Genomic DNA, 52,894 nt, shown 5'->3' with positions numbered 1-52,894 from the left:
AAAAATGCTCAAACAAAATTGTCAGGGGTGTCCTTACCTCCAAACTCTTCCCTTTACCATTAGAAAGAACAAGAAAATCTATTAAAAGAGGATCCTCAAGAGCTTATAGTCAGAATTAGAAGCAGATACCCCACTCTCCCTATTTCAGCAAAAGCCGAAGAAGCTCAGTTTAAAATGATTAATGATATTTATCCTTGTAACGAGTTTCTGAGACAAAGATTTAACGTTGATAAAAACAACTGGACGGTTTGTGATTCTGTCATCGAAACTTTAGAACGTTTGCTCTTTAATTATACTGGAGCCCTTTGGGAATTATGTCAAAATTGGATATCTTAAAAGGACTTTCATTTGTCCAAGTTAGAATGTCAGGATATCAAATTTGGAGTTATGATGGAGGGTAAAAACATGGAAATGTTGTACGACAGCCTGATTATTATGGCTAAACGATTCATCCATAGACCTGGATTTATGAAGGCCGGGCCACTCTTCTTAGTCTCCATGAATGAGTTAATACATTTTAAGAAAGCACTGAAATGTGTACAAACCCCAACAAGCTTTGAATATTTACAAAAACATACACATATTGATTTCTGATTAGACCTCTGTCTTTTTTATTTTATTATTATTATTATTATTATTTCTCTCATTTATTTTTATGGTTTTGTGAAATACTCAAAGAAAAGTAATAGCAGATTCAGTTGTATTATTGCTAATCGTACAGAATATTTCAATTTAAGAGCGCATGCGCAGTTCCACTTGGGACGCATCGTTCGAACAGCAGGTGGCGCTGCTGTCTTAGGAGACGATACTGTGCTTAAAACGATTGGCGATTCATGTTCCGGTATTTCAGGGGTGTTTGTGTGTTACTACAGTTGTACTTGTTCACAGGGTTTTAATTATAATACACTATTGTGTTTTCACCTTGTGTCACCCCCCCTTCTCTACTTTCATTAATGAGCTGCTGATTTGCTTTTAATCAATAATGGGATCTGTTTTAATTTATTTAATTACATCTTTTCTTCACTCAATTTTATTTCTCATTTACATTTTTCCCCCAGATGTAAAGCGTATTGTTACATTTTTACGAAAGAAACGTAATGAGATTCTTTTTACTCCACTACATTTGTAATACTGACTCGAGTGTTGTTTAGTCCCAGAGACTTGACTTGATCACAAGACTTGATTTTAAAAATTTGAGAACCAGCTTCTGTTTCACTTGCACCAGTGGCGGCTGGTGCTAAAAAATGTTTGGGGGGGGGGCAATTTACCCTGGTGTAGCACCCCTGACAGCTGCATTAATGTCCACACAGTCAGAAGGACAATGTGGCCTATAGATTTTATCAGGGTTCGTAGACGGTGGATGATTGACAGTCGAGACGAGGCGTCGTGGTGGGTGTGAACATGATTGACAGCCACGAGACGAGAATTGTCCGATCACATTAGATCAAACAACATTAAAACAATACCAATTCGCTGCCAATAAAAGTGGGAGTGTCTGGGGCGGCACAGAACTGCGCCCCCTGGAAAATCTGAAGAAACCAATCAGACTGCAGCCTCAGGTCACCTGCTCGCCACCAGTTTGAGGGCTTACATAAGGTATGGTTTGGCCGGCGCCCCTCACCCAGGAAGTATATGTATTCAGACAGGAAGTATATGTATTCAGACAGGAAGTAGATGTATTCAGACAGGAAGTATATGTATTCAGACAGGAAGTAGATGTATTCAGACAGAAACCAACCAAATACCATTTGAACCAGTATTTAATGGCTGCTGACAGGCGCTCACACACTGAAAAACACTTCTATTTCAGACTTATTTGCATTATACAATGAAATTGTATTTAACGTGTTTACGTAGTTTTTCATCGCTTTATATTTGAAGGGGGCGGCGCCCCGGTGCCCTGTACTGGCCAGCCGCCTCTGACTTGCGCCAAAGGTTATAAGGTTTTGGAAAGGAGAAAAGTCTTTAAAAATATTTAACATGGGATAGAAGGTTATTTCAAAGAAGGGTTAACATTCTCAAAAGCATCATTTTGAAAATCATGACTTCAGCGGAGGAAAAATAGCAAAGGCTTGAGCTTCCGTCTCATCTTTATTTTGCATTTTGTGATTTAATTTCCATCACAAACCTGAATCGGCGTTGTCATCAGTTGAATCTATTTTGTTAGGAATTGTCTAGTTTTCCTTTGGGCATTTGAGTACATCTGAGAGTTCATACTTTAAGACTCTATGTTGTCTTTTAGATGAGACTTTTAATTCCTATTTAAGTTGTGTCGTCACAAAGTATCTCTACTTTAACCGCATTTTGAGTACTTTCTCCACCTCCGGTTCAGTGGTGCATCTCGGAGAGAGGCATGGTGGATCCCCCCCGGGAGTGAAATTGCAGTTGGCTGGTTTCAGCCATCATCCACACTCACATCCATCCACATTATTACAAACGCACCACGCAGACCCCAGATCACCCCCAGGATGGCCTCGTGCTCTGCTTGTAACTTGCTCTTCGTGTTCCAGGAGTGACGGATTATTGTAGAACTTCACGCCTGCGATTTCAACGGGCAGCTTGTACTGAAAGAGCAGACCAGTGTTTTCTGTAGCACGCGTTCGGGAACCATAGTAACAAGTGCCATTGGCAAAACAAACACACAAAGGGCCCAACACTTAACACACAAGCAGACCTTGGCCCAACATCTCAATGTCAGAGTGGCGCTGTAAAGTGTTCACACGTGTGACGCCATGAAACGAACCATAGGACCGACTGCGCCACCTGTTCCACATCACTGTGCGTAATTTACTGCACACTTGGCACTGAGACAGATGCCCTATGGGGGAATGGGGGCCAGTCACAGATAGACAGATAAGATAGATAGATAGGCAGACAGACAGACAGATAGATAGAGACAGATAGAGACAGATAGCTATATAGACAGAGAGACAGCTAGAGATAGATAGATAGCTAGAACTAGCTAGCAAGCTAGCTAGATAGATAGAGTGAGCGACAGCGACACATAGATAGATAGATAGATAGATAGATAGATAGATAGATAGATAGATAGATAGATAGATAGATAGATAGAGCGAGAGAGAGAGGAGATATAGATAGAGAGAGCTAGCTAGCTACATAGATAGAGCGAGAGAGAGCTAGCTAGCTACATAGATAGAGCGAGAGAGAGAGAGAGATTGCTAGAGAGAGAGAGAGAGAGAGAGAGAGAGAGAGAGAGAGAGAGCTAGCTAGATAGAGCTAGCTAGATAGATAGATAGAAGTGCAGATGAAAGAGGTCGCAAGAAGGAAAATACATTTTTCATTCCATTGGACCTTTAACATTAGCAACCAAACTGTAAATCTACTGAGCAAGGCAAGCTAACAAACAGTAATGACACATTAAGTAGCTAATTCAATGTCACAGCCATAACTCATTAATTTTCATACAAATTAACTAGACAGGCAGAAAGAAAGTCATAACAACAGATAGCAAAAGAGGGCAAAGCAAGAGTTACATGGAATAACAAAATCTCCCAAACTCCGGGAAAAAGATAAAAAGGATCGGTTTTCAGGAACCAGTGATATATAGCTATAGACATAGATATAGATAGTCAGAAAGAGAGACACTGTCACAGAGACTGACACTTGTGGACAGCGGGTCATATTAGCCTGCAGAGAGGAATGGTCATGTCAGGTCATATCAGATTGGCGCCTTGCATGGCTGACACTGCCACTGGTGTATGAGAGTGTGTGTGTGTGTGTGTGCGTGTGTGTGTGAGGCATTCATTGGTTGTAAAGCACTTTAAGTGGCTGTTGCAGCTAGAAAAGCGCTAAATAAATGATATCCATTTACCGTGTATGCGGGCCAGTTGTTGGATGGCGGCGGGTCTACTGGGGCCTGTGGAGTCAGAATGAATGGTGGGCTGGTATGAGTGACAGGCTGGTGTCAGGACCGAGGGGATTAATAACACAGGATGCACTGGTGAAAGAGTCGAGGGGAAATAACACATTACAACTCCATTAAGCCAGCGTACAAGAGTATCACAACATCCTGTATTCTGGACACGCTTTAACTGGAACAGGCACACACAACTGGTAAAATAAAATTGTGTGTGTGTGTGTGTGTGTGTGTGTGTGTGTGTAAAAGTGTTAATGTGAGTAGAACTTTTCAAAACAAGAATCACCAAATGTTGTGCTACATGGGCTAACACCAAAAACAGAGGTATGAATACATTAGAAAAGATTTAATTAACAGGAAAAAGGCACAGTTTTTTTTTCAGGCGTGATTTAAAATATTAGCAATTTATTCAAACAACATGGCAGCCTGGATAATAAAAAGTACAGTCACCAAGCATTTATTATTATTATTATTATTATTATTATTATTATCCATTATCCGAACCACTTATCCTGCTCTCAGGGTCGCAGGGATGCTGCAGCCTATCCCAGCAGCCACTGGACGGCAGGCAGGGAGACACCCTGGACAGACCACCAGTCCATCATCATCATCATTATTATTATTATTATTATTATTATTATTATTATTATTAATATTTTTTATTATATCTTTATATTATATAATATATATAAATTATATGTATATTTATAGTAGCATTATATTGTTGTTATTATTATTAATATTATTATTATTATTATTATTATTATCAGTACTCATGGTAGCAGTAGTAAAAGTAGTGATAGCAGTGAAGAAGCAATAACAGTCACAGAAGGCTACATTATTAATCTATAGTGATTATTATTATTTTACTTATACCATCATTTCTGCTCATAATAATGTCAACAATTATATTTAATAAAGGATTCTTATCTCATGATAATGTAGTCATTATATCCATCAAGACTTACATATACTGGTGGTCAAAATGAGTATAGGGAAGTTTGGCGGGGGCTTTATGTTATGTTGCCCGTCCACTTTGTGACATTGAGGTAAAGGATGAAACGTTACAGTCCAATTGAAGCCTTGCCAAATGGAGGACTGTGTGCTGCACGTGGTCGGAATGGACCAAGCAGTTATATTTACTATCCATACATGACGGCGTGGGGGGGGGGGACTATAACAAACTCCCTCATGTCCCATCTGCACTAAATACCCCTCCCACACTCCCTGCCAATTATATTCACAGGCTAAAGGACATTAGGTCATAAGAAATGTTAGCTATAGCTTGTACTGCTTTACACATGACATGGGCCTAGAGTTACCACTAGCGCAAATGCCTTGCATAAGCTAACACATACAGACACATATAGGGCGCCGGGGCCCCGGGGGTGATTATTCTAGGATCATGGTTTCCAATTTTGTTTCCCTTGGCCCAAGATTGATGTTTATACCTGTCACACGGGTTTTACTCTAAAGCTCCCTTGCAACGGAATATAGATTCTCACTTGGGCGCTCGTCACAAGAACAACGGCATAGATCATTCCTATCCGTGGGGCTACTGACATGGACTAATACCTGTATGTGACGTTTTTACAGGGGTCAGATGTACATAATTTGCAATATGTAGGCCATTCAACACAGCCTGCAGCGCTGCTTTGCATGCGTTATGTGAAAGGAAACAGCTGTTGTTACATGTGAACATTAATTTGTTTAAGCAGCAGTGATAGTAGGCTAACTGACCGAAGAGAGCTTCAGCTAACAGCATATTCAAGTGTTGTGCCCTTCACCTATTGTGCTGTTTAATTTTTGGCTCAAAGGAAAAACGTTGGTGGGAGTTTAATTTGTTTATGTGTACTGTAATGCTTCCGCTTCTGGTGTGGGAAGATGGCGGCGCAAAGTCACATTTGCAGCGGCCTCACCCAGTACCGTCCATGCAGTGTCTTTGTCCACGTCTGCGTCTAAGCTTGACTTCGTTTGATGGCCGGGAGAGCTGGCACTGGATCGGCTGGGGGAGCTTGGTCTGCTGCATCCTGTGGGCCCAAGGACCACGGCCCTGACCGGAGCTGCGCCCGAAGAGGAAACACCAAGGGCGGTCTGACAGGACGTGGGAGCAGGGCAGGCTAAGCTAACTGCTGGCCCACGTAGACCGGCAGTTCCCACAGTCATCCTGGCTGGTGTTCGCTCTGCTGGACAGTGATTTTTTTTTTTGTTTAGTTTAGTTATATGTGTTAGTTTGGATATATGTGTTCTTGTAGTTTCTGGATGTGTTTTTGTCTTTGTGTTGCACTGCTGTGGGCTGGGGGAAACGATGTTTCATTTCATTTCATGTGTGCAAGCGCATGAAATGAAATGACAAAGTGTTTCTGATTCTGTAACCTTTGCTAAAGGTCTAACAAACGATTTAGGAGAAAAAATACAAATAAAAGTATCTGAGGTGACCTTTACACTTCTCTTTCGGTGTCCAGTGTTAATATCACAGCAGAAGAGCAAACTTAAGGTGACTTTGACTGTGTAGCAACAAAACACAATCTTTAGGAAAGAGTGTTGGGTCTGCTATCGAACAACGATTTAGTGGGGTCGTGGGTTCAAACCCCGCCCTTCTGTATGGCATCGCATTCTCTCCATATCTGTGTTTTATCCACAATCTCCAGTCTCTTCCCTCCACCCAAAGACATGTAGTTTAAGTTAACCATGGTTATAAAATGGGAGTGTGAGGGATTGTGTGTCAGGCTGTGAAGGACCAGGGTGGCTTCTTCGCCTTCTGCTTGAACAGTGATTGTTGTTTTGTTTTTTTTTGTTGTTTTTTTGTACTACTTGGGTCTCATTTTCATAGTATTTACCATTGTGGATATCGGTTATGATATGATTTTACTCACCAGCTTCATTTTGTTGATTCTGGACACAGGACCACTGCTGGACTCCGCTTTACAACGCTTTCTTATGGGGCAAAGGAATATGAGCATCAGACATGTTTCAATTTAACCCAGTTATCCAAACAATGTATTTGGAAATGGAAATGAAAGCGCAAGTTAAAAGTTGTAAGTATACAGGTTGCTCATTCCTGCAGGTTGAACCAGGAAGGAGCAGCATGTACATAACGTAGGTAGTAGTAATCTTCCACAAACTACTTGGCCAGCACAGTGGAGAAGTCATGGATAAACATGGACACACTCTAACTGAGCCACTGGAGAGGGGGGGGGTTAAAGCGGCTGTAGACAACTTCCCCCCCCTCCCCCCAGCGTTTTCAAGCGTTTTTATTGTTTGCACCACTGTCGCAAAAACAACCGGACCACTTTCCATTTACGTTACCTGGCTACTTTCCAAAGCAAGAAACAACCATAAGAATCTCAATTTGAACTAGAACCCCCGATCTCAGTGCTATGATAAAGGCAGAGTAATCCGGTGGTACTGATAAGTAGGCAGGTTGAGTTATCTACTGATCCGTTAGAAGCGTTTTGGTGGCTAGACAAGCGCTTTAAAAGCACTTCCCTAACCCTAGAAAGCTCAAAAGTCCCGGGTGTTGTAGCGAACTCCGTGTCCCCGCCAAAATCTGTTTCCCTCTAGCCAGAGTTCCATACAACGCCGGGACGCTTGATTAACCTTAACTTAACCTAACCCCAACCTTAACCTTAACCTAACCTCAACCTTAACATAACCCTAACCTTAACATAACTTCAACCAAACCGTAAGGTTAACCTAACACTTACCTTAACCTAAGCGATAGCTAGCCTGTTGCCATGCGAACGCTTTCGTCTGGCTAGGGGGAAACAGATCTCGACAGGGAAGCAGTGTTAGACACAACAGCGGAACTCACCCCATCGAGGGAATGCCGTCCGGAGGGTCACTCTTTTTTCCCTTTTCTTTTTTAACCTGTTTCTATCACTCTTTGCCTTCTTTGCCTCCTCCGTAGAAGGGGGGGGGGGCTCTTTTGTCTCTTACTGTGTAGTTTCACTGTCATTTCGGTTGTTCCATCGTCCGTAATTTCCGCTACTGGGGAAGCGCAATCCTCTTCCTATTTTGGTCGCACAATGGTGACGCACTTCCTTTGTGCTATATATTTTTTTCTAATTGAGAAATATTTTATTAACGTTTCAATTTATATTAAAAAAAAAGCAGAACAGAATGAAGATCAGGGTAACTAGCTCCATGCCGGAAATGCACAAACAGAATAAAACAGATTTAAAAAAAAAACAAAACAACAACAACATATTGTAACGTGCATGGATAAGTAGACACGCTGGCCGCTGGCTGACGGGCCCGACCTTTCAGTCGAGCGGTTAGCGATGCCTCCTGCGGTGCGGGCGATACGGGTTCGCTTCCCGGCCGCGGCAGTTTCTGTGGTTGCCCCCCGAATTCGCCACAATATGAACCCACACAAGAGGTTTATTTAAATAACAATACGCTTTGGCTTACGCCGGAGCGACCAGATGTAATCAGATGACAATACGGTTTTCCAGGATAAATAATATAAAATAAATGTTTCCCCCCTCGCTCGCGGCTGACCCGAGAGCAGGGGCGGATCTACAGGGTGGCAAGGGGAGGCAGCTGCCACCTCTGGGCCACAGTCTTGCCGCCCCATTTATAAATCAGATAATATATTTTTAAAGTATATTTTATGTACATGCATGGTGAAGGTCAATGAGACCCGCACCAAACTCATCTCAAACAGAAGTCGCCGATTTAGAATCCCCCCTCCCCCCTCACAGGCGCGGATCTACAGGGTGGCAAAGGGTGGCAGCTGCCACCTCTGGGACACAGTCTTGCCACCCCTTTGCCACCCCAGGAAAAAATCTCTAGATCCGCCACTGCCCGAGAGGGGCGCGTAGTGGGGACGTGCACCGTAACCCCCCCCCCCCCCGTGGAGGAGACGTAAATGAGACGTGAGCGGCGCGTAGACCGTCTGTCATCCAACCCGTACTGACTCTGCGGTCTGTGTTGGCACGTCTCTGCCCACATCAGCCGTCCATCAGCAGCAGCTCCTGGGGAGCTGAGTGGGCAGCAGCGTCTGGCTCTTTGTGACGTTGTGGTTTTGGACAGTTCAGTGGGTGGACGCCTGACGCGCTGATTAAAAAAACCAAAACCAAAATAAAACACAGCGGATACAAGTAACCAGATTAGATTACTTTCATGTTGATATTTCTTTAATACTATTGTAGCGAATTCGGGGGGCAACGCAACCACAGGAACTGCCGCGGCCGGGTCGCGAACCCGTATCGCCCGCACCGCAGGAGGCATCGCTAACCGCTAGACTAAAGGGTGAGACTCGCCAGCCAGCGGCCAGCGTGTCTTCTTATCCGTGCACGTTACAGTAACTATTGTAGCGAATTCGCCACAATATTTCATTCAAGACTCATTCTGCCGAAGTGCAGTGCGGAGCACCACAGGAGGTCGTTCCTGCCCGCGGCCATCAGACTGTGCACCTCCTCCCTCGGACTGTCAGGCACTCGGAGTCGGTGGCCACTGGACTGCCCTTCCACTTGCTTCACCTTGCGGGGTTTTGTTTGTGCTCTTGTGTTGTGCTGCGGTAGTGCAGCAGATAGGGTGTTGTGTGCACCATGCTCGTTGATACATTTTTGTTCTTATTTTATCTTTTATTTCTACTTTTTTTGTTTTTTCTTGTTTCTATTTTCTTGTTATTTTGTATCTTGTTAGTTTTTTTCTTACTTAAGAGTGTGTGTGTGTAATAGAACCCAATTTCCCCTCGGGGATGAACAAAGTATTCTGATTCTGGTTCCATTATATCTAATACTGATTTAATGTGATACTTGGAGTAAGTTACCGAATACATTTTTCAGTGGGTAATTTGTAATTGTAACACATTTATAGCCTGTGTGCAAGTACACTGAGAACCACTCAACCAGAGCCACATTCCGTGGATGTGCAAACATACTTGGCCAATAAAGACGATTCTGATTCAATCCCATTTGTTTATTTTTTAATAAATGTTCATCTTGATTTTGTCTTATTTGTCTTGCCCTCAACAGTTTTTTTTCTATTTTGTATTCTCACCCCATCGCACAATAATAATAATAATGAAAAAAAAACAAAAAACAGAATTGCACTTCAACCTCATTTTTGGGTCCAGCTTAAACAAAAAGAAAACCAGATCCTTCAGTACTCTGAATGATCTCGCCATATGTAGATACGCAGGTCAGTAAAGAAAGTGCAGTAACCACCAGTGTCTTGTCTCTGAAGTTTGCCAGATGAGGTTGTGTGATGGTTCTGGACGAGGTTGTGTGATGGTTCTAGACGAGGTTGCGTGATGGTTCTGGACGAGGTTGCGTGATGGTTCTGGATGAGGTTGTGTGATGGTTCTGGACGAGGTTGTGTGATGGTTCTAGATGAGGTTGTGTGATGGTTCTGGATGAGGTTGTGTGATCATTCGGGAAGAGATTGTGTGATGGTTCTGGATGAGGTTGTGTGATGGTTCTGGACGAGGTTGTGTGATGGTTCTAGATGAGGTTGTGTGATGGTTCTGGGTGAGGTTGCGTGATGGTTCTGGATGAGGTTGTGTGATGGTTCTGGATGAGGTTGTGTGATGGTTCTGGACGAGGTTGTGTGATGGTTCTAGATGAGGTTGTGTGATGGTTCTGGATGAGGTTGTGTGATGGTTCTGGATGAGGTTGCGTGATGGTTCTAGATGAGGTTGTGTGATGGTTCTGGATGAGGTTGCGTGATGGTTCTGGATGAGGTTGCGTGATGGTTCTGGATGTTTTCATGTTTGTTGCTCTGCTCCACTTTTAGCTTCCCTAAAGCTGCTGGTCGACGTGTTCGGGCGGCATCAACTGGGGCCCACCTGTCAAAGTAGAAAAGTGATCTTCGGTTTCTTGGCCCGGGCGCTCTCGGGTATCTCGGTAAAGCCGACTCCTGCTCTCAGGGGGAGGTGGAGCGGCCTCCCTCCCCTCCTGCCACATACACACACCCCCTGCCAAATGGAGAAGGGATCAATGGTGTTAGGGATTTACACTATGTGTGCAACTCTATCTAGGCACTTCACAATGGCTCTCCCCCATTAAGGGATGATGGGAAACACTGACAAGCAGGTGGTAATGAAAAGGTTCAAGATGGTGTTTAAATTAAAGCAGCTGTGAAGAGATTTATTCTTTTTATTCTCTCCCTTTGAGTATCATGTCTCCTGGTTGTCTGCGGCTCTGGAGAAAAGTCACGCCATTACCAGTTCCCGTCTGGCAAAACCTAGCACAGTAGCTACACACAAAGACTTATACAGTTCAACTAACAATACGCCGTGCCTGACAATGAAGTCATTTTGATCAGACGATCAGCGCCGCTTTGCTCCACTGCCACTGGAAGTCGCTTATTTCCGGACGTGCGGTATAACCAACACAACAGTTCAGAGTTTCATGAAGAAACCGACAATGCAAGTGGTGCTGTATGACATCAGAGGAGTCACAATCAGGTATACACAGTAGAAGCTGATGAAAAAATGTCCATAGAGAGTGAATGCTTGATGGTATTTCTCTAACACGACAGACCCCCCACACTGACCTCCTCGACTCACCCACATACCGTACCTGAAGACCATATTTACTGGTTTCAAATGGAATTTAGAGCTTCAATTCAGTGAACAAAGCGCAAACACAATGAGACGACCTACAGTGGTGGGTGGATGTTACACATGCCTGTCACACTATCAGCAACATCGCTCCAACAATGAACACAAGAAATGGACAGAAAAACAAGAAAACATTCCCACCATCATTCTGGTCTCTTCAGGATCGTGCATGAGGACTGGACTCCGACCCAGAATCCCGGCAGGATTTTCTTCTCTAACGGAGCCTGAATCCTGTGCAGCAGCTGGACCTCACCCTCCCGAACCAGGTAGAAACAGAGGACTCCCGCCGGCTGGTCGATGTACATGCCAATGGTGGCGCTGTAGGGAACATCGCCGATGTCTTTGTTCAGCCCGTTGAACCAGACCTGGTAGCAGGAGCCGGCCCAACACAAGCCCCACGACTCCTCGTTCTCCCCCAGGCCGCTGGGCCCGCAGTTGGCCCTCCTCCCTGCTCCTTCATACGTGGCCCCGACCACCACCCAGCCAGAATAGTCCACCTCCCAGTAAGCCCTCATGTTCAGAATGCCCTCCTTACACAGCACCTGGAGGGGGGGGGGGGGTGAAGGAAGGAAGAGAGAAAGGAAGAAATAAAAATGAAAGGAGACATAGAAAGAGAACAAAAAAGAAAGGTAGAAAGACAAGAAGGAAGCAAGAAAGGAAGATGAAAGCGAGAAAGGAAGAAAGACAAACAATGAACAGAAGAGAAGAAAGAAAAAGAAAAACAAGACAGACAGGGAGAGGGGAAGAGACAGGGAGAAAGGGAGCAGAAAAACAAAGAGCAAAAAGAAAGGAAGAAAGACAAAGGAAGCAAGAAAGCGGGTGAAAGAAAGAGAAAAAGGGGAGAGATAAGACAAAGAAATGAGAAGAAGGAAGAAAGAAAGAAATGAGAAAGAAGGAAGAAAGAAAAAGTTGGGAAGAAACGTGAAAGAAAGAAAGGAAGATGGCAAGAGAAGGGAAGAAAGAGGGATGGGAAGAGAAAGAAAAGAAGGGAAATACAGGAAAAAGGACAAATGATGAACGTCATATACATTTCTGAGGCAGGTGGGGTTAAGTGAAAGAGTGAATGCTGATGTTAGATGTCAGGTGGTGCTGATGTTAGATGTCAGGTGGTGCTGATGTTAGATGTCAGGTGGTGCTGATGTTAGATGTCAGGTGGTGCTGATGTTAGATGTCAGGTGGTGCTGAAATTAGATGTCAGGTGGTGCTGTTGTTAGATGTCAGGTGGTGCTGATGTTAGATGTCAGACGGTGCTGATGTTAGATGTCAGGTGGTGCTGATGTTAGATGTCAGGCGGTGCTGATGTTAGATGTCAGACGGTGCTGATGTTAGATGTCAGACGGTGCTGATGTTAGATGTCAGACGGTGCTGATGTTAGATGTCAGGTGGTGCTGATGTTAGATGTCAGGTGGTGCTGATGTTAGATGTCAGGTGGTGCTGATGTTAGATGTCAGGTGGTGCTGATGTTAGATGTCAGACGGTGCTGATGTTAGATGTCAGGTGGTGCTGATGTTAGATGTCAGGTGGTGCTGATGTTAGATGTCAGACGGTGCTGATGTTAGATGTCAGACGGTGCTGATGTTAGATGTCAGGTGGTGCTGATGTTAGATGTCAGGTGGGGCTGATGTTAGATGTCAGGTGGGGCTGATGTTAGATGTCAGGTGGGCCTGATGTTAGATGTCAGGTGGTGCTGATGTTAGATGTCAGGTGGGGCTGATGTTAGATGTCAGGTGGGGCTGATGTTAGATGTCAGGTGGTGCTGATGTTAGATGTCAGACGGTGCTGATGTTAGATGTCAGGTGGTGCTGATGTTAGATGTCAGACGGTGCTGTTGTTAGATGTCAGGTGGGCCTGATGTTAGATGTCAGGTGGTGCTGATGTTAGATGTCAGGTGGTGCTGATGTTAGATGTCAGGTGGTGCTGATGTTAGATGTCAGGTGGTGCTGATGTTAGATGTCAGGCGGTGCTGATGTTAGATGTCAGGCGGTGCTGATGTTAGATGTCAGGCGGTGCTGATGTTAGATGTCAGACGGTGCTGATGTTAGATGTCAGGTGGTGCTGATGTTAGATGTCAGGTGGTGCTGATGTTAGATGTCAGGCGGTGCTGATGTTAGATGTCAGGCGGTGCTGATGTTAGATGTCAGGCGGTGCTGATGTTAGATGTCAGGCGGTGCTGATGTTAGATGTCAGGCGGTGCTGATGTTAGATGTCAGGTGGTGCTGATGTTAGATGTCAGGTGGGGCTGATGTTAGATGTCAGGTGGTGCTGATGTTAGATGTCAGGTGGTGCTGATGTTAGATGTCAGGTGGTGCTGATGTTAGATGTCAGACGGTGCTGATGTTAGATGTCAGGCGGTGCTGATGTTAGATGTCAGGCGGTGCTGATGTTAGATGTCAGGCGGTGCTGATGTTAGATGTCAGGTGGTGCTGATGTTAGATGTCAGGTGGTGCTGATGTTAGATGTCAGGTGGTGCTGATGTTAGATGTCAGGTGGTGCTGATGTTAGATGTCAGACGGTGCTGATGTTAGATGTCAGGCGGTGCTGATGTTAGATGTCAGGCGGTGCTGATGTTAGATGTCAGACGGTGCTGATGTTAGATGTCAGGTGGTGCTGATGTTAGATGTCAGGCGGTGCTGATGTTAGATGTCAGGCGGTGCTGATGTTAGATGTCAGGTGGTGCTGTTGGCTGTGTGATGGGGTCGTGGTTGTGTAGGGGTTTAACAAGGAGCTTTGTTCTTGGAGAGTAACTGGTTCAAACCTTAGACGGGAGGAATAATGAAGGAGAAATAAAACATCCTCCCTCAACAGATGGTGTACATGAGGTTGCACTTCTGTTGGGTGGAGCAGATGAGTGGCCTACAGAACTGGACTGGTTTGAATTTGTAGAACTACATGAAGCAGAGGAAGAGTTGAGACGTGCTCAGACTTGACCAAGTGATGAGTTATTGTGTTACCTGTGGCGAGTACTCGTATCTCTCTGGTCTGTCCAGAACGGGACACACTTCCTCCGTCCTACGAGACACCTTGGACCCGCCCTCCGAAATCCACAACATCTTATTGGCCGTCTTCTCATCCAAAGACAAATCGATCCAGTCTAGAAGGGATCGAGTAAGACATCTTCTTTTATGTAACAAGACTAGGAAGAAAATGTGTTCCCCAAACAAATTTTTAAGGTACAATTCAAAGTCTACTCTTACGTGTCATGAGCTCCGCCCTGCTGGTTGGTTCTGGTATATTGGGCACGTATACAGGAACTTTGTCTGCAAGCGGGAAAAGGTCAAGTTAAAGACACACCTTGAGAATTAAAGTCAACACACAGCAGATTCATAAAGCGCCTGCTTGAGTCTTGTCATTCTTACTGGATCTACTTTTCTTTACTACAACAACAGAGAGAAAACGTGACTCAACATGTTGTAGAACTGCTTTACTTTACTGTTTACATGACTATTGATGACTATAAACCAATCACACAAAACATATTCAACTAGCTACACATGTGGTGGTCACATCCAATGCTGACTAAGAGCTGCTGCGGTAGCCTGGTCCCAGACCACTGAACTGCCTCCTCCACTCTGAAAACGCTGCCACCAGCTCATCGCCTGGCGATACCCCCCCCCCCCATCAACGCTTGTCCCTGGTTGGAGAAACAACCGAGCTAATGGTCGTCTTTGTGGGCGGGACTAAAGTTAGTGAAGCTGTGCCAGAGCCAGACAGACCACAGTAGCCGTACACTGTACAAAATATGCAATCTTAACAGCTTTCTCCTTTTTTTATTTTACAGGTTTTTCCAGAAATACAATAAAATTACAAAAATAGACTGTGAACTTACGTGTCTAATGTAAAATAACATGAAAATGAGACTCATGAGTTGGTTAATTTCTGTTCTTTTGCAGTATTTTATCGGTGCCCCGGCTGCCGGAAATTTCCTTTTGTTTAAGGTTTTTTTTTTAACTTTTTTTTACAGTGTGTATGAAATAGACAGAACTATCGAAGCTGATTTAAATAGTTTACGTCTTGTGTCTCTCTTCCTTGTTTATGTCTCAGTACTTTTGGCAGGACCGGACCAGCGGGCCAGCCCTGCAAACGTGGGTGTATGGGGCACCATTGGAAAAAAGTTGCACCTTCTGTTTCCCTGCTCAGCTTTTGCACATTTAGCATTGGCAGATGTTAAAAAAAAAAAAAGTAATACAACTTTCAACTGTCACTTTTTTAAACATTTATATATATAAAATTAAAATTTACATTTGTATTCATATTTAACATTTGCCAATGTTAACTGTGCAGACACTGAGCAGCAAAACAGAAGGTGCAACTTTTTACAAGCGGCGCCCCATGTAGGTGATCATGTCTGGAGTGACTGAGTGACCAGTTTGACAGGACTGGGCCGCTGGATCAGGTGACCAACGACGCTGCTGGTAAACAGTGTGGCGGTTGCGGGTCATCCCACATTTATCGCACGCTAACGACTGGAACACACTGCTGCCCGCGGATACCACTGGAAGACCTGGTTACGCACTGCAGCAGTCCAGTCCAGAGCCGAGCAGGAGAGAAAACAGATCTCCATGGACCACAAATAACAATCACTCTGACAAAACCCTCAGTACAGAGGAACCGGAGACATGCCAAAATATGACTTCTTCATGCAACTGCATCAACCATGCCATGTGACATGCTACCTCAGTACACCCTAACAACAAATATTACTGGGCCCACTTCAGAAAATGGCAGATGAACATTTAATATCCAGGAATTCACATTACAGACACTACTACTGACTAACCCCTGTAACAAACTGGCCACAGTTTCGAACACTGACCCATACACGGTCCAGCCATGTACACTAGGTTTGGACCTGTAGTCTCGTTCTTGTGTTTGCGGGTCTGCTTGTCGTGTCTTCGTGACAACTTCCGTTTCCCCAGCCCTGGAAAACGCTCGGCAACGTTTCACAGAAATCCCTCTGCAACTGAAAACGGCTCTATTTGGAAGAATTGCCGCAGTGTCCTGCAACCGCTCGTGCAGAGGTTTTACTTTGGCATTTAGTGTGAACAGATTTCTTTAATTTGCTATTACCCCACTTAACCAACAAATTGTGTTTGCATAAACGAGACGTTTGACCGACATTGACTGACATTCTTGGTAAACTTGCTGAAGCTGTTTTTTTCCATTATATGCATATTTCCATGTCAACTGGCTATGATGTCAGAGCAACCGCATACATACATACATGCATGCATGCATGCATGCATGCATGCATACATCCATCATACATACATACATGTATTCATACATACATACATACATACATGCATGCATACATCCATCATACATACATACATGTATTCATACATACATACATACATACATGCATGCATACATCATACATACATCATACATACATACATGTATTCATACATGCATGCATACATACATACATCATACATACATCATGTATTCATACATGCATACATGCATGCATGCATACATCATACATGCATACACACATGCATAAATGCATACATACATCATACATACATACATACATACATACATGCATGCATGCATACATCATACGTGCATACACACATGCATACATACATACATACATACATACATACATACATACATACATACATACATACATACATACATACATACATACATACATACATACATACATCATGGTCGGTTAGGGAAAATCAAAATAAAGAAAACTGTTAAAGAAAAGGTAATTTCTGATATTCCCACTGAATGGCCATTTCATTACTACACTGTAAATTCTAACAAGTTAAATTTACTTTAAAAAAAAGTTAGGAAACTGATTACCTTGGGAAACGTCAGGTTTTTTTTAAGTAAACTTAACTTTTGGACTTGTATGCCTACCAGCCGTCGTCACCCCAACAGCCGGCATTTGCCGATATATATTTATACCGCCCCCCCCCGCCCGCGCCTGTCGACCATGAAGTAATTTGTCGTCTATGCAAAAGAGAAGATTCTAACAGTTTGCACAAGCATTAATGTGAAAATCTAGTTTTACTGAAACGTCACAGCTACTCTTCATCAATTACACAAAATAAACCATGTTGAGATCTTGAGAAGCACTTTAATATATGATGCAACTTGATTGATTGATTGAGAGCTTTGCTAAGCAATAAGCTGTAAAGACAGGCTGAACAGCTGTCCAACATGATTTGGGAAGAAATAAAAAGAAGTCCCGTCGGTTTCGTTCTACCAGCCAGTGAAAGCTGCCGTTACCGGATTCCAGACATTAAATTCATGGGACAGTTTTAAAGCGGTCAAACGAGCTGCTCGTTTCTTTGTCAGCACACCGTCAATCTCAACAACTCACCCAGTAACACAAACTGGCTGCGGAAAATGAACGGCGGGGAAAGACGTTCTTGTTTAAACTTCACATCCCGTGCTGCAGTGCCCACCGCACCAACGTTTACCCTTCAGTAGTCCCACAACAGCTGTGTCCCTTCAGTAGTCCCACAACAGCTGTGTCCCTTCAGTAGTCCCACAACAGCTGTGTCCCTTCAGTAGTCCCACAGCAGCTGTGAGTCCCTTCAGTAGTCCCACAGCAGCTGTGTCCCTTCAGTAGTCCCACAACAGCTGTGTCCCTTCAGTAGTCCCACAGCAGCTGTGAGTCCCTTCAGTAGTCCCACAGCAGCTGTGAGTCCCTTCAGTAGTCCCACAACAGCTGAGTCCCTTCAGTAGTCCCACAGCAGCTGTGAGTCCCTTCAGTAGTCCCACAGCAGCTGTGAGTCCCTTCAGTAGTCCCACAGCAGCTGTGAGTCCCTTCAGTAGTCCCACAACAGCTGTGAGTCCCTTCAGTAGTCCCACAGCAGCTGTGAGTCCCTTCAGTAGTCCCACAACAGCTGAGTCCCTTCAGTAGTCCCACAGCAGCTGTGTCCCTTCAGTAGTCCCACAACAGCTGTGTCCCTTCAGTAGTCCCACAACAGCTGTGTCCCTTCAGTAGTCCCACAACAGCTGTGTCCCTTCAGTAGTCCCACAACAGCTGTGTGTCCCTTCAGTAGTCCCACAACAGCTGTGTGTCCCTTCAGTAGTCCCACAAAAGCTGTGGGTCCCTTCAGTAGTCCCACAGCAGCTGTGTGTCCCTTCAGTAGTCCCACAGCAGCTGTGAGTCCCTTCAGTAGTCCCACAGCAGCTGTGTGTCCCTTCAGTAGTCCCACAGCAGCTGTGAGTCCCTTCAGTAGTCCCACAACAGCTGTGTCCCTTCAGTAGTCCCACAGCAGCAGTGAGTCCCTTCAGTAGTCCCACAGCAGCTGTGAGTCCCTTCAGTAGTCCCACAACAGCTGTGTCCCTTCAGTAGACCCACAGCAGCTGTGAGTCCCTTCAGTAGTCCCACAACAGCTGTGAGTCCCTTCAGTAGACCCACAGCAGCTGTGTCCCTTCAGTAGACCCACAGCAGCTGTCCCTTCAGTAGACCCACAGCAGCTGTGAGTCCCTTCAGTAGTCCCACAGCAGCTGTGTGTCCCTTCAGTAGTCCCACAGCAGCTGTGTGTCCCTTCAGTAGTCCCACAGCAGCAGTGAGTCCCTTCAGTAGTCCCACAACAGCTGTGAGTCCCTTCAGTAGTCCCACAGCAGCTGTGAGTCCCTTCAGTAGTCCCACAGCAGCTGTGTGTCCCTTCAGTAGTCCCACAGCAGCTGTGAGTCCCTTCAGTAGACCCACAGCAGCTGTGTGTCCCTTCAGTAGTCCCACAGCAGCTGTGTGTCCCTTCAGTAGTCCCACAACAGCTGTGTCCCTTCAGTAGTCCCACAGCAGCTGTGAGTCCCTTCAGTAGTCCCACAGCAGCTGTGAGTCCCTTCAGTAGTCCCACAACAGCTGTGAGTCCCTTCAGTAGTCCCACAACAGCTGTGTGTCCCTTCAGTAGTCCCACAGCAGCTGTGTGTCCCTTCAGTAGTCCCACAACAGCTGTGTCCCTTCAGTAGTCCCACAGCAGCTGTGAGTCCCTTCAGTAGTCCCACAGCAACTGTGTCCCTCCAGTAGTCCCACAGCAGCTGTGTGTCTGTTGTCAGTGTTCACATTGCTTTGTGTTCTGTCAGTGCTTTATGAGTGAGCTCTATTGAATTCTACTAAGGAAAACCAAAGAGGTGGAGGATAAGCCCGGGGAGAAATGGATCTTAATCCGACCTTGACCCAGTGCTTCTGACTACCCACCATGCTCAGTAGCCTACTGCTGTAAACCAGCCTGCTTTGGCCCACCTTAACAACCCTGTATTCACAAGCAGCATGCAAACATCAAGTGTAATGAAGCAGCTTACCAGCGAGACTCAGGTTTGGTGCGGGTTTGACTACATGAAGAACGTCGCTTTGCATCTTGGGTTACCCAGTGTTGTGTGTGTACTTCAGTACTGTACAAGTTACGAAGCTGATGAAGGTTTTGTTCATATCCATGAACATACATTTTGGATAACAGCCCTGAGTAACCCGTTACGACGCTTCCTTATGACAAGTCACACATTGTCCTGAAGCGGATCGAGGTGTGTTTGTGACCAGGGTTTCTGGCTAACATCAGTAAGCACAAAATATCCAAGCCGAGACGAAGATTCACACAACAGCATAGACTGCACATCCCAAATGCTGACAAGCTACTGTTGAGTAAACACACCCGCTGTGAGATTATCAAGCAGAATCCTCACAGCGGTGCTGATGAAGACCACTGGTGGATCAGTCATTACCGCTGATACCAGACTACATGTGGCCACCCAGCTAACACACGCATTTTTCAAGTTGTTCCAAGGCTGTCAATCGATTTGAACCATTTTAAGGAATGAAGACGCATCAACTGAGATTTAAATTCAGCTTCCTTCGAGTGTGGAAAGATTACACAGTTCCATACTTCTTCTGACGAGAACTGTTCAGGCTCCTTTGGCAAGTTGTGACTGGCTGTTTTTTTGCCAGCTAGTGAAATGAATTTAATTCATTCACAGATTCATTATTCCATTAATTGGATTGTGAAGGCCCTCATAGAGGGGATGCTGGGATGCGGTGCTGTGATGTGTCAGATGTGACAGATTGACAGCTCTATAAAACAAGCGTCTACTCGAGTCGAATTAGAATTTGGACTCCACGGCAAATAGTGCTGTACCTGGTTTATTGGTCTCCGAGAGGAATTTGGCTGTGTTGGGTCTGGTCGGCATCTTCAGACTGCGTGCTAAGAAACAAAACGAGTCCTGCGTCCTGCGGGAAATTTCCAAGGAAAATGCTCGCACTCTTTGTTCTGGATGTGACTCATATATACGTATATCCCTTATTTAAAGGCAAGTTGAGGGAGGGAGGGAGGGGTTAGGGGGGTCTTTGGAGATGTCAAAAGAAGGAGGTTGAGGTCAGTGAAGGTTTTGCACGGCAGGGAGTATAGGGTGGGGGTTGTGCATGCTCTTGACACTGATATATGGATGGCAGGGAGGTTTGCCTGGTCATTTGAAACTCCTGTAAGCTGAGGAGTTTGATCGGAGAAGCGAGAAGAAAATGGACCCAAACATGAGGGGAACGTAAGATTCCCTGAGGTCCTGTCTCTACACTGTCAAAGACAGTGGCGCAAGGCGAACCAAGCCAAACAAAACGAACCAGTCTTCATTCATGGTACAGTGCGGAATCTGATTTACATATACTGAACTCCAATGGACCCTTTATTTTATGCTTTCAGAATTGCGCCAGGTGAAAATGACAGGTTGCGAACATTAGTGAGTGTACCAGTGAAAGTGCTGATGAAAGCGAAGCATGTCACAGGGCAAAATTAACACTCATGATGTTTCTCGACTTGCGAGCTATATCAGGGACTCCTACGGCTCGTTTCCTGTTTGTTCCCTCTTGGTGGCACGGTGGCGCAGTGGTTAGCGCTGTCGCCTAACAGCGAGAAGGTCCTGGGTTCGAACCGCGGGGTCATCCCAGGTCATCCTCTGTGTGGAGTTTGCATGTTCTCCCCGTGTCTGCGGTGGGTTTTCTCCGGGTGCTCCGGTTTCCCCCACCGTCAGAAAGACATGCATGTCAGGGTTAATACTCCTGTCTGTGCCCCTGACCGAGGCATGGCAAGACGAACAGGAGTTGGTCCCCGGGCGCTGCACGGCGCTGCCCACTGCTGCTAGCTACACAGCTAGGATGGGGTAAAGGCAGAGTGTAATTTCCCCACGGGGATCATTAAACGTGTATCAAAATCCAAAAAATCAAGTTGGTCATTTTCCTGTATGTGTGCCTGCGGTCATTTTAAAAGGAGCTAATATTTTGTTTATTGATTTTTCCCATTTCTGTTTTCACTTTTGAGAAAGATGGTGCCATTAGCTCTATTTTTGGGGCTTTTGTCTGCTCAGATTACGGTAGGTTTAGGATGTTGGGGGGAATTCTGGTCTGATGGCCCCAGAGCATCTCCGTTACTTTGTTCTTTTGGGCCTTCTGGGCCCCTTAGGTACTCCTTTTAAGTATTTTGGGTTCTTGCCTGTATAGAAATTTGCACTCTCAACCTCTGGCTGTATTTAATTGAAGTCAAGTCAAGTCAGGTTTATTTGTATAGCCCATAATCATAAGGTAGTCCCAAAGCGCTTTACAGTCAGTAAAATAAACAACAATATACAACAGTATACGACACCCTCTATCCTTGGACCCTCGACCCAAATCAGGAAAACCTTATCAGGAAAAAAATATGAGAGAAACCTCTGGAAGAGCACCAGAAGAGGGATCCCTCTTCCAGGACAGACAGCCGTGCAGTAGGTGTCAAATGCACAAAATACACAAAAATAGAAGAAAGCCTTTATTGTCATTGTATAGAATACAACGAAATTAAGATGGCTGCTCCTAATCAGTGCATTAAAGACATAAGGAACCAAAACAAAACACAAACAAACACAATATCCAAAAAATCCCAGCCAACAACACAGGTTCTAAAATAATGAATAAGATAAATAAATAATGTGATTTTGTACTCGAATGAATATACTTATTGCACTAGTATGAATGTACTTGTAGGTTGGTGCCTTGCATGACATCCTCTGCCATCAGTGTGTGTGTGTGTGTGTGTGTGTGTGTGTGAATGGGTGAATGTGCAGCATATATTATAAAGGGCTTTGAGTGGTCAGTAGACTAGAAAAAGAGCGCTAAATAAATGCAGTCCATTTGCCATTCAGTGCCTATTTGGGAGTTCAGTGTACTTATGGCCCAGGGAAGGAAACTGTTTTTAAATATGGTGGTCTGTACTCTAATGGTCCCGTTGTGCCTGCCAGAGGGCATCATGTCAAACAGGTGGTGTCCAGGATGAGAAGAGTATTTTAAAATGTTCTTGGCTCTGCCAAGGCAGCAGGAGCTGGAGATGTCTTCCAGGGCGGGCAGAGGGCAGCCGATGATTTCCTGTGCGGTGTTGATGACCCTCTGAAGAGCTCTCCTGTTTGTTGCTGAGCAACCGGTGTACCATGCTGAGATGCAGTACACCAGTACACTCTCGATGGAGGAGTGGTTGAAGGTCACCAGCAGCTTTTCTTCCAGCTTGTTTTCCCTCAGCACTTTCAGGAAGTGTAGTTGCCGCGGTGCCCTCTTGACAACTACAGCGGTGTTAGCTGACCAGGAGAGGTCCTCAGAGATGTGGGATCCCTGGAATTTGAGTCTGGGAACCTTTTTCACACATCTCCATTGATGTAGAGTGGGGCAGGGTCTGCTCTGTGATTCCTGAAGTCAATGATGAGTTCTTTTGTTTTTTTTTTTGGTGTTCAGTGTCAGGTTGTTTACCGAACACCACCCTGTCAATTTCTGGACCTCATCTCTGTAGGCCGACCACAGTGGTGTCGTCTGCAAATGTATTGATGGTGTTAGTGGGATGGGTTGGAGGGCAGTCATAGGTGTATAGAGCACAGAGTAATGGACTCAGCGCACAGCTTTGTGGGGAGCCAGTGCTGAGCGTGAGGGTGGAGGAGAGGTGGGGGCCAGGTTTATGTTTGTAGGCGGTTAGTGAAGAAGTCTTTTGTCCATGTGCAGGTGGGAAGGGGGGGGGGTTAATCAGACAGTTTGCAGACTAGCATGTCTGGGATGATTGTATTGAATGCTGCGCTATAGTCTATGAAGAGCATCCTTACAAAGGTCCCCCAGTGTTCCAAGTGACTCAGCATGGTCTGAATAGCTGCGGTTATGGCATTTTCAGGGAACCTATTTGCTCTATGAGCAAACTGACTTGGGTAGAAGGAGGGAGGGAGGCTGACTTTCATGTGCTGAGAGACCAGTCTCCAAAACACTTCATGATTACTGAAGTGAGCGTGATCGGTCTTAAGTCGCTTAGATTGTCAATGGCTGGCTTTAGGCTGAATTTAGACAGGTTGGCACAATGGTTTGTGTCAGGGAAAGATTAAAGATCTCAGTGAAGACCCCTGACAGCTGGTCAGCACATGCTTTAAGTATTTTCCCTGTAAATCTGTCAGGACCAGCAACCTTCCTCAGGTTCCCTGACCTGAACACACCTTTTACTTTATGTTCCCGCAGAGTGAGTGTGTGAGTGCCGGAGGCAGGTGGAGGCAGTGGATCTCTGTTAGGCCTTTTTACTTCAAAACGGGCAAAGAAACGGTTCAGTTCCTCTGCCGGCAAGGAGAGTGAGGCCACTGCTCTTACCTGAATCTTTATTTCTGTTGCAGCGACGCATCGTGCAGCCTGCTAGCCATACTGCTGCTTCTGGGATTTGTGGCTGAAGCCAGGTTTTCATTATAATCAACACACAGCAATTGCGAACAAAGCTGTTTGCAGCAATCTGTCGCACCAACTCGTCCATTTTGTGAGCGATGGATCTGACATTGGTGAGAAAGATGCTTGGTAGTGGAGGTTTGTATGGTTGTTTCCTTAGCCTGGTTGTTAAACCCGACCCGTAGTGATGTGCGGGTCTAGTAAGCCAGACCCGAACCTGCCCGACCCACGGGTTCAGGTTGGGCTCGCTAGAAAATATCACGGGTTCGGGCAGGTCGAGTCAAAAAGAGACAAAGCAGCGTTCCCAGTAAGTTATAAATAACTTACAGAAATATGGTGTGCAATAGACTGCGCACTACTAGTCCAACTTTTCTGTCACTCTCTCTCGCTATCTCTCTCTCTCTCTGTCTCTAAAATTTAAATTCAAATTCTCTCTCTCTCTCTGTCCCTCGCTCTCAAATACACATATGCATATACGCGAGCAGCTTTATGATCGGTTTGCGATTGTGGTTTTGGTCAGTGCATGTGTTGAGGCTTCCATACGAGATGTTTCCCTAAGTGGTGTTCGTAGCTTTTCTTTACAGGGCCAAAACTTTTTTTGGGGTCAGAAAGAAGAGGTTACCACTGACTATGTGGCAGACTTAATCAGAGAAAAGTTAAAAACAGGTGATGCTAAGGTTGCACACAAAGAGAGCCAAAAAAGTAAGGTGTGGGGGAGATCCGGGAAGGGTGTCCTGTCCGATGACACCATTACAGACTGTGTTATCTATTTGAGTTGTGAGGCATTATATACATATGATGGCCATAAGACAGGTAGGCATTCATGCTGTGGGCCCGCTGCCCCACAGCCTAGCAAGCCCACTCAACAAGCCTCATCAAATCAGCCCTTGATGTCAGCATTCGTTAAGAACAAGGCGCCACTGGCAGTGAAACTAACCTCGTGGACGGTTTTGTGGAGGTCTGCTGCTCTGACTTGCACCCATTTGATATCGTGTCCAGTGACGGGTTTACTCGTGCGGCACAAGGGCTAATGAATATCGGTGCACGTTTTGGGGCAGTGGATGCCGACTACGTCACCCCTCACAGGCAGACCATCTGGGACAGAGCAAAAGAGCTGCCAAAGAAAAGAGAAAAAGCCAGTCTCTGTCAGTCTAACATTTAAACCAAGACATTAGTCCGTGTTCGTCCCCCCGAGGAGAAGCAGCTCGTCCATTTTGTTGGGCAGGGAGCAGAGATTCGCCAGGTGAATCGCCGGGAGTGCAGGTCGAAATCCCCGCTGTCAGAGCCTCACCAGCCCACTTCCCCCGTCTGCGTCGTCTCCATGTGTCACAGAGAGCGGAAGGGGGGGAGACACCCTGGACAGGCCGCCAGTCCATCACAGGCCCCCCCCCACCCACACACACACACACACACACACACACCTTCTTGCTGTGAGGCGACCCAGCTAACCGCTGCGCCACCGTGCGGCCTTAAACAGTTATTCTCCAGCGAAACTGATCGGGTTCAAATGACGGGAGACACACACAGAGAATAAACAAAAACAAGGAAAGTGCTAGAAAAGCGCTGCACCGAGGCTGCCAGCCACGGCGCCATCTTGATAACTCGTCAATTTAAAGTGTATTAAAATGTAATTTGAAGTATTGTAACCGGTTATTTTCTTGCTCGGTGCGGGATTCGATACGGGGTGAACTGCACCACAAGGCGACGTCACTAACCGTTCGGCTAGCGGGTTAATTATAATTAACCTGTGTGTGTGTGTGTGTGTGTGTGTGTGTGTGTGTGTGTGTGTGTGTGTGTGTGTGTGTGTGTGTGTGTGTGTGTGTGTGTGTGTGTGTGTGTGTGTGTGTGTGTGTGTGTGTGTGTGTGTGTGTGTGTGTGTGTGTGTGTGTGTTACTTTTCCTGTCTCCGTCTTCTGACCACCTTGGCCGGAAGTTACAGGGGAACTTATTTGGGGTCCAGGGTCGAAGTTCGCTAGCTAGCTAAGCTCCGGAGTACAACCCAACACAGTTCAATAGTTCACTTCGTCTGAAAATGGTGAGGACACCGTCTTCTCTCTCTGGAAACACATTTAATCCTTCTTCACAGCTGCACAAAACGTTGACATAGGTCCCAATATATCACAGTTCTTAGTAATAGTATTTCCTTTCACTTGCGCGGAGCTCCCACTACCGTTCGCGCCAAACAACAACTTCCTCATTCGCCCCTCCCTACCAACCAATCAGAGTACGACCCCAGATCTCGCTCTTAAAGCGGTACACCCTTATTTACCAACAGCGTGTACGCTCGCTGAAACGTCCCGGTTTAAGGAAAAACGGGGAAAGGTTTGACAGGCGGACGGTCGGAGGTTTAAAAGCTCGTCCCTGCTGAATGTGACCAGAGAGTGAGAGCTGGAAACCGACCAGATGAACAAAAACAGAAACCGTAGCTGACCAGCGCAGAACCGAGGTCGCCATCTTGAGTGCAGGTGCATTGTGGGTAGTGTGGTGTATCATGGGTAGCAGTGTGCTTTGGCTGCAGTGATTTTGTTATTTGTTGGTCGAGCGTATATTGAGCTGTTGTACGTGTAAACTACTAATAAGACACGTTAGTCCCTAGCTAGCTAACGGGTCTGATCCTTTAGCCGAGCGGTTAGTGATGTCGCCTTGTGGCGCAGTACACCCCGTATCGAATCCCGCACCGGGCAAGAAAATAACCGGTTACATAAGGTTGAAGCGATTTTTAATTGATAGTATCTAACCGGGTATTGTTCCGATATTGTCACCTACCTAATTTTGGATCCAAATATTGAGAACTGAGCTTCCGAAGGATCTATTTTAGGGTGGAGCCAGTCAGAAAAGTAGTAGAAACGACTAAGCGGTTCAAAAACAAAGGAAGAGTGACAGAAGAAATACTTGTCGCTGAACCTACGGTCATCTATTTTATTTTGTTCATTTTTTAAAAAAAATTACAAGGCACCAGTTCATATGTCTTTGCCTTGTGACGTCATTGAATATTGTAGCCTTCTCTGCCTCCTGTTCGAGTCTGGCATCTGTTTCTGGTCCAGCATATTTGTAATCTTTAACTAATTACCCATTTACTGGGTTACTTCTCCTGCCAGCAGTGTGGGGAGCCGTGTGCTACAGCAGCACAGTTCGCACAAGCATTAGCGCCACAGCAGGGATGTCAGCAGTGGATAGGGTTGCCAACCTCCTGAAATGGAAATAGGGGATGCTGGCGGGGGGTGGACGGACTATATGACCCTAGACTGAGGAGCAAACAAATATCTGATTATTGCATAATGCTCATTTTGTCCAAAACAATGGGCCTTGCTCTTACACCTGCATTACCCTTTAGCAGTAGACTTACGTAAAGACGTGACATAAAAATGCCCACATACTTGCTTGTGAGGAGTCCTGTCAATAATCACGTCGAGGAAACTGCAATGGCTCCTCGTCACTAATGGAGAAACCACGGAGGCGGACGGGGCAGCTGGCCTTGTACACGTTCTCCCTCACGCATCCCAGTAATCGTTTTCCCATTCCCTTCTTTCTGTGTTTCCATCCATCATCCGAACCACTTGTCCGCGGGAATGCTGGAGCCTATCCTAGCAGTCACTGGGCGGCAGGCGGGGAGACACCCTGGACAGGCTGCCAGGTCATCACACAGGGCCCACACACACACACACACACACACACACCTAGGGCCAATTCAGTACGGCCTATTCACCTGACCTACATGTCTTTGGACTGTGGGAGGAAACCAGAGCCCCCGGAGGAAACCCACGCAGACCCGGGGAGAACATGCAAACTCCACACAGAGGACGACCCGGGACGACCCCAAGGTTGGACTACCCCGGGGCTCGAACCCAGGACCTTCTTGCTGTGGGGTCATCGTGCCGCCTCTTTCTGTAGTTTTTGTCATCTTTTTTTTTGGTGGTGGTTGACTACACTCACAGGTTGGTTGCCATTTTTAAAAATCTGTCAGGCGTATCATTGGTCGTGACTCACGACCAATGACAAGCCAATTCTCCGTTTCAGTAGTGGAACACAACATGACAGATGGGCGAGGGTCTAAGGACAGGATGTTGTGTTGCTGTAAAGCCCCTTGAGGCAAATTTGTATTGGGCTATACAAATAAAATTGACTTGACGTAGGGACAACAGAGAAGGAGGGTTTCCCTCTATCACACAAATCGCCCAGTCTTAATAGTCTAGTCCAGGGGTGGGCACTCTTACTCAGAAAGGGCCGGTGTGGGTGCAGGTCTTTGTTCCAACCAAGCAGTTACATGCCTGAGTCTCCTAATCAAGTTCCTCAGCAAAGACTCTGCTGGCTGATTGGTGGGATCAGGTGTGTAACTGCTTGGTTGCAACAAAAGCCTTCACCCACACCGGCCCTTCCTGGATAAGACTGCCCAGCCCTGCCTGTAGCTAATATTTCCCCCCCATAGATTTGTACTGGATTGATTCTCAAAGATACGGAAGGAAACGTGTCCCGTATCTGTTTGGTATGGAACATGCATTGATTCAGTATTTTACGGGACGGCTAAAAGCTAAGCTAAACGTTAGTGGCAGATAGCAAAAGGCAAGTAGCTGGTCATCTACGAGCTAGCAACAAGTAACACACACATGAAAACTAAATTTAAGATACACAAAAAAAGGCAGATAAAGTAGTTACTCAACAGCAGGGGCGGATCTACAGGGTGGCAAGGGGTGGCAGCTGCCACCTCTGGGACACAGTCTTGCCACCCTTGTTGCCACTCCATTTATAAATCAGATATGTTTTTAAAGTATATTTTATGTGCATGCATGGCGAAGGTCAATGAGACCCGCACCAAACTCATCTCAAACAGAAGTCGCCGATTTAGAATCCCCCCTCCCAGGCGCGGATCTACAGTCTTGCCACCCCAGGAAAAAATCTCTAGATCCGCCACTGCTCAACAGTGTGACTACAGCAGAAAAACTAACAATACGTTCAACGCATTTAAGGAGTAACAAAGACGACAAGGAAAATCTAACAGAGGATGAGGCGAGGGGAGTAGCCGATCCCACACCGTCTGTTACTAAATCACTGCAATCAATGCGTTTTTTTTTGTCTTTATTTGTGTTTACAGAGATTACAACACCTGAAAATGTGCATTTTTAGACAACAAGACAGGTCAAAGTTGATGTGACTTACTCAACATGTTGTGTATTTAACACATGAATTCATCACATTTACAATCGTACGTGTTTTCAGCAGACTGGAAGAACAGAGTAACAAAACTATTTACACGTCATAATAAATACTACATATATCCCTGTAAACTTTGAGGTAGGCAGAGAAGTCTTGTGAGCCTACGACGGGACACTAAATCTATGTCTGGATGACCTCTAACCCCTCAGGTCCGAAACTTGAGAAAAACGGAAAACTGTAAATTCCTTTCACGTACCACGTGCTCCCTCGAGAGATGAGGAGGGCAAATGTGTTAACTACAGAGTTACTGGAAAAGTTAAAATTATTTATAGTGAAGTTAATTCTGTGTGACCAAACTTTATGAAACCCACCCTTAAATTCACCTCTGACCCCTCGTATCTTAAACTGAAATGTGGCGACCATGTCGTCAGTCCGTCACTCCTCCTTTTGAACCATCAGCACGGACGACTGCGTACCCACCCAGAAACCCGGCAACATCTTCTGCCGGAAGGAGCCTTTAACTTGCTGGAGGAGTCGAACCTCCTTCCTCCCCGCGCCCTCACGGCCTCCCTCCTTCGCCTCCTCCACGGCGTAGAAGTTGAGGATGCCACCGGGCTGGTCCAGGTACACACCCAGAACAGGGCTCCTGGGCAGGTCTGTGAACTCCGTGCTCCGGCCGTTGTGCCAGGCGTGGTAGCAGGAGCCGCCCCAGCCAAACCCCCAGGACTCCTCGTTCTCCCCCAGGCCGCAGGGTCCGTCGCCGTTCCTCCGTCCCGCTCCTTCGTAGGCGGCGCCCAACACCACCCAGCCCGAATACTCCACCTCCCAGTACGCTCGGAAGCCCAGGATGCCCTCCCTGCAGAGCACCTTTCAGGGTGTAGGACAGAAAGACGGTGATGTGGATGAGAATAGGTTCATTTAATGCCGGGTGGTTTAAGTTAGTGGACCAGTGTTGTCCACAAGAAGCGTCCAAACTGGACCAGCCGCCCGTCTTTTGCTGCCATTTTAGCTGTCAGCCATGTTGGCTCTGATTTTGAATACGTCTCACAGGCGACTTGCTCTCAGGTTCAAGTTCCCATCGCCTTCCTCTCACAACCCCCCCTGTCAACCCAAAGCCAAACCCCACCCCCTGGCGCGATACTTCCGGCGTTTGAATGCGCCGATCACGGTGAGGGCGCGCAACACATTTTAAGCAATTCTTACGTACAACGAGGAGTTTCGAGCTGACTTATCATAATGAAGAGTTTGCTGACTAAGCAGTTAAAAAGCTGGAGCGTGTTTAAAAAAAAAAAAACGTACCTGTGGAGCGTGCTCATATCGCTCTGGTCTGTCCAGTACGGGGCACATGACGTCATCCGTCATGCGTGCCACCTTGGCTCCGCCCTCTGTGATCCACAGCATCTTATTGGCCGTCTTGTCGTCCAGGGTGAGGCTGATCCAGTCTGAAAACAGATGTGAAGATTAACCAGACCGGTCGCCTCCTCTTTACGTGTGTGTGGACACGCTTCTGCAAGTCACTTATACGCGTTCATTGACACGTATCTCACAGATGCCGCTAGGGGCGCCCTGTAGCCTACTAGGTCTGTCATGACAGACCGGTCGCCTCCTCTTTACGTGTGTATGGACACGCTTCTGCAAGTCACTTATACGCGTTCATTTACACGTATCTCACAGATGCCGCTAGGGGCGCCCTGTAGCCTACTAGGTCTGTCATGACAGACCGGTCGCCTCCTCTTTACGTGTGTATGGACACGCTTCTGCAAGTCACTTATACGTGTTCTCACAGATGCCGCTAGGGGCGCCCTGTAGCCTACTAGGTCTGTCATGACAGACCGGTCGCCTCCTCTTTACGTGTGTATGGACACGCTTCTGCAAGTCACTTATACGCGTTCATTGACACGTATCTCACAGATGCCGCTAGGGGCGCCCTGTAAGCCTTTCTAGGTCTGTCATGACCATGGTCATGACGCAATAGAATGTCAAAAATATTGAACAAAGATGGCGGAGCGAATGTTCCTGACTGCTGTCTTTGCCAACTTCTCCCAGAAAGCACAGCTGTTTAACCTCTTCAGTGACGTCTCTCGCCGCTTTAGAGTGACGTACACGCTCCCAGTGTCCCTTTTTATGACACTTGTTGCACTTACTGTTCATTGCAGGACACTTCCGCTCATCGGTGTGCTGCGTCTTGCCGCACCTCCCGCACCCATCTACTGTGTTGGTTGCAGGACTGCTGCCGCCATGACGCTGTCCGCCCTTTTTCTTGCGCCCCCAGTGGCCAGAAGACGGGATTGCGGCCCCAGTGGCAACTAATACGTGTCCATATACACGTATTTCGGTCTCGCAAAAACGTGTCCTCTGACACGTACGTATTGTGATGTAGTGTAGTGATTAACTGCGGAGTATTTGGCCCCTAGTTGCGCTACCGAACAAAGTGGGTCGGTCCCTCTGCTACAGCGAAAACACTAAAATCACACTCCTCTCCAAGACGACGCACTTAAATCAGGATGTAAACACCAGAGCCTTGTATTTGGTAGTGCTGCAGCATGCAAAATATTAAAAATGACGTTTTCCCGAGCGTCTCCGGAGGTAGCAACTTTCTCCAACATACTCCACGCGTGCACGAGCGCAAGTGTGACTGCAGCAACAAACCCGCGTGGAAAAGGCCACAGGTCAGCTTTTGTTAGTTTCATTTACAGTTGGATATTCAGGACTGTAGTGAGGGAGGGTAGCAGGGGGGGAGTTCATACGTTCAACGAGATCAGCTCTGCAGGTGGGCTCGGGCAGGTCCGGGTCGTAGGCCGGGATTTTCTCTGAGGGGCAAACGGAGAAAGCAGCGTCAAGCAACCATCGTGTCCACAGGAGAGAGGACGGCGTGTGTTTTTCTAACGTGAACGTAAATGACAGAAAAACCGACCCCGAGAGGTGGGGCTGCCTCACCTGCTGGCGTGTTTTCACCCTTTCCTTGTTTGCCTGCAGGAGACAGGAGCACACGGGGGGGGGGGGGGGAAGAGAGAGAAGTGGTCAGGAGAAGGGCATCCATCAGCTCTGATTTCTCAGATTAATCATCAATACTGTCCTCTGCACGGCAGGTGTGTCTCAACTTGTCATGAAGCGAGCCATCACTCAGAGGGGCTTATACTTAGAAAACCATCTGCCTCCGTCGGGTCCTCGCTCCGGCCGCGACGTGCTTCCTGTGCTGCGGCCTGGTTCGTGCCAGGGGGCTGGAATTACCGAGACGCCTCCCATTCCACAGCTTCGGGCCCCCGCGGTCACACCGGGCCAGCGCGCCCACTAATAGACGCATCAAACCTGGTATGTGTTATCGAATGAGGAAAGAGGAGGGGGGGATCTACTTTCACGGGCCAGATTAGTTAAGAGGGGTCCCTACATCAAGCGAGGTTTTCCTGCAGTGTTAATGGGGCGGATCTGTTTCAGGGGTCGGATCGGGCTGCGCCCTAACGAGGTGGCTATCCTCTGACCAGGGCGGTTGGGGCAGTTCCCGCTGAAAGACGGGTTTCGCCTTGTGCGCCTCACCTTGGCTTGGAAGTTAGGGTTACGTCGCCTGTGGAAAACAACAGTGGCGGTGAAAGTAAAACGCTGTTATGAAAAGGATGCTTTAGATCAGTAATCTGTTGATTCAATACTTCTGAAACACTTTGTGCAAAAACACTCAGCAACGACTAAGCAAGGGTGGCTGGTTAGCCACCAGGGCAATAATGTAGACCTCTACCTTCTCCGGGGTCGTTACATTTCACTTAATCCAACCCGGGTGAAAGTTTGACCGAAAATCTTCGCCCCCCCCCCCCCGTCCTTAACGAGGGGGGATGACCTTTTTTCAACATGTAATACACAATGACAAGAACTGCAGTTCTTCAGACATGACGTCATAATGTTGTCAACAGATTATCGTGATGCTCCCTCCATCTTTGGGAGGGAAGACATCGAGCGTTCTCATTGCTTTAGTTCTCTCTGATGCCCGTGGACGGATTACCGAACGGGCCTACAGGGCACAAGCCCAGGGGCCCAGGATCCCAAGCGGTCAGGGGGGGCCCCCCTAAACCAGAGCCTCTGTGCAACGTCGCTGTTCTTCCATTTTGATTTCTCGACATGGAGTGGAAGGACTCGGCTGGGACTTTTTAGTATCAAACGTGGCTTTAACTGTCCTCATGTTTGTCGTTGGGAAAGTTGTATTTTGCTGATGTGCTGTTTGCTTTAGTTGAGTGCTTGGGAGTGGGGGGGGGGTTCTATATGTCTGTCTATACCACATTGTCTGCTGTCTACTCGGCATCTACTGGTGCCTATCCGTCCTGGAAGAGGCCTCCTGATGCTGATTCTCCTCCGATGCTCCTCCTGAGACTTATCCCATTTCATCGTTTCCCGTGGAGTTTTCCCCTCGTCTGAGCCGAGCGCCGGACGAGGGACGGCGACCGCTGTTGTCTAGCGTGTGCGCCCCTTTCTTAGCGCGAGGACGCAAATCCCCGTGAGATTCAAATGTTGACGAGCAGGTTTTGTAATCGATACTCCGGCACCACGTGGTGCCTGTCCCTGAGGCTTCTGGAAAGGACTGCGCGGAACCTTCGAAGACAGTTAATCCTCCATTGCACAACTATGGCAGCGTCTGCCAGCCTAAATCCTAAACCCCGCGGCTCAAATGGCAGCGCCCCCTCTCTAAAATGAATGATTAATATGTTTCTGGCCCATGCAAATCCCCTGGGAGCAGTAGCAAAGCACAACTTGGCTCGCGCCGTCTGACTGTGATTCTATTTAACGAGGACACTGATTTATACACAGAAGTGACGTGGAAGTCAAAGAAAAGAGTGGATTGGAAGATTTTGGGGGGGGGGGGGATGGTGAACATCAACATTTCCTGTCTAAGCAGCAGGAAGACGGGCGTTCCTCGTCTGTGACCTTAGCCGTGACGTTGAGGTGACGTAAAACGGCCTGCGAGCGCGTCGGTATCCAAGTGTCCTTTCCAAACGACCTGGTATTTCTCTGTCTGTTGACTGGTTTTCTGGAGGTAATCCATCATGCGGGAATGTTAAACCCACTGTCTGGATATAGCACGGGGCGATGAAAATAATGGCTTTGTCCAGCCGCACTACAACCGGCCACCACGCCAAACATCTGAGATGGGCTGCACCAAGCTGCTCCAACTGTCCGAACCGGACCTACTAGTGAAGCCTGACCACACATTAATTATCTCTATTCCATTAAGGTTGGCATCTACTGTTACGACCGGGATTTCACTCCTACCTAAAACGACCGTGGGCGGTCAAAATGACCGCCGGTTTTTAAACTCCATATTCTGTCGAGACAAATTCACAATTGAGATATTGACGCATTACATATGTTAGTACTGACACCGAAATGAACATGTTAGCCACTATAATACTATTTTTAAACAATTTAATCTTCAGAGAGACACGGTCGAACTTGAATAGCAAAGTGAAAATATGCCCTGAGAAACACAACGGAAAACACATATTGCTGATCTAACAAGGGTAACAAGGCCTATAAAACGTGAAATGTAAATAAAGAACTGTAAATAACCATTGGAACAGTTCAGAACAACGACCGGAACTTAAAAACTGCTAGAACGACCACAGGCAGTTTCTAAACTCTACAGTCTGCCAAGATAAATACCCAACTGAGAAATTAATGCATGTTAGCATGTCTGTTAAGAAACGGCTGACACCAAAATTAACAGTTTAACAACTTCAACACTGTTTTTCAATAATCAAATGTGGCTCTGTTTCAACTTTCGCCCGAGATGGTACCAATACAGGAATCCTGATTACTTCATGGGCAGCAAGATGGCGTACCGATATCAATGAACTGCGTATAGACTGAATATCTGGAATAGAAAAATAAAAAAGCTGTAATTGGAGGAGTCGAATTTTGGGCTGAAACCGTAAAACACGCCAAGTTAGGAAGTTGATCTTCTTCAACTGGGGAGCACGCTGCTGGCCAGTAGTAACAGTTTCTGTTGGGAGATACTACACCTCTACACAACAGCACGTGTTTTAACACGAGAACGAGCGGGATTCCACTCCTACCCAACACGACCATGGGCGGTCAAAGTGACGGCCGGTTTTTGAACTCTACATTCTGTCAAGAAACAGTCCCAAACAACGACCGGAACCTAAAAAAAACAAACAAACTACTAGAACAACCAGGGGGTGGTCAAAGGGTCAAAATGACCGCCCATGGTTGGTTTTTAAACTCTTATGTTCTGTCAAGATAAAACCAAAGTTATGAAACTTTGAAAACCCAAAACGGCCAAAAGGACCGGCTTGGTCGTTCTAGTGTTAAAACCGAACTTGAGTCAAACTCTCTGTCCAACCAGGCGACTGGGACATCTCATGAGACGCTGCTGCCAGTTGGTAAATGAATACGCGACGCCCCGGCAGAAAGACGTGCATAGGTGTCGGTGCTGTGCCATGGCCATTACCAAGACAAGTACTGAAGTCCAGTCCCCCTTTCACCACGGATCATCCGCTATGCAAAGCAGCGGCCTCGCTGTGCCCTACAGCTACAGCCTGGGCTTACTACGGCAGGCTAACAGAGGAACCATTTCCAGCCTTGCACTAATAGAGCACTGCTTTTTCACTGGAAACTAATGCAGGTGAGCCACGAGATAGTCTGAAGATCTAGTCTGAAGATCTAGTTGACCTGGAGGACTTGTTCAACAAGGTGTGGTCTACCTGGTCAAAAGCAAATTAGATCTCACACTTAGTACAACACAGTTTTTCTGAAAGGAAAGTCACACAGTTCAGCCTTACTTGGCCTCCGGGTATCGGACACGGTCCTGGTGGTGGTGGGCATCTTGTTGGTTCGAGTTGCCGTTGCGAAGACGAATCTCCCTTCCCTGGTTTGACTCCAAACTCTCTGCTCCCCTTCGTTCCTTCCTCGGAGGACTTGCCGGCGTGGCTGCTTCCTGCGGCCCTTATATACCTTTGATATCGGACAGAGGGGAGGTGATGAGGGCCAGCGGACCGGAGATGTGCATGAGACAAGAGGAAGGTGATGAGAGGAGGAGGAGGAGGCAGGTCACTTGTAACAAGAGCTGTGTCAGTGTGTTTTTCCTTTAAAAGGACGGGTGTCGGCTGGGATGTCTTCTGGGCAAACCTCTGAACCCCCCCCCCCCGCTGCCCCACGCACCCACCCACCCATCCCCGTGTTGCATAATATCTCCAGAGACAGAGGATGATTAAGTTGACATGTGTGTGCGTGCATATACACACAAGCAAACACACACACACACACACACACACATACACGCACACACTCAAGACACGCACGCGAATACGCACACGCACACAAACATGGCGTGAACGCGCTTTCTCACGCACACAGACACACACACACACAGCACACAAAACAATCCGAGTAATGTTCCTCATAATTAGAATAGAACACAGAGAGGTCAATTTAACATGAGTAATGTTAATTAATTAAGTAACCAATGAATTAATAATAGTATATATAATAATATATATTATATATAATAATAATTAGTTGATTAATTCATGTTAATGAGTAATGTCCCTCGTAATTAGAATAGAACACAGAGATCAATTTAACATGAGTAATGTTAATTAATTAAGTAACCAATGAATTAATAATAGTATATATAATAATATATATTATATATAATAATAATTAGTTGATTAATTCATGTTAATGAGTAATGTTCCTCGCAATTAGAATAGAACACAGAGAGGTCAATTTAACATGAGTAATGTTAATTAATTAAGTAACCAATGAATTAATAATAGTATATATAATAATATATATTATATATAATATTAATTAGTTGATTAATTCATGTTAATGAGTAATGTTCCTCGTAATTAGAATAGAACACAGAGATCAATTTAACATGAGTAATGTTAATTTATTAAGTAACCAATGAATTAATAATAGTATATATAATAATATATATTATATATAATAATAATTAGTTGATTAATTCATGTTGATGAGTAATGTTCCTCGTAATTAGAATAGAACACAAAGATCAATTTAACATGAGTAATGTTAATTAATTAAGTAACCAATGAATTAATAATAATATATATAATAATATATATTATATATAATAATAATTAGTTGATTAATTCATGTTGATGAGTAATGTTCCTCGTAATTAGAATAGAACACAGAGAGGTCAATTTAACATGAGTAATGTTAATTAATTAAGTAACCAATGAATTAATAATAGTATATATAATAATATATATTATATATAATAATAATTAGTTGATTAATTCATGTTAATGAGTAATGTTCCTCGTAATTAGAATAGAACACAGAGATCAATTTAACATGAGTAATGTTAATTTATTAAGTAACCAATGAATTAATAATAGTATATATAATAATATATATTATATATAATAATAATTAGTTGATTAATTCATGTTGATGAGTAATGTTCCTCGTAATTAGAATAGAACACAAAGATCAATTTAACATGAGTAATGTTAATTAATTAAGTAACCAATGAATTAATAATAATATATATAATAATATATATTATATATAATAATAATTAGTTGATTAATTCATGTTGATGAGTAATGTTCCTCGTAATTAGAATAGAACACAGAGAGGTCAATTTAACATGAGTAATGTTAATTAATTAAGTAACCAATGAATTAATAATAGTATATATAATAATATATATTATATATAATAATAATTAGTTGATTAATTCATGTTAATGAGTAATGTTCCTCGTAATTAGAATAGAACACAGAGAGATCAATTTAACATGAGTAATGTTAATTAATTAAGTAACCAATGAATTAATAATAGTATATATAATAATATATATTATATATAATAATAATTAGTTGATTAATTCATGTTAATGAGTAATGTTCCTCGTAATTAGAATAGAACACAAAGATCAATTTAACATGAGTAATGTTAATTAATTAAGTAACCAATGAATTAATAATAGTATATATAATAATATATATTATATATAATAATAATTAGTTGATTAATTCATGTTGATGAGTAATGTTCCTCGTAATTAGAATAGAACACAGAGAGGTCAATTTAACATGAGTAATGTTAATTAATTAAGTAACCAATGAATTAATAATAGTATATATAATAATATATATTATATATAATAATAATTAGTTAATTAATTCATGTTAATGAGTAATGTTCCTCGTAATTAGAATAGAACACAGAGATCAATTTAACACGAGTAATGTTAATTAGTGTAACAACATTATATATAATAATATAACTTTGTTAAAAGAAACACTCAACAGTAGGCAAAGTGCTCGACAAATAAATAAATTCTTCATGAGACAGTACAAGCCTGTTTAATGCCGTAAGCGATGATCAGCTGTAGGGAAAGCTGCTCGAGGAAAGGCCTTTCCTTTCCTCGAGCAGCTTTTGATGTGATTTGGCAAAGATTTCCCGCCAGATGCCCTTCCTGATGCAACCCTTACCACCTATCCGGGCTTGAGACCGGCACTAACAGTGCACTGGCTTGTGCATCCTCAGTCGCTGGGTTATGGGGGTGTCTGTTCTTGCTGGTGGAATTTCACTTTCACGTAGGTCTTCCCCAGCACAGATATCTTTCCTCTTGTATATGTTCTCAAATCCAGGCGTATTTCTTTTTAATTTAGGAACATTTTTGAATTTTTCTTTGTACTTTAATTTAGTTTGGTGAAACAGCACCCAGTATCATTCTCAAATGTCACTGGTTCTCCATTTACACCCACGCACACTTTATAGGGCGGCTCCCTCTCATCTTCATCTTCACCTCAGACACTGTATGATGAAAATGCTTTTGGTCCTCATCAGAGGGATCACTTCCTTCGGTGACTCTGTGAGAATGACAGTGTGCACTGCGCTCCTCCTGTGTGAAGCGTCTCTCTTGGGGTCATCTGTCAGTCCTCTTTTCAGCATTTGCCCTTTTCTCATTGCGACATGCTCTGGCTATGTGTCCAGTCATTCCACATGCATGACATTTTGTACTTTTTGAAATGACAGTCAGTGGGTGCATGTTTCCCTTTGCAGCGGTAACAGTCTTTATTACCATCACCAGCACTTGGACGGCTCTCTCTCTCTTCTGTCCAGTGCTCTCCGACCCACAACTCCTCACTGCATTACATGACATAGCTCCTGCTTTTGTCTGTAAGTCCTGTACATTTTCATTTGCTGACTCCTTGAATTGGGCTAGAGTCAGGGCACTGTCAAATGTGAGGTTAGTATCAGACAATAATCTTCTCTGGATTCGGTCATCATTTATTCCACATACCAGCCTGTCTCATAACATTTGAGCCAGTGTCTCTCAATAATTACAATCTTGTGCTAGTTTCCTTAATTCAGCAACATAGTGAGCAACAGATTCAGTGGGCTTTCTTATACGGGAGTCAAAGTTAAATCTCTGGACAATTTCACTTGGTTTGGGGTTAAAGTGTTTTTTCAATAAAGTTACCAACTGTGCAAAGGTCCTATCCCCAGGCTTTGTGGGACTTAGCAGGTTTCTCATCATCTTGACCCCAAAGGTTAGGGCCTATGGTAGTCAGGTGGGCTTCTGTCTCTGGTAGAGCGCCTCAGGGGTTGTGTTTCCTGTAATACAGGTGGGGACTCACTCTCCAGCTTATGTGGGCCACTCTCAAAGCCATCCACAGGGGTTGTTGGAGAGTCAGAGACACTGACCTCAGGGGACTGCACTTGTTCTGGCTCCACAGGGGATGGGAAACCCACATCCTTGGATATACTGAGATCTAGTTCAGAAATCTCGCTGAGCTCCCGCCTACTGATCTGATCAACGTGTCTCTTCAGAATCTGTCTATTCCCAATGAGAACTGTGTATGACAGTGGACCTGTGCAGCTCTAAATGGTTGCAGGCATCCATTTGGGACTGTAGCCATAGTTTTTAGTAAAAACTTGATTACCAGGTGCAAAACCTCTGAACTTAGTATTTGTGTCATGATTAACTTTATGTGTCCACTGTTTCTTTTCTATCTTGGATTTCAAGTCTTGGACTAACAGGTCAAAGGCAGACCTAGGCCTCCGGGACATCAGTGTCTCTATTGGGGACAAGCCTGTGGTAGAGTGAGGGGGTATGGACTATCCTGAGACTTTATGGTATTACTTACCTAGAGGGAACTCTAGCCTTCAGGAGTTTTACCTGTCCAGGTAGCCTATACAAAGAAGAAGAAGATGGGTGTGTCTGTTCTCTCTCATTTTGTTTGTTGAAGCTGCCAAAGTCAAGTAAAGCTAAAGAAAAACTACTTCTGGAGTTCTGAGTCCTCACTGATGTTTTTTATTCACTATGTTATATTGGCAACGATGACAATCTGGAGATAACTGGCAACCTGGCCAATGTGCACTGATGGATTGATTGATTGATTGTTGGAGACTCCAGCAGGAAAAAAGACTTGGTGAAAGGGGGAAGAAACATGCAGGTGAGATGGCAACAGTTGGAATGCTGCCACTATTTGATTAAGAAGTGCAGGCATGGGAGGAATACTGTGTAATTATGGAACATTTCCTTACTACAAATGACATTGATAATGAAGATAAGAAGAAATCCATATTGCTCAGTGTGGTGGGTGCACAAACCTACAGTTTGATGAGAGAGAACAGACACATCCATCTTCTTCTTCTTTGTATAGACTACCTGGACAAGTAAAACACCTGGAGCCTACAGTTCCCTCTAGGTAAGTAATACTATAAAGTCTCAGGATAGCACAGTTACATAAGTGAAAAAAGGCAGCCTTAGGGATTTCTTTAATGTGCTTATCGAAGGAAAGGCTGGGATCAAATGTAACACCAAGATTTTTGGCTGCCACACTTTGTGAAATCGGAGTCGTTGATTGTTAGTGTTACTTGATCAAATTGGTGTCTGTGTCTAGCAGGGGCAACAACCAGCATCCAAGTTTTACCCAAATTTAAAAGCAGGAAATTTAGTACATCCAATTTTTCACAGCTGCCAAGCAGGCTTCTAAATTAGCAATTTGAGTATGATCATCAGCTCTTACATGCACATACAGCTGAGTATCATCCGCATAGCAATGGACATTTATTCCATAACTACGTATAATTTGGCCAAGAGGGGAAATATAAAGAGAGAAAAGTAGAGGGCCAAGAACCGAGCCCTGGGGTATGCCATATTTAACATCAGAGAATTTCAATGTAATATTATTGTAGAAGACACACCGTGTTCTTCCAGGTAAGTAGGAATTAAGCCAAGAGAGAGCTAGGCCAGAGACACCAAAATAACAATTTATTCTGTCTGATAGTATACAGTGATCAGTGGTGTCAAAGGCTGCACTGAGATCCAGTAATAGAAGGAGAGAGGTGGAATCAGAGTCCATAGCAAGTGTAAGATCATTTGCCACTCAGGTTAGAGCAGTTTCAGTGGCGTGACAGGCCTTCAAAGCTGATTGAAAAGGTTCATAGATAGTTTTCTTTGGATTAAAAGTTGTTGATACACAATTCTCTCTAGTACTTTAGAAAAGAATGGAAGATTAGAGACTGGTAGATAGTTATTAAGAGACCCTGGATCAAGGTGCGGTTTCTTAAGTAGAGGTTTGGCCACGTCTGTCGGCATGGGGGCCCAGTGGTTAGCACTGTTCCCTTACAGCAAGAAGGTCCTGGGTTCGAACCCCAGGCTGTCCCAGGTCCTTTCTGTGTGGCGTTTGCATGTTCTCCCTGTGTCTGCGTGAATTTCCCCGGGTGCTCCGGTTTCCTCCCACCATCAAAAAGACATGCATGTTAGGGTTAATTTTCCTGTCTGTGCCCCTGACCAAGGCAATGGAAAGAAGAACTGGAGTTTGTCTCCGAGTGCTGCAGCTGCCCACTGCTCCTATACAATAGGATGGATTAAATGCAGAGAACATATGTCATTGTAACCTGTACAATAGCAAAATAAAGTGGCTTTCATCTTTTCTTCTAAATTAACAATGTCTAGCATTGTAGGTCCCAGAAAAGGCAAGAGGTCTTTAAACAGTTTTGCCGGTAGAGATTCAAGTAGACAATTAGTGGTTTAGAAGCTGACACGAGCTATCAAGAGTCAAGAGAGATCATCTCAAAAGCTGTAATAACAGGGAGTGTAAGATCCGTGTAATTACAGCTGCTTTTGCAGCAGATAAAGCAGCTTGTACTTCAGTAACACTCATGCCAAGATAGGTAAAAAGCAGTTAAGTTTCATTTATTGTTGACAGTACATAGATGATTAAAAACACCAACAAGCTAAGTTTAGGCTTCAGTTAAGTCAATCAATCAATCAAGACCTGAATTAAAATTACATAGAACACAGAGGTGCGTGAATGTGGACAGTCAGAAATGCCTCTGCTTGGTACAGTACATCTGACAAGCTTAACGCTTGTGTCTGTGAAAGTCGCTCAACTGGAGGCTCTTTGGTCTTAAGCTCAGGGTCTGACCTGCATTAGCTCTGTATTTACCATTACAAATGCCTCTGAGCTGAAGGAAAGAGCACCTCTCTGGTCATAAAACCTTTCACTGTGATGCTATATCTGCCGTGGACGTGTATATGTTTGTGATATGTGTGCGGTGTTTACAGGGCCAGCACCATGCCATACCTCTCCTTGAGGCCTGCCTCGTGCACCCACCAGTACTCCTCTCTCAGGGAATGTTGGGTCATCCCAGACACATCTATGAGGATATATCTATAGACAGATAAGATAGCATTTTATTAAGTACAAAAACTGAGACAATGTTAAATGAAAATGGCCTTCTCTTTACCTTGTTAGCTTTCACCCAGTAATATTATGCACCTATTCAACAATGTCTGCCAGAAATAATCACAAAAAATCTAAATTTAATCAGTTTAACTTCTTCTAATACAGCCAAGTGTTTGTGACTGCATCACCAAATCTGAGTAGGCGGGTGAGCAACATTGCAACAAATTTTTTTTTGAATAATCCAATCAAATCACAAGCCTCCCTACGTTTTGTCCCACCCTAATATCCTATTTTACTTGGAAATGCATAACATTACGGAAGCGGGATACGCTTTGAATGCCATTTCATATTGTCAGTTGGTTGTTGCAGCCGCAAGTAGGATCAGGAAGAGTACTTAAAATTAAAGACTCAGATGAGGGAAACTTAAATAATAAAACCCAAACTGCTCGTACGTGTATGTACAAATGAGAAGACTATGAACTACTACCAACTGCATGCGTACATACATACAACATACCATATGTGCAATGTGCATGTACAGTTATGCAAAATACTGATAATAGTAGCAGCAGATAGATCAGTCTGTTAAGTGATGGAGGTGGTAACTGTCATGTAGTGTGTGCATGTGTGTGTTTGTGTGGCACAGTCCTATGCAGCGGGGTATGTGTGTGTGTGTGTGTACGTGGGGGGGGGGTTATATTGTATATGAGATAGTAAAGATGATAGAATGGGCATAACTGAGAGGCATGCATACTTGTCCTGGTTGCTTTAATTCAATTCCTCTCCCATGTCCATAAAACAAGAGGCATCCTGGCTCTTGGGGATCAGAGCTGTCACAACAAAGGATGGAGATATGATCCTGCTCAGTAGCTGTGGTGTACGTTAGCATCAAGGTCAGGCTTTTAGGGCCCAGCAGCAACCAGCGTCTTGGAATCAGAAGAACTTCAGCAACCTTGTTCAGCACCACTTAACGAGTCACTTCTTAAAACACATTTTTAGACCTATGCTTGTGGGCTTTCTAATTTGGCCCACTTCGTTAATTCTTTGGCCTTTTATTACAGTCACAGAAAGATAATATTTTCACCTTGTTTTGAAGAGTAAAACCGTTACATTTTAAAGTGAATAACCTCTCTCGGCCAAACCTATTTTCCACTGTTTGGTAATAGTCTTTTAAATCATGCTACGTAGAAATGGCTTTGAAAGTGGAACACCCACTGTTAGTATCCACATGCAAAAGGGACCAACAACCAGAGTCATACTACATCTCAGATAAGAGTCTGCTGTCTCAGTCTACTTTCCCAGGGTCGGACCTTTATCTCATTTTGTCTAATAAACAATATGCATAACTTCTTTTAACACACCGATAATCAATAATGACCAATAATCAAATCTCCAGTCAAATGAATCTCCATTGACTCAATGCATCCTTGGTTACATTGTCTCCCCATCACAACGAGCTGAAGTCCCCATGAGCGTAACATTCCTTTACGTCTTACCGCACGGCCCCAGGGGGGCATCTGCGCTTCTTGCCTTACATAATTACCCTGGATACGTAAAGCATTACTCAGTTCCCAGGGAGGCATTCGTTTCCACCATGTGTCTTTGATTACAAAGAGATGACAGTAGAATTGCGCTCTTAATTCGCCACTTTCTCACATGCATATGGGTCAGTGGGTCGGGTTCCTGTGTTGCTGCTGACATGCGTGCCCCGGCTTGGCAGGTTTCCAGCGGGCCCGCCTACCACATGAGCTCATTATCGTTACATACCTGACCAAAAGTTTATTTGACAGGGGCCTCCGTGGCGCTCCCCCAAAAGCTTTAATACCCCCTACCCATAGCGCCGGAACACACAGTTACAGGCGTACACCCAAGCTGAGCGGAGCTCCGGACAAGAAAAAAAACCCAACATCCAGCCACCGACATCACGATGCCAACCAGAGCTCCTGCAGCCAGGATCCTGCCCACCGCCCACAGACGAGGTAAGACACGTGGATACTGTACTACAGTAAAGTGCACGACACATAGGACCGTCTTTACTGCTCCTGCGGCGTGTACGGAAAGATACCTATCATGCCACGAGTCCTTAATCTATTGCAAATTAGATCTTTTAATACTTGACAGACTTTAGGAACCGTTTTTTTATATAGATTATGTTGAATGTTCTGTCTTATCTGACTCTAAACATTCATGCTTTGGCATCTTAATGTCGAGCAACCCGCCATGGCAAATTCTCGGCATGTGTAAATTCACATTGTGATCCATAAAGTGAAAACAGCCTACTGTAGATCCCTTTGAGAAAGTACTCAATAAGAGTACTCAATACACAAGAGAGCAGAAAAAGAACAAATAAAACTGATCATGTTCGCTGTGAGACTGACATCTTGGTCAAACCGCAGAAGCTTTAAAGTCTTCAGATCTCTCTAGGAAAAGCCCGCTTTTAAGATACAGGGGGTCTTTGGACTGTTATTTTGATGTAGCGAATTCGGGGGGACAACGCAACCACAGAAACTGCCGCGGCTGGGAAGCGAACCCGTATCGCCCGCACCGCAGGAGACATCGCTAACCGCTCGACTAAAGGGTCAGACCTGCCAGCCAGCAGCCAGCGTGTCTACTAATCCATGCACGTTACACTATTTTGCAATCTAACACTCCTTAGCCAACAAATGCTTGTTTGGTGTTGATTTTCGTCAACTCTTTAAAAAAAATGTTTTAATTGCATTTAGAATTTCAGCATATTAACTTAACACAATAAACGCCTCCCCTCCCCCCCCCCCACCCCCTCCCGACATTCCCAGATCCTCAAGGAGAAATACAGATTAAAGAAATAATAAAATTACACACAGCTAAATCAAGACAACACAAGCTCAAGGAAAACACCGTTTTTTTAAATAACCGGCTATTTTCTTGCCCGGTGCGGGATTCGATACCACCAGGCGACCACACTAACCGCTCGGCTAAAGGGTCAGACCCGTTAACTAGGGGCTAACGTGTCTTAGTAGTAGTTTACACTAGGAACAAAGTAGCAACGAGTGGCTGCCTACTAAACACAAGAGGCGTTTGAGAAAGGAAACTGGAGAATGTGGCGACAAGTGAACTAAGCCCAGAAAATAGATGAATCAGTAGGACAAATGATCTCTCATGAGATCCTTCTTTTTTAAAGCCACCGAAAAAACCGGGGGAAAAAAAGAAAGATGTGAAAGTGGCGGGAAAAGTTCTGAAACCGAAAAATTAGATTCGAAACTAAAAAAAAAGAAGATCTGTAATCCGTTATGTACTTACCCGGTGCGGGATTCGATACGGGGTATTACTGCACCACAAGGCGACGTCACTAACCGCTCGGCTAAAGAGTCAGATGAGTTAATTAGGAGCTAACGTGTCTTATTAGTAGTTTACAGTCGTCACCCTCCCCGGAAGCGCACCTCGCGCTTTGTTCTTCCCGCGCTCCGAAGAGACTCCTGAGGATCTGCACACTTCCGCTGCCACCAATGTAACCGGTTATTTTCTTGCCCAGTGCGGGATTCGCTACGGGGTGTACTGCACCACAAAACGACATCACTAACCGCTCGACTAAAGGGTCAGACCCATTAGCTAGGGACTAACGTGTCTGATTAGTAGTTTACACAATGTTATTTTTCAAGTTATCACAATTTGGCCTGGATTTATCTCCATACATAACTCGCTCTTCCTCGCATCGAATCTAAATGCGGGGCGTCTGAGGATTGTGGAGGGACGTTGTGTAGTCACACGTGTGTCTTTTTTTCACAGGATCCAAGTCTAAAGTCGTGGCCGCTCCTGCAGGTGAGATATCCAAAAGACTCTCTCGTGAAGAGCACAGTAATAACCGGTCCACATTTCCCACTGGGGCTTCCCTCTCAACGGGCTGTAATTGCCATCAGGAAACGGCCTCTGCTAATGCTTGTTTATAGGCCATTAAAAGCTTAAGGCTGCAGTGTGTGGGGGGGGTGTTAGCTTGTCATTAACATTTTCGTGTGTCCTATTTAAAGACGTGTCCCTTTTCTCACCACCCAGAAAAGATCCCGGTCTACGAGCCCGACGTCGCCGAGCCCGTGTGCAGAGCCGATCTTCTCAAACGTAAGAAAAGTAAAACCTGCGCACTGCCTCACCGACAAGCCTCAGCCATCCTTCCAGTCCTGGTCTGGAAACTGAAATGTAGGGAGCCGTATTAGGGACATAGTGAGGGGGGGGACTGGGGGTGGTTTTGCGCCCCCTATCACCCTAATACGGCTTCGTAGAACGCTTTCCGTAACGATAAGATATTGTACCGTGCACGGATAAGAAGACACGCTGGCCGCTGGCTGGCGGGTCTGACCCTCTAGTCGAGCGGTTAGCGATGTCTCCCGCGGTGCGGGCGATACGGGTTCGCTTCCCGGCCGCGGCAGTTCCTGTGGTTGCGTTGTTCCCCGAATTCGCTACATTGGTGTCAGAAGTGGGATGGAGCGATCGGAAGCGCATGCGCCCTGAGGCGTGAAGGAGCTGATACGCTTAAGCGCTTCCCGAAGGAGGGGGAGTAGTGTAACGTGCATGGATAAGAAGACATCGCTAACCGCTCGGCTAAAGGGTCAGAACCAGTGGCCAGCATGTCTTATTATCCATGTTCGTTACACTACCCCCCCTCCTTCGGGAAACGCGTCCCCGCGCTTAAGCATACCAGGTCCTTCACGCCTCAGGGCGCCTACGCTTCCGATGGCCTTCTGACACCAATGTAGCGAATTCGGGGGACAACGCAACCACAGGAACTGCCGCGGCCGGGACGCGAACCCGTATCGCCCGCACCGCAGAAGGCATCGCTAACCGCTAGACTAAAGGGTCAGACCCGCCAGCCAGCGGCCAGCGTGTCATCTTATCCATGCACGTTACACTATTTATTTTACTAGTTTGTGTTGTCCGGGGAACTTTTAGAGTGTGACACAAACAAAGCGTAAGGCTAGCTAGAGCTGTACGTAATGGCGAAACTGTTACGTTAATAAGGTCAAAAGTGAGCAAGTTTAATGTCTTTAAACGTCCGTTTCTGTATGGTTTGGTAAGAGCGGAGCAGAATGAAACGCTCCCCTTGTGCCGGGTCTTTCTTTCCCTCCATGCCCGTTAGACTGGATCAACCTATCCTTGGATGACAAGACAGCCAATAAGACGCTGTGGATCACGGAGGGCGGAGCCAAGGTGGCGCGCATGACCGATGACGTGACGTGCCCCGTTTTAGACAGACCGGAGAGATACGAGCACACGCCACAGGTACGTTCCCCTTTAGGCAGCAGCGATAACGGTTCTGAGGCGACTAACCCCACAGAAAATTGCTGCGGTATTTCCTGTGGGGTATTTCCTGTGGGTCCCCCCCCGGGTCCCCCCCCCATCACTTTAATATAAAAACACTGTAGTCATGTACTGGAGCACTGCTATGGGAACACTATGGGAACACTCGAGGAACCCTTTCTGTGCGACAGAAATGGCACAGTATTTGTGTTGTAATGTGATGAAAGAAACCACAGGAAATGCTTTACTTATTTTTAGCATTTATATTTATGTGGATTATATTAAAAGCAGAGAACATCACTACAGTATATCCCATTTATTCCCATCAAATTACCACACAGACGCTATAGTATTACACCATATCTATACACCATATCTATACTGATACTATAGGAAGACTTTCTAAACTACAGAAATATAATAGTACTTGAACAGTAATGGGATAATCTAGGAGATGGTTACGCCCGATTTTACCCACATACGATGATTGGATTGGAATTATTTTAGAAATGTCTAGAATGGAGAAACTGACCTATCTCCTAAGAACACAACAGGATACATTTTATCCAATTTGGAGCAATTGGATAAAATGTATAGCCCCAACGAGAGCAGATTTTACATGATCTCACTGGCTTTGTGGTTTTGTAACCTTTTTGTTTGAATACATTTTTGATTACTCTTACTATTTCAATGACAGCGGCAGTGGGTAGCCCCCCTTTGGTTCCTGTAAATAGTTCTTTTTGTTGTTGTGGATTATAATTGTGTGTGCAAATGGTGCCTAAGAGTATCTCTGAAGGCTATTTCCTATAGGCACTTGTGCTGTTATTGTATATCCTACTGAGTGTAATGTGAATAGTTTGGTTAGGTTCTAGTAACATTCTTGGGGAAATCTAATTCACTCCGTGTTGCAAATCAGGAACTGGAACAAAGGATGACGAACACACACTCGAACTCTTCTGCCCTGATCCTGAGGATGCACGCTTTATACAAAAAATGGAAAGGGAAATAATTATTTGTTGATGTCTTTGTTCTGCTATATTTATGTGCCTTTCCCATATAAAGATTTTTTTTTAAAAAACAGTAATGGGATAATAGTAATGGGATGAAAGAAATCGCACAAAATACCATATTAATTTGTATCTTTTTGCTATCATTCATTTTCCTAGGGGCATATTCACACACACACACACACAGCCTTTGCAATGGTTGGTTCATTCTCTTCTACCTCCAGGTTCTTTGTAAGGAGGGCATCCTGGGCTTCCGAGCCTACTGGGAGGTGGAGTATTCGGGCTGGGTGGTGGTGGGAGCAGCCTACGAAGGAGCAGGCAGGAGGGGAAGCGACGGACCCTGCGGCCTGGGGGAGAACGAGGAGTCCTGGGGTCTCGGCTGGGGCGGCTCCCACTACCAGGCCTGGTTCAACGGTGTCAGCACCGAGATCCGCCACGTTGCCCATTGCTCCACCATCGGCGTGTACCTGGACCAGCCCGCCGGCGTCATGAACTTCTACGTTGTTGCTGAAGCGGAGGGGAAAGGAGAGGGGGGCGCAGGGAGGAAGGAGGCCCGACTCCTGCAGCAGGTTAAGAGCCCCTTCAAGCAGAAAATGATGCCGGGTTTCTGGGTAGGACAGAAGTCGTCCTGCTCGATAGTTCAGAAGGAGGAGTAAAGGAAAAACAGCCTCTGAGATGTTCCAGTAAAATACCGGTACACATTTACACCGAATATGTTCTGAGTACCGATTTGTTCCTCGACGGCGACTGCATGTTATGGAGGTTACAAAGGAAGGGAAAGTTATTTTTCTTTATCGGATTGATGCAAGAGAATGTTGCCTTGTGCTTCTGATCATATCCACGTTTGGATTTAGTATGTATATATTCAGAGATATCTCCTCCATCATGCTACTTTTAACCTGTTATGTAACACCACATCTATCTGATGTTAAATATGATCAGTGCTCTGCTGTCATTTGTGTGTTTGCATCAGCTTGTAACTGGCTTACACGTACCTTGTTCTAGACAACTCTGCTCTTCGTGAACAGCAGGACACCTTCTAGGATCTTTGACACCTTCTTCCTTCTTCCTTGTCAGCGTTTTAATGTCCATGAAACCAAAATAAAAGGTGAATGGCGCATTTTCTGCCTCGTTATTTCTGAACGTTGAACACAGGCTAAATCAAGTGAAGTCTGATTAGGTCGTGTTTCAAAAAGCCCTTGAAGGAGCTTCTCCTTTAGTTGCAGATTTTAATCCCTAAACGGCGTTTTGAAAAGCAACGTCACTGGCCTCTTGCATTATTTTCATGACTGGTTTCAGTGAGGCGGCACGGTGGCGCAGGGGTTAGCGCGGTCGCCTCACAGCAAGAAAGTTCTGGGTTCGAGCCCCGGGGTAGTCCAACCTTGGGGGCCTCCCGGGTCGTCCCCTGTGTGGAGTTTGCGTGTTCTCCCCGTGTCTGCGTGGGTTTCCTCCGGCTTCTCCGGTTTCTTCCCACAGTCCAAAGACATGTAGGTCAGATGGATCGGCTGTACTAAATTGTCCCGAGGTGTGAATGTGTGTGTGTTGGCCCTGTGATGGCCTGGCAGCCTGTCCAGGGTGTCTCCCTGCTTGCCGTCCAATGACTGCTGGGATAGGCTCCAACATCCCTGACATCAGGATAAGCGGTTTGGATAATGGATGGATGGATGGATGGATGGATGGTTTCACTGGTAGTCATGGTAGTTATTTAAGTACTATTCATGACAATGACATGTAAAGAGGAGAGCATGAGAATTGAAGTGATGGGGCGTCCGGGGAAAGCATAGCGGTCTATTCCGTTGCCTACCAACACAGGGATCGCTGGTTAGAATCCCTGTATTACCTCCGGCTTGGTCGGGCGTCCCTACAGACACAATTGGGCCGTGTCTGCGGGTGGTAAGCGCCTCCTCTGGTCGGTCAGGGCGCCTCTTCGGGGCGGGAGGAATAGCGTAATTCTCCCACGCGCTACGTCCCCCTGGTGAAACTCCTCACTGTCAGGTGAAAAGAAGCGGCTTGTGACTCCACATGTATGGGAGGAGACATGTGGTAGTCTGCAGCCCTCCCTGGATCAGCAGAGAGGGCGGAGCAGGGACCGGGACGGCTCGGAAAAGTGGGATAATTTGCCAGATACAACTGGGGTGAAAAAGGGGGGGAACCCCCCCCCCAAAAAAACCCCCAAAACAAAACAAATTGCCTTCTGTTTCAAAGGTCCACAGTGAGCAGTGAAATGCTTTTAGTACCAACAGAAACTCACAAGACAAATATAAGCAGGGCAACCAACCAGGTGTCTGGACACAGCCTCGCCATCTTGTACCAAGCATGTGGTTCCTACAGGAGCTTTACCACTACCGTGGTGTTCATCACATGACCGTCATCCCTGTTACTTTACCTTATGTGCTGCAGAGCTCTTAAAACTGTCCTTACAGTTGCGCCTCAGCCTTTATTTACACTACAGCTGCGATCATTTCTGTTGAAACTCACGCCATTATGAACAGAAAAGCCTAATGACTTCATTTACTTCTGACACATTGACGGTAAAAATGTAAAGATGACAGCGTTGCATGTCTAAGTCCCTGCATGCATTTGCTCTTATAAGACAGGGCACCTGGAAATGGACGAGGCTCGTAACACTGCCGTGCACTGACAGTTTACTCTCAGTGTGTCTTAAAGTTCAATTAATTCTACAATGAATTTTCCGATCGGGTCTGTTCTGGTTTTATATTAGTTTACAACTTCCCCGCCGTTGTTTCACCACGCTTAACAAATGAATGATGCACTTATTGTAAGTCGCTTTGGATAAAAGCGTCGGCTAAATGACTGTAACGTAATGTAAATTCTGAACCACGTGATATTCTGGAACAAAACCATCTCGAGTGGCGTTCTCCAATGTGTGCACAGTTTGGGTTCTTTGCTATTTGAACAATCCTCCACTATAAAGGTGGGAGTTGAAAGTTGACGAGGTGCAGGGGCTGGTTGTTACCTTGCATGGGAGATGGCGGCACAAATTCACGTTTGCAGCGGCCTCACCCAGTCCCGGCCACGCAGTGTCTTTGTCCACGTCTGCGTCTCAGTTTGTGTCTTCGTGTGCTGGCTGGGGGAGCTGGCGCTGGATCGGCTGGGGGAGCCTGGTCTGCTGCGTCCTGTGGGCCCAGGGACCACGGCCCTGCCTGGAGCTGCGCCCCAAGAGGAAACGCCGAGGGCGGTCTGACCGGACGCGGAAGCGGGGCGGGCTAAGCTAACTGCTAGCCCATGCAGACCGGCGGTTCCGACAGTCATCCTGGCTGGCGTTCGTTCTCCTGGACAGAGATTTTTTTTGTTGTTGTTTAGTTTAGATATATGTGTTAGTTTGGATATGTGGGTTCCTGTAGTTATTGTGTGTGTGTGTGTTTGTCTTTGTGTTGCACTGCTGTGCGCTGGGGGAAATGGACGTTTCGTGCGCACGTGAAATGAAACGACAAATGAAGCGTCTCTGATTCTGATCGTTGACCAGGTGTCGGTAGATGAGTGGCTGTTACCTTGCATGGATGACACCGCCACTGGACATACGAGTTTGTGTGTGTGTGTGTGTGTGTGAGGCGTTAATAAACTGTTAAGCGCACTGAGTGGCTGTTGCAGCTAGAAACGTGCTGTGTAACATGCTGTCCATTTACAGTTACTTTGGGCT

At 45.5% G+C, this 52,894-nt stretch overlaps 3 protein-coding genes across 3 annotated transcripts; 1 reads left to right on the top strand and 2 right to left on the bottom strand.

Annotated features, from left to right (window-relative positions):
* Positions 1-11,593: 11,593 nt before the first annotated feature.
* Positions 11,594-24,082, bottom strand: LOC130131952 (stonustoxin subunit beta-like). The gene is made up of 5 exons (XM_056301679.1): positions 24,052-24,082; positions 22,611-23,012; positions 14,645-14,707; positions 14,402-14,541; positions 11,594-11,992 (listed from the first exon to the last, which is right to left on the bottom strand). Exons 1-5 carry the CDS (start codon positions 24,080-24,082, stop codon positions 11,594-11,596), a joined length of 1,035 nt encoding a protein of 344 aa, XP_056157654.1.
* A 5,623-nt stretch (positions 24,083-29,705) lies between these two features.
* LOC130131951 (stonustoxin subunit beta-like) lies at positions 29,706-42,918 on the bottom strand. Its single transcript, XM_056301678.1, has 5 exons — positions 42,836-42,918; positions 39,899-40,098; positions 32,018-32,080; positions 30,570-30,712; positions 29,706-30,137 (listed from the first exon to the last, which is right to left on the bottom strand). The coding sequence occupies exons 1-5, from the start codon at positions 42,916-42,918 to the stop codon at positions 29,706-29,708; spliced, it is 921 nt and encodes a 306-aa protein (XP_056157653.1).
* A 1,967-nt stretch (positions 42,919-44,885) lies between these two features.
* Positions 44,886-49,889, top strand: LOC130131950 (stonustoxin subunit beta-like). Its single transcript, XM_056301677.1, has 5 exons — positions 44,886-44,937; positions 46,724-46,756; positions 46,988-47,050; positions 48,066-48,208; positions 49,458-49,889. The coding sequence occupies exons 1-5, from the start codon at positions 44,886-44,888 to the stop codon at positions 49,887-49,889; spliced, it is 723 nt and encodes a 240-aa protein (XP_056157652.1).
* Positions 49,890-52,894: the final 3,005 nt, after the last annotated feature.

The sequence above is a fragment of the Lampris incognitus genome (assembly GCF_029633865.1).
Source record: "Lampris incognitus isolate fLamInc1 chromosome 17 unlocalized genomic scaffold, fLamInc1.hap2 SUPER_17_unloc_1, whole genome shotgun sequence".
Classification (NCBI taxonomy): domain Eukaryota; kingdom Metazoa; phylum Chordata; class Actinopteri; order Lampriformes; family Lampridae; genus Lampris; species Lampris incognitus.
This window is presented reverse-complemented; position numbering and strand designations above follow the sequence as displayed.

Coding starts and splice junctions, on each gene's coding strand:
- LOC130131951 (XM_056301678.1), bottom strand. CDS start 42,918: ATGACCCAACATTCCCTGAGAGAGGAGTACTGGTGGGTGCACGAGGCA. Junction 40,099..42,835: donor TATGGCATGGTGCTGGCCCT/GTAAACACCGCA, acceptor CATTGGGAATAG/ACAGATTCTGAAGAGACACG. Junction 32,081..39,898: donor TGGCCCACATAAGCTGGAGA/GTGAGTCCCCAC, acceptor TTTGCCCCTCAG/AGAAAATCCCGGCCTACGAC.
- LOC130131952 (XM_056301679.1), bottom strand. CDS start 24,082: ATGCGTCGCTGCAACAGAAATAAAGATTCAG. Junction 14,708..22,610: donor TTTCCTTCCCTGGGCCATAA/GTACACTGAACT, acceptor TCCCGCTTGCAG/ACAAAGTTCCTGTATACGTG. Junction 11,993..14,401: donor GATACGAGTACTCGCCACAG/GTAACACAATAA, acceptor CCCCCCCTCCAG/GTGCTGTGTAAGGAGGGCAT.
- LOC130131950 (XM_056301677.1), top strand. CDS start 44,886: ATGCCAACCAGAGCTCCTGCAGCCAGGATCCTGCCCACCGCCCACAGA. Junction 44,938..46,723: donor GCCCACCGCCCACAGACGAG/GTAAGACACGTG, acceptor TTTTTTTCACAG/GATCCAAGTCTAAAGTCGTG. Junction 48,209..49,457: donor GATACGAGCACACGCCACAG/GTACGTTCCCCT, acceptor TTCTACCTCCAG/GTTCTTTGTAAGGAGGGCAT.